Source organism: Rhinoraja longicauda, chromosome 19 (genome assembly GCF_053455715.1).
Source record: "Rhinoraja longicauda isolate Sanriku21f chromosome 19, sRhiLon1.1, whole genome shotgun sequence".
Classification (NCBI taxonomy): domain Eukaryota; kingdom Metazoa; phylum Chordata; class Chondrichthyes; order Rajiformes; family Arhynchobatidae; genus Rhinoraja; species Rhinoraja longicauda.
Genome location: NC_135971.1, coordinates 12,153,373 through 12,207,605, shown reverse-complemented (window position 1 = coordinate 12,207,605; position 54,233 = coordinate 12,153,373). Strand labels below are relative to the sequence as shown.

The 54,233-nt window shown below is 47.4% G+C and overlaps 2 protein-coding genes across 2 annotated transcripts; both read left to right on the top strand.

The window, feature by feature from the left end:
* Positions 1 to 14,455: 14,455 nt before the first annotated feature.
* LOC144602670 (prostate stem cell antigen-like) lies at positions 14,456 to 21,697 on the top strand. The gene is made up of 3 exons (XM_078415805.1): positions 14,456 to 14,629; positions 17,962 to 18,072; positions 20,968 to 21,697. Exons 1-3 carry the CDS (start codon positions 14,578 to 14,580, stop codon positions 21,153 to 21,155), a joined length of 351 nt encoding a protein of 116 aa, XP_078271931.1. The 5' UTR covers positions 14,456 to 14,577; the 3' UTR covers positions 21,156 to 21,697.
* Positions 21,698 to 34,335: 12,638 nt separating this feature from the next.
* Positions 34,336 to 40,136, top strand: LOC144602669 (mipartoxin-3-like). The gene is made up of 3 exons (XM_078415804.1): positions 34,336 to 34,518; positions 38,572 to 38,682; positions 39,368 to 40,136. Exons 1-3 carry the CDS (start codon positions 34,467 to 34,469, stop codon positions 39,553 to 39,555), a joined length of 351 nt encoding a protein of 116 aa, XP_078271930.1. The 5' UTR covers positions 34,336 to 34,466; the 3' UTR covers positions 39,556 to 40,136.
* The last annotated feature ends 14,097 nt before the right edge of the window (positions 40,137 to 54,233 follow it).

Below are 54,233 nucleotides of genomic sequence, written 5' to 3'. Positions count from 1 at the left end.
TGCCCTGGCAAAGACGAGCAATGCTTTTTTGGGAACGGGACGGCTGGTAAGTAAGAACCAATTTGAGATGCACGCCTCTAGCTTAGCTTGGTTTAGAGATACAGCGCGGAAACATTCCCCCACCACCCTTTGTGTGAAAAGGTTACCCCGCCGATTCCTATTAAATCTCTTCCCCTTCACCTTAAACCTATGTTCTCTGGTCCTCGGTTTCCCTACTCTGGGCAAGAGACTGTGCATCTACCCGATCTATTCCTCTCATTATTTTATACACCTCTATAAGATCACCCCTCATCCTCCTGCGCTCCAAGGAATGGAGACCCAGTCTACTCAACCTGTCCCTGTAGCTCACACCCTCTAGTCCTGGCAAAGACGTAAAGACTGTACAATTCTGTGAATCAATAACTGATTTACTCATAGACACGTGAAAACTCAGTGGAATTCACACAGAGCGCGGCGGGTATATGGAACAAGCTGCCAGAGGAGGTTGTTGAGGCAGGGAATTTCCCAACGTTTAAGAAACAGTTAGACAGGTACATGGATAGGACAAGTTTGGGTGGTGGTGGGGGGGGGGGGGGGGGGGGGGATATAGACCAAGCGCAGGCAGGTGGGACGTGTCGCTGGGACATGTTGGCCGGGTGGGCAAGTTGGGCCGAAGGGGCTGTGTCCACGCTGTATCACTCTAAAATGGTACATGAACCATGAACACAGAAATTATTTAACTGTCCATTCTGTTTCTCCAGCTGGTGTAACGGTTTACAGCGCTGGATGTATTCCTCCTGCTGTTTGTGTTCAACAGGATGAGTCTGGAGAAGTTTCAGTCGCTATCCACTGTTGTAATACTGACCTCTGCAACGCGAGTGACCAAGTTAAATTATCTCTTGTGCTGTTCCCTGCTCTGGTGTCAGTCTGGTTTGCAATATTTATGTGAAGCAAATGCATAATAATAATGCACCGTGTAAATGTCCGGGTGCTGTATGTCGGAAGATCAGGGATGATGAGTCTTAACACTTGATTTCCAGGAGATGATCCGCTTAATCTAATAGATGTTCTGCAATTCCTCACATTTCGAATTCACTTTTTTTTGGTATTGATTTGAATTATGCTTTGTAGATGATTACATGCATACAGCTTTAGTAACTCCAACAGAAGGCAGTGGAGGCCAAGTGAATTGAAAATTTTAAGGCAGAGATAGATAGATTCTTGATTAGTGCGGGTGTCAGGGGTTGTGGGGAGACGGCAGGAGAATGGGGTTGGGAGGGAGAGATAGACCAGACACGATCGAATGGCGTAGTAGACTCGATGGGCCGAATGGCCTAATTCTGCTCCTATCACCTGCTGTATGACTTATGCCCTTATGACACTGGGTTGATCTCGGGAGGCTGGACAAGCATGTTACGCAGGCACCGCTTGGACAACCTCCTTCCAGTTGACGAAGCCCATGCTACTACACAATGCATGATATTTGCAACCTTTTAATAATTTGGATGATAATGAGAATCATATATAACTTGGAGCTTGTACCATTACTCTGTTCATCTGTTGCCGCATCTCAATAAAGTACTGATTTTCAAAAGAAAATGTGAGCGTATTCCTTTATTTCATAAGTTCCGGGACCAGGATTAAGCCACTCGGCCCATCGAGTCTACACCGCCATTCAATCATGGCTGATCTATCTCTCCCTCTCAACCCCATTCTCCACATAACCCCGGACGCCTGTACTGATCAAGAATCTGTGTGAAAGCCTCTCTCAAATTCTCCAAAGCAATTTCAGAAAACTGCCTGACAAGTGATCATTACTGCAATGTCAGTAATAGGTGCAGGAGGAGGCCATTTGGCCCTTAGAGCCAGCACCGCCATTCATTGTGATCATGGTTGATCGTCCACAATCAGTAGCCCGTGCCTGCCTTCTCCCCATATCTCTTGATTCCACTAGCCTCTAGAACTCTATCTAACTCTCTCTTAAATCCATCCAGTATTTTGGCTTCCACTGCCCTCCGTGGCAGAGAATTCCACAAATTCACAACTGTCTGGGTGAAACTGTTTTTTCTCACCCCAGTTTTAAATAGCCTCCCCTTTATTCTAAGACTGTGACCCCTGGTTCTGGACTCGCCCAACATTGGGAATTTTTTTCCTGCATCTAGATTGTCCAGTCCTTTTATAACTTTAGATGTTTCTATAAGATCCCCTCTCATCCTTCAGTACCCCGTTTCTTCTTTCTCCCCACACCCCCTGACTCCGCTATCCCTCAGAGCTCTATCTAGCTCTCTCTTAAACGCGTTGCTGCCTCACAGCGCCAGAGACCCGGGTTCCATGCTAGCCTCGTGTGCCGTCTCTGCGGATGTGGCCTGACCACATCCAGTGCTTTGTCGGGGGAGCCTTGTTACCAGCAGCAGCATTTCTTGTATCTACTTGCTCGATTGCTCCTCTCCCGAGTCGCTGTTGTTCTTCAGAAATTCATCCTTTATCTTCCCTCCCGTTACCTCTAGAAGACCCTCCCTTTTGTCAAAACCACAGGGGGATTTTCAATCAAGGCTCAGAGAGCTGTCGTAACTCAGCGAGTCAGGCAGCAGCTCTGGAGAACACGGACTGGTGACGTTTCCAGCTGGGACCCTTCTTCAGATTTCAGGGAGTTTGAAAGACTTCTGATCGAATTTTTTTCCTGTTCCCTCTCTTGCCTTCGAAGCTCAGCTGCTCAAATCCAAAGATGAATTGCCTTTTGGTCCTGGTCGCTGGTCTCATTCTCCGCGCCCCTAGAAACATAGAAACATAGAAAATATGTGCAGGAGGAGGCCATTTGGCCCTTCGAGCCAGCACCGCCGTTCATTGTGATCATGTTTGATCGTCCACAATCAGTACCCCGTGCCTGCCTTCTCCCCATATCTCTTGATTCCACTAGCCCCTAGAACTCTATCTAACTCTCTCTTAAATCCATCCAGTGATTTGGCTTCCACTGCCCTCCGTGGCAGAGAATTCCACAAATTCACAACTGTCTGGTTAAAACAGTTCTTCCTCACCCCAGTTTTAAATGACCTCCCCTTTATTCTAAGACTGTGGCCCCTGGTTCTGGACTCGCACAACATTGGGAACATTTTTCTTGCATCTAGCTTGTCCAGTCCTTTTATAATTTTAGATGTTTCTATAAGATCCCCTCTCATCCTTCTAAACTCCAGTGAATACAAGCCCAGTCTTTTCAATCTTTCCTCATATGTCAATCCCGCCATCCCAGGGATCAATCTCGTGAACCTACGCTGCACTGCCTCAATTACAAGGATGTCTTTCCTCAAATTAGGAGAGCAAAACTGTACACCATACTCCAGATGTGGTCTTACCAGGGCCCTATACAACTGTAGAATAACCTCTTTACTCCCATACTGAAATCCTCTCGTTATGAGGGCCAACTTGCCTTTAGCTTTCTTCACTGCCTGCTGCATCTGCACGCCAATTTTCAGTGACTGGTGTACAAGGACACCCTGTTCTCGCTGGACCTCCCCCTTACCTAACCTAACTCTATTGAGATAATAATCTGCCTCCTTGTTTCTGCCGCCAAAGTGGATAACCTCACATTTATCTATATTATACTGCATCTGCCACGCATCTGCCCACTAACTCAACCTGTCCAGGTCACCCTGCAATCTCCTAACATCCTCTTCGCAGTACATACTGCCACCCAGCTTTGTGTCATCGTCAAACATGCTAGTGTTGCTTCTAATTCCCTCTTCCAAATCATTAATATATATGGTAAACAGTTGTGGCCCCAACACCGAGCCTTGCGGCACTCCACTCGCCACTGCCTGTAATTATGAAAACGACTCGTTTACTCCTATTTTTTGCTTCCTGTCTGCCAACCAATTCTCTATCCATGTAAACACCCTACCCCCAATACCATGTGCTCTAATTTTAGTTACCAAGCTCCCGTGCAGGACCTTATCAAAGGCTTTCTGAAAGTCTAGATACACTACATCCACTGGCTCCCCTTCATCCATTTTACTTGTCACGTCCTCAAAAAATTCCAGAAGATTAGTCAAGCATAATTTCCCTTTCACCAATGCGTTCACTATTTCCAGAGCCACCTCCCCGATTACCCTGGGATGTAGACCATCAGGCCCTGGGGGATTTATCAACCTTCAGTCCTATCAGTCTACCCAATACAATTTCTCGCCTAATGAAAATTTATTTCAGTTCCTCTACCCACCTAGATCCACTGATCTCCAGTACATCTGGGAGATTGTTTGTGTCTTTCTTAGTGAAGACAGATCCGAAGTACCTGTTCAACTCTTCTGCCATTTCCTTGTTACCCATAATAATTTTACCCGTGTCTGCCTTCAAGGGACCCACATTTGAATTTGCTACTCTTTTTGTCTGCTTAACCTGCTTAAGGACAACCTCCTTCCAGTTGACGAAGCCCATGCTAATACACAATGCTTGATATTTGCAATCTTTTAATAATTTGGATGATAATAATAATCATATAACTTGGAGCTTGTACCATTACTCTGTTCATCTGTTGCCGCATCTCAATAAAGTACTGATTTTCAAAGTAAAATGTGAGCGTATTCCTTTCTTTCATAAGTTCAAGGATCAGGATTAAGCCATTCGGCCCATCGAGTCTACTCCGCCATTCAATCATGGCTGATCTATCTCTCCCTCTCAACCCCATTCTCCACATAACCCCGGACGCCTGTACTGGTCAAGAATCTGTGTCAAAGCCTCTCTCAAATTCTCCAAAGCAATTTCAGAAAACTGCCTCACATGTGATCATTACTGCACTGGAATCAATGGTGGCGCACCGGTAGAGACAATAGACAATAGACAATAGGTGCAGGAGTTGGCCATTCGGGGCCAGCACCGCCATTCAATGTGATCATGGCTGATCATTCTCAATCAGTACCCCGTTCCTGCCTTCTCCCCATCCCCCCTGACTCCGCTATCCTTAAGAGCTCTATCCAGCTCTCTCTTGAATGCCTTGCTGCGTCACAGCGCCAGAGACCCAGTTTCCATGCTGGCCTCGTGTGCCGTCTCTACGGATGATGCCTGACCACATCCAGTGCTTTGTCGGGGAGGCTTGTTACCAGCAGCAGCATTTCTTGTATCTACTTGCTCGATTTCTCCCCTCCAGAGTCGCTGTTATCATCAGCAATTCGTCCTTTAGCTTGCCTCCTCCCTCTACCTCTAGAAGACCCTCCCATTTGTCAAAACCACAGGGGGATTTTCAATAAAGGCGCAGAGAGCTTGCGTAACTCAGCGAGTCGGGCAGCAGCTCTGGAGAACACGGACTGGTGACGTTTCCAGCTGGGACCCTTCTTCATATATCAGGGAGTTTGAAAGACTTGTGTTCGAATTTTTTCCTGTTCTCTCTCTTGCCTTCGAAGCTCAGCTGCTCAAATCCAAAGATGAATTGCCTTTTGGTCCTGGTCGCTGGTCTCATTCTCAGCGCCCCTCTGGGTAAGAAAATCAAAACTATTTTGTTGTCCTGCAGTTTAACTGTGGAAAGGCATTTTAGATTCTCAAGTGGGATCGGAATTCTAGGTGAAACATTTAGCCTATGTGTTTGTTAACATGTAGGGAGTTTCTTACTGAATATAATAATAACAAAATAATAATAATAATAATAATAATAATAATAATAATAATAATAATAATAATAATAATAATAATAATAATAATAATAATAATAATAATAATAATAATAATAATAATAATAATAATAATAATAATAATAATAATAATAATAATAATAATAATAATAATAATAATATATTTCTTTATTAGTCCCACACCGGGGAAATTTACAGTGTTACAGCAGCAAAGTGGATAGCAAGAGATCATTCATTAGAAATAAAATAAAGATAAAAGGATAAATTGTCATCAGTTTACTGTGTATTCCATAACTGTTACTGCCATTCCTGACCAGCTTGGCGAGTCTCTTCCCTTCCGCCGCTGAGATGCTGCTGCTCCAGCAGACCACTCCATAGAAGATGGCCGATGCCACCACCGTGTGGTAGAAAGTCCTCAGGTGCGCCCCCTGCACTCCAAAGGACCCGAATCTCCTCAGCAGGAACAGTCTGCTCTGGCCCTTTTTGTAGAGCGCATCGGTGTTTCCGATCCAGTCCAATTTATGGAGTTAGTTATTGTCAAGTCAAGAGAGTTTTATTTTTGTACTAGACTGAGGTAGACGCGTTGGGTTCAAATCTCTCCCGGGGGCAACCCTCCCCCAACTGACGAAGCCCGTTGCCGGGCGGGGAGTGTCTCCCCGGGCCGTGAGCGGGGAAGGGGAGAGGGGGCCACTCACCTCGGCCCCGTGTGGCCAGCACTGCAGCCAGAGCGAGCCGTGGACCAAAGCCTCTCCTGCATCGGTAAACACCCTCCCCACCCCCACTCCCCTGCCCCACTCCCCTCCACCCACCCCCACTCCCCTCCACGCCTCCCCCCACCCCCACTCCCCTCCCCGCATTTCCACTCCCCCATTCCCCTCCCCCCACTCGCACCCACTCCCATCCCCCCACGCTCACTCCCCTCACCACCACTCCCCTCTCGGTATTTCCCCTCCCCCCCACTCCCCTCCCCATTCCCCTCCCCCACCCCCAATCCCCCACTCCCCCTCACCCCCACTCCCCTCCCCCCATTCCCCACCCACTCCCATCCCCCCACGCTCACTCCCCTCCCCCCATCACCCCCACCCCACTCCCCCCACTCCCATCCCCCCACGCTCACTCCCCTCACCCCCACTCCCCTCTCCGCATTTCCCCTCCCCACACTCCCCTCCCCCATTCCCCTCCCCCCACGCCCACTCCCACTCCCCTCACCCCCACTCCCCTCCCCCCATTCCCCACCCACTCCCTCACTCCCCTCCATTAATAAACGAGTGGGATTGAACAACTTTTTTTTAACAGAATGTTTCAAATAAAAAAGTTTTAAAATTATATTGAAGTCGATATTTTTTTAAATGTGAAAACTTTAAATATACGGGTATTTAAGGGCGTTGTTTTAAAAAAATCAATTTGGTGAGTCAAAAGTGTTTTTTTAACTGCTTTTTTTAATGAGGAAGCAATTTTTGTGGGTTTTTTTGTGGTTTTTATAAACTGATTATTAAAAAAAATCGAATAAATCTAATCCGTGAAATAAATGCAGGATATGCTAGATGGAGGAAACATGTTCGCAATGTTGGGCGAGTCCAGAACCAGGGGCTACAGTCTAAGAATAAAGGGGAGGCCATTTAAAACTGAGGTGAGAAGAAACTTTTTTACCCAGAGATTTGTGGAATTCTCTGCCACAGAGGGCAGTGGAGGCCAATTCACTGGATGAATTTAAGAGAGAGTTAGATAGAGCTCTAGGGGCTAGTGGAATCAAGGGATATGGGGAGAAGGCAGGCACGGGTTACTGATTGTGGACGATCAGCCATGATCACAATGAATGGCGGTTCTGGCTCGATGGGCCGAATGGCCTCCTCCTGCATCTATTTTCTATGTTTCTAAATTGTTATTTCTTTAAATCAAAAGAAATGAGAAAAAATCTTTTATCAGTAGGAAGTGCGGGAGACCGGACCAATAGACAAAAGACAATAGGTGCAGGAGGAGGCCATTCGGCCCTTCGAGCCAGCACCACCATTCAATGTGATAATGGCTGATCATTCTCAATCAGTACCCCGTTCCTGCCTTCTTCCCATACCCCCTGAGTCCGCTATCCTTAAGAGCTCTATCTAGCTCTCTCTTGGATGCATTCAGAGAATTGGCCTCCACTGCCTTCTGAGGCAGAGAATTCCACAGATTTACAACTCTCTGGCTGAAAAAGTTTTTCTTCATCTTCGTTGTAAATGGCCTACCCCTTATTCTTAAACCGTGGCCGCTGGTTCTGGACTCCCCCAACATTGGGAACATGTTTCCTGCCTCTAAGGTGTCCAACCCGTTAATAATCTTATGTGTTTCGATAAGATCCCCTCTCATCCTTCTAAATTCCACTGTATACAAGCCTAGTCGCTCCAGTCCTTCAACATCCAATCGGGCGTCGAGCGCCAACGAAGGACTTTTTTAAAACAATCTTTAAAATAAATCTTTTTTTTTCTTATTTAAGCTTTTTTTTTTTAAATGAAAGAACCGTGAACAAACGGGCGGTATTGGATGACTTTTTGTTTAGACAGAACCTTTCAAATAAAATAATAATTTAAAAATATTTAAGCAAATTCTTTTTTTATACGAGAAAACTTTAAGCAAACGGGGTTTTTAAAGGGCGTTGTTTTTTAAATCTATTTAGTGAAAGAAAAGTGTTTTTAACGCCTATTTTTTAAAATCAGAAAGGTTTTTTTCAGGTTTTTTAGCGGTCTTTTATAATTGATAATTTTTTAAAAATCGAATAAATCTAATCCGTGAAATAAATCGTTCTTTAAATCAAAAGAAATGAGAAACCATCATCAGCAGTTCCGTCCTACACACATACACGCGCACACACGCGCACACACGCGCACACACGCACACTAACGCACACATGCACACACACACGCGCCCACACATATGTACACACACACACACCCATATGTAGACACACGCACACACACACACATATGTAGACACACACGCACACACACACGCGCACACACACACGCACACACACACGCATACACACACATATGTACACACACCCGCACACACACACACACCCGCACACACACACACACATATACACATATAAAACAAACAATAACAGTGCAAAAAGGCAAAACTATAAGTGTGTACATAGTTTAGATGCTACTTTGGCAGTGTTTAGGATAGTGCTGGTCGCTGGTCGCTGGTCGGCACGGACTCGTTGGGCCGAATGGCCTGTGTTTACGTGCTATAAACATCAGAGGGCTCTATCGTGCTGATGTGCAGGAAAGAACTGCAGGTGTCTACACCGAAAATAGACACAAAATGCTGGAGTAACTCAGCGGGACTGGCAGCTCGGTGAAAACGAGTTACAGACAACGAGACTCAACAAGGCGACTTTCAAGCCAGTACAACCACTCGGATGGGCGAGGGTCTCGACCAAAACATCACCTCTACCTCTTCTCCAGAGAGGCTAGCCTGACCCGCTGAGGTACTCCAGCAGTTCGTGTCGGGACTGTTCTATGTTTATTGAAAGGAGTTGCTCGTTTTCAGAGCAGCCGCAGAATGAGCTACAGGTGTCTCTCACACAACCTTCCCTGTTCTCATGTACAGGTAACTGTTTGCGGTGTTACTACTGCCCAGGATCAAGTGAGAGATGCGTGACCGAATCTGTTACATGCCCTGGCAAAGACGAGCAATGCTTTTTTGGGGTTGGGACGGTTGGTAAGTAAGAACCAATTTGAGATGCACACCTCTAGCTTAGCTTGGTTTAGAGATACAGCGCGGAAATATTCCCCCACCACCCTTTGTGTGAAAAGGTTACCCCCGCCGATTCCTATTAAATCTTTTCCCCTTCACCTTAAACCTATGTCATCTGGTTCTCGAATCTACTCTGGGCAAGAGACTCTGTGCATCTACCCAATCCATTCCTCTCATGATTTTATAGTGGAATAGGTCACCCCTCATCCTCCTGCGCTCCAAGGAAAGGAGAACCAATCTACTCAACATCTCCCTGTAGCTCACACCCTCTAGTCCTGGCAAAGATGTAAAGACTGTACAATTCTGTGAATCAATAGCTGATTTACTCATAGACATGTGAAAACTCAGTGGCATTCACACAGAGCGCGGCTGGTATATGGAACATGCTGCCAGAGGAGGTAGTTGAGGCAGGGACTTTCCCAACATTTAAGAAACAGTTGGACAGGTACATGGATAGGACATGTTTGGGTGGTGGGGGAGGGGGGGGATATAGACCAAGCGCAGGCAGGTGGCACTAGTGTCGTTGGGACATGTTGGCCGGGTGGGCAAGTTGGGCCGAAGGGCCTGTTTCCACGCTGTATCACTCTAAAATGGTACATGAACAATGAACACAGAAATTATTTAACTGTCCATTCTGTTTCTCCAGGTGGCGTAACGGGTTACAGCGCTGGATGTATTGATCCTGCTGCTTGTGGTCGACAGCAAGAGTGTGGAGGAGTTTCAGTCTCTTTCCACTGTTGTAATACTAACCTCTGCAACGCGAGTGACCAAGTTAAATTATCTCTTGTGCTGTTCCCTGCTCTGGTGTCAGTCTGGTTTGCAATATTTATGTGAAGCAAATGCACAATAATAATGCACAGTGTAAACGTCCGGGTGCTGTATGTCGGAAGATGAGGGATGATGAGTCTTAACACTTGATTTCCAGGAGATCAGCTGCTTAATCTAATAGATGTTCTGTAATTCCTCACATTTCGAATTCACTTTTATTTGGTATTGATTTGAATTATGCTTTGTAGATGATTACATGCATACAGCTTTAGTAACTCCAACAGAAGGCAGTGGAGTCCAAGTGAATTGAAAATTTTAAGGCAGAGATAGATAGATTCTTGATTAGTGCGGGTGTCAGGGGTTGTGGGGAGACGGCAGGAGAATGGGGTTGGGAGGGAGAGATAGATCAGCCATGATTCAATGACGGAGTAGAATCGATGGGCCGAATGGCCTAATTCTGCTCCTATCACCTGCTGTGTGACTTATGCCCTTATGACACTGGGTTGATCTCGGGAGGCTGGACAAGCATGTTACGCTGGCACCGCTTGGACAACCTCCTTCCAGTTGACGAAGCCCATGCTAATACAGAATGCTTGATATTTGCAACCTTTTAATAATTTGGATGATAATGATAATCATATATAACTTGGAGCTTGTACCATTACTCTGTTCATCTGTTGCCGCATCTCAATAAAGTACTGATTTTCAAAAGAAAATGTGAGCGTATTCCTTTCTTTCATAAGTTCCGGGACCAGGATTAAGCCATTCGGCCCATCGAGTCTACTCCGCCATTCAATCATGGCTGATCTATCTCTCCCTCTCAACCCCATTCTCCACATAACCCCGGACGCTTGTACTGATCAAGAATCTGTGTCAAAGCCTCTCTCAAATTCTCCAAAGCAAACTGCCTCACAAGTGATCATTACTGCACTGGCATCAATGGTGGCGCACCGGTAGAGACAATAGACAATAGACAATAGGTGCAAGAGTAGGCCATTCGGAGCCAGCACCGCCATTCAATGTGATCATGGCTGATCATTCTCAATCAGTACCCCGGTCCTGCCTTCTCCCCGTACCCCCTGACTCCGCTATCCCTCAGAGCTCTATCTAGCTCTCTCTTGAATGCGTTGCTGCCTCACAGCGCCAGAGACCCGGGTTCCATGCTAGCCTCGTGTGCCGTCTCTGCGGATGTGGCCTGACCACATCCAGTGCTTTGTCGGGGGAGCCTTGTTACCAGCAGCAGCATTTCTTGTATCTACTTGCGCGATTGCTCCTCTCCCGAGTCGCTGTTGTTCTTCAGAAATTCATCCTTTATCTTGCCTCCCGTTACCTCTAGAAGACCCTCCCATTTGTCAAAACCACAGGGGGATTTTCAATCAAGGCTCAGAGAGCTGGCGTAACTCAGCGAGTCAGGCAGCAGCTCTGGAGAACATGGACTGGTGACGTTTCCAGCTGGGACTCTTCTTCAGATTTCAGGGAGTTTGAAAGACTTCTAATCGAAATTTTTTCCTGTTCCCTCTCTTGCCTTCGAAGCTCAGCTGCTCAAATCCAAAGATGAATTGCCTTTTGGTCCTGGTCGCTGGTCTCATTCTCCGCGCCCCTAGAAACATAGAAACATAGAAAATATGTGCAGGAGGAGGCCATTTGGCCCTTCGAGCCAGCACCGCCATTCATTGTGATCATGGTTGATCGTCCACAATCAGTACCCCGTGCCTGCCTTCTCCCCATATCTGTTGATTCCACTAGCCCCTAGAACTCTATCTAACTCTCTCTTAAATCCATCCAGTGATTTGGCTTCCACTGCCGTCTGTGGCAGAGAATTCCACAAATTCACAACTGTCTGGTTAAAACAGTTCTTTCTCACCCCAGTTTTAAATGACCTCCCCTTTATTCTAAGACTGTGGTCCCTGGTTCTGGACTCGCACAACATTGGGAACATTTTTCTTGCATCTAGCTTGTCCAGTCCTTTTATAATTTTAGATGTTTCTATAAGATCCCCTCTCATCCTTCTAAACTCCAGTGAATACAAGCCCAGTCTTTTCAATCTTTCCTCATATGTCAATCCCGCCATCCCAGGGATCAATCTCGTGAACCTACGCTGCACTGCCTCAATTACAAGGATGTCTTTCCTCAAATTAGGAGAGCAAAACTGTACACCATACTCCAGATGTGGTCTTACCAGGGCCCTATACAACTGTAGAATAACCTCTTTACTCCCATACTGAAATCCTCTCGTTATGAGGGCCAACGTGCCTTTAGCTTTCTTCACTGCCTGCTGTATCTGCACGCCAATTTTCAGTGACTGGTGTACAAGGACACCCTGGTCTCGCTGGACCTCCCCCTTACCGAACCTAACTCCATTGAGATAATAATCTGCCTCCATGTTTCTGCCGCCAAAGTGGATAACCTCACATTTATCTATATTATACTGCATCTGCAACGCATCTGCCCACTCACTCAACCTGTCCAGGTCACCCTGCAACCTCCTAACATCCTCTTCGCAGTACATACTGCCACCCAGCTTTGTGTCATCGTCAAACATGCTAGTGTTGCTTCAAATTACCTCTTCCAAATCATTAATATATATGGTAAACAGTTGTGGCCCCAACACCGAGCCTTGCGGCACTCCACTCGCCACTGCTTGTAATTATGAAAACGACTCGTTTACTCCTATTTTTTGCTTCCTGTCTGCCAACCAATTCTCTATCCATGTCAACACCCTACCCCCAATACCATGTGCTCTATTTTTAGTCACCAAGCTCTCGTGCGGGACCTTATCAAAGGCTTTCTGAAAGTCTAGATACACTACATCCACTGGCTCCACTTCATCCATTTTACTTGTCACGTCCTCAAAAAATTCCAGAAGATTAGTCAAGCATAATTTCTCTTTCACAAATCCACGCTGACTTGGACTTATCCTTTTACTGCTATCCAAATGCACCGTTATTACCTCTTTAATAAATGACTCCAGCATCTTTCCCACCACCGAAGCCAGGCTAACTGGTCTGTAATTCCCCGTTTTCTCTCTCGCTCCTTTCTTGAAAAGTGGGATAACATTAGCTGTCCTCCAATCCTCAGGAACTGATCTTGAATCTATTGAACATTGGAAAATGATCACCAATGCGTTCACTATTTCGAGAGCCACCTCCCCGAGTACCCTGTGATGTAGACCACCAGGCCCTGGGGATTTATCAACATTCAGTCCTATCAGTCTACCCAATACAATTTCTCGCCTAATGAAAATTTATTTCAGTTCCTCTACCCCCCCCCCCCCCCTAGTTCCTCTGATCTGCAGTACATCTGGGAGATTGTTTGTGTGTTTCTTAGTGAAGACAGATCCGAAGTGCCTGTTCAACTCTTCTGCCATTTCCTTGTTACCCATAATAATTTCACCCGTGTCTGCCTTCAAGGGACCCACATTTGACTTTGCTACTCTTTTTTGTCTGCTTAACCTGCTTAAGGACAACCTCCTTCCAGTTGACGAAGCCAATGCTAATACTAAATGCTTGATATTTGCAATCTTTTAATAATTTGGATGATAATAATAATCATATAACTTGGAGCTTGTACCATTACTCTGTTCATGTGTTGCCGCATCTCAATAAAGTACTGATTTTCAAAGTAAAATGTGAGCGTATTCTTTTCTTTCATAAGTTCAAGGATCAGGATTAAGCCATTCGGCCCATCGACTCTAATCCGCCATTCAATCATGGCTGATCTATCTCTCCCTCTCAACCCCATTCTCCACATAACCCCGGACGCCTGTACTGATCAAGAATCTGTGTCAAAACCTCTCTCAAATTCTCCAAAGCAATTTCAGAAAACTGCCTCACAAGTGATCATTACTGCACTGGCATCAATGGTAGCGCACCGGTAGAGACAATAGACAATAGACAATAGGTGCAGGAGTAGGCCATTCGGAGCCAGCACCGCCATTCAATGTGATCATGGCTGATCATTCTCAATCAGTATCCCGTTCCTGCCTTCTCCCCGTACCCCCTGACTCCGCTATCCTTTAGAGCTCTATCTAGCTCTCTCTTGAATGCCTTGCTGCGTCACAGCGCCACAGACCCAGTTTCCATTCTGGCCTCGTGTGCCGTCTCTACGGATGATGCTTGACCACATCCAGTGCTTTGTCGGGGAGGCTTGTTACCAGCAGCAGCATTTCTTGTATCTACTTGCTCGATTTCTCCCCTCCAGAGTCGCTGTTCTCATCAGTAATTCGTCCTTTACCTTGCCTCCTCCCTCTACCTCTAGAAGACCCTCCCATTTGTCAAAACCACAGGGGGATTTTCAATAAAGGCGCAGAGCGCTGGCGTAACTGAGCGAGTCAGGCAGCAGCTCTGGAGAACACGGACTGGTGACATTTCCAGCTGGGACCCTTCTTCATATATCAGGGAGTTTGAAAGACTTGTGTTCGAATTTTTTCCTGTTCTCTCTCTTGCCTTCGAAGCTCAGCTGCTCAAATCCAAAGATGACTTGCCTTTTGGTCCTGGTCGCTGGTCTCATTCTCAGCGCCCCTCTGGGTAAGAAAATCAAAACTATTTTGTTGTCCTGCAGTTTAACTGTGGAAAGGCATTTTAGATTCTCAAGTGGGATTGGAATTCTAGGTGAAACATTTAGCCTATGTGTTTGTTAACATGTAGGGAGTTTCTTACTGAATATAATAATAACAAAATAATAATAATAATAGTAATAATCATAATAATAGTAATAATCATAATAATAGTAATAATAATAATAATAATAATAATAATAATAATTATTATAATTATAATAATAATAATAATAATAATAATAATAATAATAATAATAATAATAATAATAATAATAATAATAATAATAATAATTTATTTCTTTATTAGTCCCACACCGGGGAAATTTACAGTGTTACAGCAGCAAAGTGGATAGCAAGAGATCATTCATTATAAATAAAATAAAGATAAAAGTATAAATTGTCATCAGTTTACTGTGTATTCCTTAACTGTTACTGTTGACTCGTGTGCTGGGAGCAGTGCTGGTTGTGCAGTCTCACAGCAGCGGGAAGGAAGGACCTCCGATATCTCTCCTTCATGCACTTGGGGTGAAGGAGTCTGTCACTGAAGGAGCTACTCAGTGCAGTGACAGTGTCCTGCATGGGGTGGGAGTCGTTGTCCAGCAGCGATGTTATCTTTGCCGTCGTCCTCCTCTCTCCCACCGCCTGCACTGAGTCGAGGGGGCAACCCAGGACAGAGCTGACCTTCCTGACCAGCCTGTCGAGTCTCTTCCCTTCCGCCGCTGAGATGCTGCTGCTCCAGCAAACCACTCCATAGAAGATGGCCGATGCAACCACCGTGTGGTAGAAAGTCCTCAGGTGTGCCCCCTGCACTCCAAAGGACCCGAGTCTCCTCAGCAGGAACAGTCTGCTCTGGCCCTTTTTGTAGAGCGCATCGGTGTTTGCGATCCAGTCCAATTTATGGAGTTAGTTATTGTCAAGTCAAGAGTGTTTTATTGTTGTACTAGACTGAGGTAGACTCGTTGTGTCCAAATCTCTCCCTGGGGCAACCCTCTCCCAACTGACGAAGCCCGTTGCCGGGCGGGGAGTGTCTCCCGGGTCCGTGGGCGGGCGAGGGGGGACTGGGAAGGGGAGAGGGGGCCACTCACCTCGGCCCCGTGCGGCCAGCACTGCAGCCAGAGCGAGCCGTGGATCAAAGCCTCTCCTGCATCGGTCAGCACCCTCTCCTCTACCCCTCCCCCCCCCCCACTCCCCCCCCCCACTCCCCTCCCCATTCCCCTCCCCCCACCCCCACTTCCTTTTACCCCTCACCCACCCCACCCCACTCCCCTCCCCCCCACCCCCACTCCCCTCCCCGCTCCCCCCACCCCCAACCCCACTCCACCCCACTTCCCTCCCCACACCCCCACCCCGACTCCCCTCCCCCCACCTCCACTTCCCTCCACCCTCCGCGCACCCCCAACCCCACCCCCCCCAATTCCCTCCACCCCTCCCCACACCCCCAACCCTACTCCCCCCCAATTCCATCCACCCTTCCACCCACCCCCACTCCCCTCCTCCCACCCCCACTCCACTCCTCCCACCACCCCTACCCCAATCCCCCCACCCCACTCCGCTCCCCTCCCCTCCCCCTACCCCCACTCCCCTCCGTAAACGAATGGGCGGTATTGAACGACTTTTTTTAACAGAATCTATCAAATAAAAATGTTTTTTTATTATATTTAAGCTGATTTTTTTTTGAACGAGAAAACTTTAAACAAACGGGGTTTTTTTCAGGGCGTTGTTTTAAAAAAATCTATTTGGTGAAACAAAAGTGTTATTTTAACGTCTTTTTTAAATGAGGAAGTAATTTTTTCGGGTTTTTTAGCAGTTTTATTTAACTGATTTTTAAAAAATATTCGAATAAATCTAATCCGTGAAATAAATGCAGGAAATACTAGATGCAGGAAACATGTTCTCAATGTTGGGCGAATCCAGAACCAGGGGCCACACACACACAGTCTTAGAATAAAGGGGAGGCCATTTAAAACTGAGGTGAGAAGCAACTTTTTCACCCAGAGAATTTGTTGTGAATTTGTGGAATTCTCTGCCACAGAGGGCAGTGGAGGCCAAATCACTGGATGGATTTGAGAGAGAGTTATATAGAGCTCTAGGGGCTAGTGGAATCAAGGGGTATGGGGAGAAGGCAGGCACGGGTTACTGATTGTGGATGATCAGCCATGATCACAATGAATGGCGGTGCTGGCTCGAAGCCTCCTATTTTCTATGTTTCTAAATTGTTCTTTTTTTAAATCAATAGAAATGAGAAAAAATATTTTTTTTCAGTGGGAAGGGCAGGAGAGGCCCCAAACGTGCAACACGGACCATTTGGGCGTCGAGCGCCACCGAAGGACTTTTTTTAAAGAATCTTTAAAATATATATATTTTTTAATTATTCAAGCTTTTTTTTTTAAATGAGAAAACCGTAAACAAACGGGCGGGACTGAACGACTTTATTTTTAAGACAGAATCTTTCAAATAAAACAATCTTCTTTTTATATTTAATCCAATTTTTTTTAAATGAGAAAACTTTAAACAAACAGTTTTTTTTAAAGGCCGTTGTTTTAAAAATCTATTCCGTGAAAGGAAAGTGTTTTTTTAACGCCTTTTTTTAAAATGAGAAAGTATTTTTTCGAGTTTTTAGCGGTCTTTTTCAATTGATAATTTAAAAAAAAAATCGAATAAATGAAATCCGTGAAATAAATCGTTCTTTAAATGAGAAACCAGCATCAGCAGTTCCTTCTTACACACACACACACACACACACACGCACGTACACACGCACACACACACACGCACAGACACATTAAGGTACACATAAAACAAACAATAACAGTGCAAAAAGGCAAAACTATAAGTGTGTAGATAGTTTAGATACTACTTTGGCAGTGTTTAGGAGAGTGCTGGTCGCTGGTCGGCACGGACTCGGTGGGCCGAATGGCCTGTGTTTACGTGCTATAAACATCAGAGGGCTCGACAGTGCTATTGTGCAGGAAGGAACTGCAGGTGTCGGTTTACACCGAAAATAGACACAAAGTGCTCGAGTAACTCAGCGGGACTGGCAGCTCGGTGAAAACGAGTTACAGACAACGAGACTCAACAAGGCCTCTTTCAAGCCAGTACAACCACTCGGATGGGGGAGGGTCTCGACCAAAACATCACCTCTACCTCTTCTCCAGAGAGGCTAGCCTGACCCGCTGAGTTACTCCAGCATTTTGTGTCGGGACTGTTCTATGTTTATTGAAAGGAGTTGCTCGTTTTCAGAGCAGCCGCAGAATGAGCTACAGGTGTCTCTCACACAACTTTCCCTGTTCTCATGTGCAGGTAACTGTTTGCGGTGTTACTCCTGCCAACCATCAACGAACAGATGCGTGACCAATTATGTTACATGCTCTGGGAATGACGAGCAATGCTATCTTGGGGTTGGGAAGACTGGTAAGTAAGAACCAATTTGAGATGCACACCTCTAGCTTAGCTTGGTTTAGAGATACAGCGCGGAAACATTCCCCCCCAAGCCTTTGTGTGAAAAGGTTACCCCCGCCGATTCCTATTAAATCTTATCCCCTTCACCTTAAACCTATGTCCTCTGGTGCTCAGTTTCCCTACTCTGGGCAAGAGACTCTGTGCATCTACCCGATCTATTCCTCTCATGATTTTATACACCTCTATAAGATCACCCCTCATCCTCCTGCGCTCCAAGGAATGGAGACCCAGTCTACTCAACCTCTCCCTGTAGCTCACAACCACTAGTCCTGGCAAAGATGTAAAGACTGTACATTTCTGTGAATCAATTGCCGATTTACTCATAAAAATGTGAAAACAATAGACAATAGACAATAGGTGCAGGAGGAGGCCATTCAGCCCTTCGAGCCAGCACCGCCATTCATTGTGATCATGGCTGATCATTCTCAATCAGTACCCCGTTCCTGCCTTCTCCCCATACCCCCTGACTCCGCTATCCCTAAGAGCTCTATCTAGCTCTCTCTTGAATGCATTCAGAGAATTGGGCTCCACTGCCTTCTGAGGCAGAGAATTCCACAGATTCACAACTCTCTGACTGAAAACGTTTTTCCTCATCTCAGTTCTAAATGGCCTACCCCTTATTCTTAAACTGTGGCCCCTTGTTCTGGACTCCCCCAACACTGGGAACATGTTTCCTGCCTCTAACGTGTGCAACCCCTTAATAATCTTATACATTTCGATAAGATCCCCTCTCATCCTTCTAAATTCCACTGTATACGAGCCTAGTCGCTCCAGTCTTTCAACTTGTGACAGTCCCGCCATTCCGGGAATTAACCTAGTAAACCTACGCTGCACGCCCTCAATAGCAAGAATATCCTTCCTCAAATTTGGAGACCAAAACTGCACACAGTACTCCAGGTGCAGTCTCACTGGGGCCCTGTACAACTGCAGAAGGACCTCTTTGCTCCTATAATCAACTCCCCTTATTATGAAGGCCAACATTCCATTGACTTTCATCAATGCCTGCTGTGCCTGCATGCTTCCTTTCAGTGACTGATGAACTAGGACACCCAGATCTCGTTGTACGTCCCCTTTTCCTAACATGACACCATTCAGATAATACTCTGCCTTCCTATTCTTATCACCAAAGTGGATAACCTCACACTTATCCACATTAAACTGCATCTGCCATGCATCCGCCCACTCACACAACATGTCCAAGTCACGCTGCAACCTCATAGCATCTTCCTCACAGTTCAATCTACCACTCAGCTTTGTATCATCAGCAAATTTGCTAATGGTACTTTTAATCCCCTCGTCCAAGTCATTAATGTATCTTGTAAATAGCTGCAGTCCCAGCACCGAGCCTTGCGGTACCCCACTAGTTACTGCCTGCCATTCTGAAAGGGAACCATTTATCCCCACTCTTTGCTTTCTGTCTGTCAACCAATTTTCTATCCATGTCAGTAACCTACCTCTAATTTTGTTCTAATTTGTGCTCTAATTTTGCCCACTAATCTCCTATGTGGAACATTGTCGAAGGCTTTCTGAAAGTCAAGGTACACCACATCCACCGGCTCTCCCCTGTCAATTTTCCTGGTTACATCCTCAAAGAATTCCAGAAGATTAGTCAAGCATTAATTCCCCTTTGTAAATCCACGCTGACTCGGAATGATCCTGTTACTACTATCCAAATGCTCCGCAATTTCATCTTTTATAATTGACTCCAGCATCTTCCCCACCACTGATGTAAGACGAACTGGTCTATAATTTCCCGTTTTCGCTCTCCCTCCTTTCTTAAAAAGTGGGACAACATTAGCTACCCTCCAATCCACAGGAATTGATCCTGAATCTATAAAACATTGGAAAATGATCACCAATGCGTCCACAATTTCTAGCGCCACCTCCTTAAGTAAACTGGGATGCAGACCATCGGGCCCTGGGGATTTATCAGCCTTCAGTCCCATCAGTCTACCCAACACCATTTCCTGCCTAATGTGGATTTCCTTCAGTTCCTCCGTCACCCTAGGATCTCTTGCCACTAGAACATCTGGGAGATTGCTTGTATCTTCCTTAGTGAAGACAGATCCAAAGTACTGGTTCAACTCGTCTGCCATTTCCTTGTTCCCCATAATAAATTCCCCTGCTTCTGTCTTTAAGGGACTCACATTTGCCTTGACTATTTTTTTCCTCTTTACATACCTAAAAAATCTTTTATCCTCCTTTATGTTATTGGCTAGTTTATGCTCGTAACTCATCTTTTCTCCCCGTATTGCCTTCTTAGTCATCTTCTGTTGCTCTTTAAAAGAGTCCCAATCTTCTGGCTTCCCACTCTTCTTTGCTTTGTTGTACTTCTTCTCTTTTATTTTTATGCTGTCCTTGACTTCCATTGTCATCCACGGGTGCCTCTTACTCCCCTTAGGATCTTTCCTCCTCTTTGGGATAAATTGATCCTGCAACTTCTGCATTATTCCCAGGAATACCTGCCACTCCTGTTCCACCATCTTCCCTGCGAGGGCCTCTTTCCAGTCAATTCAGGCCAGCTCCTGCCTCATGCCTCTGTAATCCCCTTTGCTGCACTGTAATACTGACACTTCCGATTTTCTCTTCTCCCTCTCAAAACCCAGTGGGATTCACAGAGAGGGTGGTGCGTGTGTGGAACAGCAGTTGGACAGGTACATGGATAGGACAAGTTTTGGGGGGGGGGGATATGGACTAAGCGCAGGCAGGTGGGACTAGTATAGCTGGGACATGTTGGCCGGTGTGGGCAAGTTGGGCCGAAGGGCCTGTTTCCACGCTGTAGCACTCTAAAATGGTACATGAACTATGAACACAGAAATTATTTAACTGTCCATTCTGTTTCTCCAGCTGGTGTAACGGTTTACGGCGCTGGATGTGTTGTTCCTGCTGGTTGTGGTTTTCAGCAAGATATTGAAGGAGTTTCAGTCTCTATCCACTGTTGTAATACTGACCTCTGCAACGCGAGTGACCAAGTTAAATTATCTCTTGTGCTGTTCCCTGCTCTGTTGTCAGTCTGGTTTGCAATATTTATGTGAAGCAAATGCATAATAATAATGCACCGTGTAAACGTCCGGGTGCATGCTATATGGAAATTCCTCAAATTTCCAATTCACCTTTTTTCTGGTATTGATTTGAATGATGCTTTTGTGATGATTACATGCATACAGCTTTAGTAACTCCAACAGAAGGCAGTGGAGGCCGAGGGAATTGAATTTGTAAGGCAGACATAGATAGATTCTTGATTAGTGCGGGTGTCAGGGGTTGTGGGGACAAGGCAGGAGAATGGGGTTAGGAGGGAGAGATAGATCAGCCATGATTCAGTGACGGAGTAGATTCGATGGGCCGAATGGCCTAACTCTTCTCCTATCACCTGCTGTATGACTTATGCCCTTATGACACTGGGTTAATCTCGGGAGGCTGGACAAGCATGTTACGCAGGCACCGCTTGGACAACCTCCTTCCAGTTGACAAAGCCAATGCTAATAAACAATGCTTGATATTTGAAACCTTTTAATAATTTGGATGATAATGATAATTATATAACTTGTAGCTTGTATCATTACTCTGTTCATCTGTTGTAGCATCTCAATAAAGTACTGATTTTCAAAAGAAAATGTGAGCGTATTCCTTTCTTTCATAAGTTCCGGGACCAGGATTAAGCCACTCGGCCCATCGAGTCTACTCCGCCATTCAATCATGGCTGATCTTTCCCTCCCTCTCAACCCCATTCTCCATATAACCCCGGACGCCTGTACTGATCAAGAATCTGTGTCAAAGCCTCTCTCAAATTCTCCAAAGCAATTTCAGAAAACTGCCTCACATGTGATCATTACTGCACTGGCATCAATGGTGGCGCACCGGTAGAGACAATAGACAATAGACAATCGGTGCAGGAGTAGGCCATTCGGAGCCAGCACCGCCATTCAATGTGATCATGGCTGATTTCTCTATCTTCAAGAAATCAAGTTGCAAAGGAAATCATTGGTTGCCCACTGCCCTCTCTAGAGGAACTTTACCCCGTCCGCAGCCTCAGCAGAGCAGCCAACATCCTGAGGCATCCTTCCCACCCTGGCTCAAGTCAAGAGAGGGGGACACTCACCTCGGCCCCGTGTGGCCAGCACATTGAATGGCGGTGCTGGTTCGAAGGGCCGAATGGCCTACTCCTGCGTCTATTGTCTATTGTGTCCCTCCACATCCACTCTATCCGGGCCTTTCACTATTTGGTAAAGTTTCAATGAGTTTCCCCCCCCCCACCTCATCTTTCTAAACTCCAGCGAGTACAGGCCCAGTGCTGACAAACGCTCGTCGTATGTTAACCCACACATCCCTAGGATGCTGGTTCAAACCGAAGGCAAACACACAAGCTGGTGGATGCACGGGTTACTTGAAGATAGAGAAATCAAAATCCGTACCACTGCACGAAAGCTGCCCAAGCTAAACACCAGGTGCTGTTCCTCCAATTTGTGTTTGGCCCAAAGATAACAGAGCAGAGCAAGGTACACCACTCGACCCTAAAACCCGTAGTACGTCAAGGCCCCATTTTAGTTTGCAGGAACCTGCAGAAACATTTAAAAGAAAAATAACAAAAACCTGTGAATTGATAGATGAGATATATTCTGCATTTTAATGGTGTCATCACACATACTGTTCCCCCATAACACTGATTACTCTTCGAGAGGCGGGTTTTGCTTACTAGAATGGCGCCTTTGCGTACTGCACTTCAGTACGGGCGATTTCAACATAGAAAATAGGTGCAGGAGTAGGCCATTCGGCCCTTCGAGCCTGCACCGCCATTCAATATGATCATGGCTGATCATCCAACTCAGTATCCCGTACCTGCCTTCCCTCCATACCCCCTGATCCCTTTAGCCACAAGGGCCACATCTAACTCCCCCTTAAATATAGCCAATGAACTGGCCTCAACTACCTTCTGTGGCAGAGAATTCCACAGATTCACCACTCTCAGTGTGAAATAAACCTTTCTCATCTCGGTCCTAAAAGACTTCCCCCTTATCCTTAAACTGTGACCCCTTGTTCTGGACTTACCCAACATCGGGAACAATCTTCCTGAATCTAGCCTGTCCAACCCCTTAAGAATTTTGTAAGTTTCTATAAGATCCCCCCTCGTTCTTCTAAATTCCAGCGAGTACAAGCCGAGTCTATCCAGTCTTTCTACATATGAAAGTCCTGCCATCCCAGGAATCAATCTGGTGAACCTTCTCTGCACTCCCTCTAAGGCAAGTACAGAGAAGTACAAGATGAACAGTGGTTCATCTTGCTCCTCCAGTATCTTTGTTTGTTTAGCCTCACTCTGACGGGGGAGGAGGCTCAGGACAAAGTTCAGTGTGGGATTGCGAGAGGGAGTTAAAGTGCCGAGCAGCACTTCCAAAGGGGATCGGGTATCTTCGGAGAGCAAGTTTGGATTAGAGACACAGCGTGGAAACAGGCCCTTCGGCCCACCGAGTCCGCACTGACCAGCAATGCCCGCATACTTAACACTATCCCACACACACACACGCACACACATGGAACGATTTAAGGGCCTGTCCCACTTAGGGGATTTTAAGGCGACTGCCGGTGACTAGGCTGTCGCCGACCGTGTGTCGGGGCGTGATCGTGAGGAGTCTTCAATGAATCGCAGCTGATCTCGGCGCGTAAAGCAGGGAGTGAGGAGGATAGAAAAAGCCTGCAAAACGATATAGATCAGCTAGGAGAGTGGGCAGCGACTTGGCAGATGAAATTTAATACTGATAAATGTGAAGTTATGCATTTTGGGGGGGAAATCATAAAGAAAGTTATTTTCTAAATGGGGAGGAGCTGCGTGGTAATACTACGCAAAGGGACCTGGGGGTTGCCAGCAACTTTAAAAGCCCAGTCAAGACTATCCGTTAGCGCATGAAGAGAGAGAATGAGAGAGAGAGAGAGAGAGGAGAGAGAGAGAGAGAGAGAGAGAGAGAGAGAGAGAGAGAGAGAGAGAGAGAGAGAGAGAGAGAGAGCGGGCAACTCCTGAAGAAAGATTGTGTTCAACAGCGTGCCTCCCCCCCCACCCACCCACCCCTGTTCCAAAGCCACATTATTCTGTTCTTGCTCTTCCCATTCCCCCTGTCCCCACCCACAGTTGTGATCCGAAGTTGGTGCCAATGGAAAACTTTTCAGTGGGGGAAACAAAAAACTTTAAAAATGTTTCAACAACATCAAAAATAGAGCCGCGTGTTTGTGGCGGGTTTGTTTGTTTGTTTGTTTGTCTGCGTGTGCGTGCGTGGAAACACGTGGAGGTGAACCCGAACTGCAGACGCTGGCCTACACCTTCGATAGACACAAAAGCGCTGGAGAGAAAGAATGGGCGACGTTTCGGGTCGAGAGCCTTCTTCAGACACAAGAAGCCTCCTCCCCTCCAGAACGACGGTATTTATTCACAAAATGCTGGAGTAACTCAGCGGGTCAGGCAGCATCTCAGGAGAGAAGGAACGGGTGACGTTTCGGGTCGAGACCCTTCTTCCAGACTGAAGAAACGTCGCCCATTCCTTCTCTCCCGAGATGCTGCCTGACTTGCTGAGTTACTCCAGCATTTTGTGAAATAAATAACCTTCGATCTGTACCGGCATCTGCAGTTATTTTCTTATCCTCCTCTCCAGAGATGCTGAGTTTGCTCCGGCCCTTCACGCGTCCGCCTGAGGTGGATTATTCTCTGTTCAATCCCGTGCACTTCTGCCAGTTCCGTGTAAGCTGTAACAGCCAAGGAACTGCAGCTTGTGGTTTACACCAAAGAATGACATAGTGCTGGAGTAACTGAGGGGGGGGGGGGGGGGGGGGGGGGTGGGGTGGGAAGCAGCATCACTGGAGAACATAGATGGATCGGGACACTTGGTGAAAATCCCTGACCCGAAACGTCACCTGTCCATGTTCTCCACAGATTCTGCCTGACCAGCTGAGTTACTCCAGCACTCTGTGAAACGTCACCTATCCATGTTCTCCACAGATGCTGCCCGACCCGCTGAGTTACTCCAGCATCTCTGGAGAACTTGGATAGGTGACGTTTCTGGTCGGGACCCTCCACAGACGCTGCCTGACCCGCTGAGTTACTCCAGCACTGGCTGTCTCTCCGTGCCCGCCAGGAATAGGCTTAATCCTGTGTACAGACAGGTCACTGCAGATGCTGGTTTGCACCAAAGATAGACACAAAGTGCTGGAGTAACTCAAAGAGTCAGGCAGCGTCTGTGGAGAACTTGGATAGGTGACGTTTCACAGAGTGCTGGAGTAACTCAGCGGGTCGGGCAGCATCTCTGGCAAACATGGGTCGGTGACGTTTCGGGTCGAGACCCTTTATCAGACCTGGCCTCGAGCAGAATTAGGCCATTCGGCCCATCAAGTCTACTCCGCCATTCGGTCATGGCTGACCTATCTCCCCCCCCCCCGCGAGACCCCATTCTCCCCACAACCTCAGATACCCGCACCAATCAACAATCCGTCAATCTCTGCCTTAATATCCATTGGCTTGGCCTCTACGGCCCACTGTGCCAGTGAGTTCCGCAGATTCACCACCCTCTGGCCAAAGGAAGCCCTTCCTCATCTCCATCGGTCTCTCCGATCTACCTTCTCCCAATCTCTCCCCACAAAACGCCGCACGTTTTCCGGAGATGCTGCCCGGCCCGCTGAGTTTTTTTCCTCCAGCACTCTGTGCGTGTCCGTCTCGGCGTGGGATCAGCCCATCCCGGTGGTGTCAAAGGCCTGGTGTGCCGTCCCGACGTTGAGGCAGCGGTGTAGAGAGAGGAGCGCCAAACGCCAGCGGCCCAACATTCCACTCTCGACAACTAAAGACCCAAAGCGATCATCCAGTTGAAGGGGTAAAGCGAAACATCACGGTGTTAGTAGCAACGTCTGAGTGCCCTTTTCCCTCTCATCTTTATGTTCTCTCTCTCTCTCTACAATCCGTGGCTTGTGAGAGAGAGAGAGTGACTACCAATTTCGAAAGAGGTCCCGACCATTTTGCAACCACACTGAGAATCCAACACCATAGCCCAACACGCCGAACGAGTGGCTCATTTATTGTGTCACCCTGCTTGGAATGAAGAATATTTTAGTTCCTTTCACTTGCCCCGAGCCTACAGGTAAGTTACGATCGTTAACTGTACGATATGTATTGTATAATGGAAGTTGACGCAGTTAAAAAGCTGCCTGTGTATTTTTGTTTGAAAGAACGTGTTGAATCAGTTCTGGGATTGTTACTAATGTTTATTTCTGAATAAATGCTTGATCGAAGTGACAAAGTGTTTCAGTTTGCCCTTTCTGTTCCTACGCATAATAGCCAATAGGTGCATGAGTAGGCCATTCGGCCCTTCGAGCCAGCACCAGCATTCAATGTGATCATGGCTGATCATTCTCAGTCAGTACACCGTTCCTGCCTTCTCCCCACATCCTTAAGAGCTATCCTTAAGAGCTCTGTCTAGCTCTCTCTTGAATGTATTCAGAGAATTGTCCTCCACTGCCTTCTTGACCGACCGCTGTTAAACGTTGAAGAAGGGTCTCGACCCGAAACGTCACCCATTCCCTCTCTCCGAGATGCTGCCTGTCCCGCTGAGTTACTCCAGCATTTTGTGACACCTTTGTTTTAAACGTTGCTGAGACTCTCACTCTGCTAGGCATTTCCATCACAATATGTAAGATGACATATAAGGTTATCAAGGGATTGGACACGCTAGAGGCAGGAAACATGTTCCCGGTGTTGGGGGGGGGGGGGGGGGGGGGCGGGGGGTCCAGAACCACAGTTTAAGAATAAGGGGAAGGCCATTTAGAACAGAGACGAGGGAAAACTTTTTCACTCAGAAAGCATCCAACGAACTGGCCTCCACTGACTTCTGAGGCAGAGAATTCCACACCTTCACCACTCTCTGACTGAAAACCTTCTTCCTCATCTCCGTTCTAAATGGCCTACCCCTTATTCTTAAACTGTGGCCCCTTGTTCTGGACTCCCCCAACATTGGGAACATGTTTCCTGCCTCTAATGTGTCCAATCCCCTAATTATCTTATATGTTTCAATAAGATCCCCCTTCATCCTTCTAAATTCCAGTGTATACAAGCCTAATTGCTCCAGCCTTTCAACATACGACAGTCCTGCCATTCCGGGAATCAACCTAGTGAACCTACGCTGCACGCCCTCAATAGCAAGAATATCCTTCCTCAAATTTGGAGACCAAAACCGCACACAGTACTCAAGGTGCGGTCTCACCAGGGCCCGGTACAACTGTAGAAGGACCTCTTTGCTCCTGTACTCAACTCCTCTTGTTACGAAGGCCAACATTCCATTGGCTTTCTTCACTGCCTGCTGTACCTGCATGCTTCCTTTCAGTGACTGATACACTAGGACACCCAGATCTCGTTGAACATCCCCTCTTCCTAACTTGACACCATTCAGATAATAATCTGCCTTTCTATTCTTACTTCCAAAGTGAATAACCTCACACTTATCTACATTAAACTGCATCTGCCATGTATCCGCCCACTCACACAACCTGTCCAAGTCACCCTGCAGCCTTATTGCATCTTCCTCACAATTCACACTACCCCCCAGCTTAGTATCATCTGCAAATTTGCTAATGGTACTTTTAATCCCTTCATCTAAGTCACTGCCTTCACTCACAGCAGTCCACCGTGGGAGGACGTGCCCTGTTCCACCTGAAACTAATTGGAAATCTGAATCGAAACAGAAGGCAGCAAAAAGGTTGTTCCGGTTGTTTGGGAAAAGACACAAAGTGCTGGAGTAACTCAGCGGGTCAGATACCATCTGTGGAGAACATGGATAGGTGACGTTTCACAGAGTGCTGGAGTAACACAGCGGGTCAGGCAGCATCTGTGGAGAACGTGGATAGGTGACGTTTCACAGAGTGCTAGAGTAACTCAGCGGGTCAGGCAGCATCTCTGGAGAACATGGATGGGTGACGTTAGACAGAGTCCTGGAGAAACTGGGCAGGTCGGGCAGCATCTCTGGAGACAAGGAATGGGTGAGGTTTTGGGTCAAGACCTGATACGTCACCTATTCCTATTCTCCAGAGATGCTGCCTGACCCACTGAGGCACTCCAGCTTTCTGTGTCTACCTTATATGTCAGGATCTTGACCCAAACTTGGACCCTTGACCACTCTAACTCCAGAGATGATCAATTTTGAAAAAAAATGCTCAAGTTTCTCCAGTAAAACGATTGAAGGGGATTACCAGCCTTGCTTACCTTGAACAGATTTGCAATAGTTTTCATTTGTTTGTCTGAAAGATACAGGGTGGAAATGGGCACTTCGTGCCACCGAGTCCGCGCCGACCGGCACGAGGGACAATTTTACATTTCCACCGATCAGCCAAAACATTATGACTACAGACAGGCGAAGTGAATAACATTGGTTATCTTGTTACAATGGCACCTGTCAAGGGGTGGGATATATTAGGCAGCAAGTGAACAGTCAGTTCTTGAAGTTGATGTGTTGGATGCAGGAGAAATGGGCAGGAGTAAAGACCTGAGCGACTTTGACAAGGGCCAAATTGTTCTGGCCAGATGACTGGGTCAGAGCATCTCTGAGACGGCAAGGCTTGTGGAGTGCTCCCGGTCAGCAGTGGCGAGTACCGACCGACAGTGGTCCGAGGAGGGTCAGACCACAAACCGGCGACAGGCAGGGTGTTGGGCGCCCAAGGATCATCGATGCGCGAGGGCAACGAAGGCTATCCCGTCTGGTCCGAACCGAGAGAAGGGCGACTGTGGCACAAGTCACAGAAAATTTCAATGGTGGTCATGGGGGGAACGTGTCACAATACACAGTTCATCGCACCCTGCTGCGTATGGGGCTGCACATGGAGGACCAACAGCATATTAGGCAGGTGGGCATCGTGCTTTGGCTGATCAGTGTATAACCAAGCGAATTAACCTTCCAATCCGTCCGTCTTTGGAGTGTGGGAGGAGGCCACTATGACATTCTTGCCATAGAGGGAGTACAGAGAAGGTTCACCAGATTGATTCCTGGGATGGCAGGACTTTCAAATGAAGAAAGATTGGATAGACTCGGCTTGTACTCGCTGGAATTTAGAAGATTGAGGGGGGATCTTATAGAAACTTACAAAATTCTTAAGGGGTTGGACAGGCTAGATGCAGGAAGATTGTTCCCGATGTTGGGGAAGTCCAGAACAAGGGGTCACAGTTTAAGGATAAGGGGGAAGTCTTTCAGGACCGAGATGAGAACGTTTTTTTTCACACAGAGAGTGGTGAATCTGTGGAATTCTCTGCCACAGAAGGTAGTTGAGGCCAGTTCATTGGCTATATTTAAGAGGAAGTTAGATGTGGCCCTTGTGGCTCAAGGGATCAGGGGGTATGGAGAGAAGGCAGGTACCGGATACTGAGTTGGATGATCATCCATGATCATATTGAATGGTGGTGCAGGCTCGAAGGGCCGAATGGCCTACTCCTGCACCTATTTTCTATGTTTCTATGAGACAGCGCCCGTGGTCGGGATGGAACCGGGGCCCCTGGCGCCGTGAGGCAGCAGCTCTAAAACTGCGCCACCTCTTTACTGCGCCGCCTAAGCAAGAAAGTCAAGGTGCAGGAGAGAGATTGCATCTGGCAGCATGGATACGGGTTAGTCAGGCGTACAACTGCCTGCAGTAACGGCAGTCAATTTTGAAGAGACGTTATCTGCTCGACCTGAAACAGTCGCTGGAAATCTGAATCGAAACTGAAAGCAACTCCAAAGGCTGTTCACGTGGCCCTGGGCAATGGCACAAAGTGCTGGGGGTAAACAAGGGAAGAGACTGAACTTTTTTCTCGCCTTCCACATTCACAGTGAGGAATGTGTTGTGGGGCTAGGAAAATAACTGCAGATGCTGGTACAAATCGAAGGTATCACAAAAATGCTGGAGTAACTCAGCGGGTCAGGCAGCATCTCTGGAGAGAGTCAGTGCGGTGGATGTTCGTGTTAAAATTTATTTTGTGTGTACTGTTGCTATAACCGTACGTCAAATCAACTTCCTGATATGTTGCAAAGCATACTTGGCTAATATAGTACGATTATGATTATTAGGATTATGAAAGAGTTAAGGAGGAATTTATTTCGTCAGAGGGTGGTGGCTAAAGCACCCGTGGTCGGGATCGAACCCGGGTCTCCGGCGCTGCATTCGCTGCAAGGCAGCAAATCTGCCGCTGCGCCAAACTTGTATTAACCATCTGTTGTTGAATAAGGTTAACATAAATAGTAAGTTGCTAGACCAAGTGGACCCATTGGGCCCAAACCTCCCCGGCATTGGTGCAGCACCCTCTCCTCCCTCCCCCTCCCCCTCGCCCTCCCCCAGCTGGTCAGGCAGCATCTCTGGAGACAATGGAATGGGTGACCTTTGGGTCGAGACCCCTCTTCAGACTGATGTGAGGGAGGGGGGGGGGGGACAAAGATAGGATGTAGTTAGAGACAGGAAAACTAGTGGGATAACTGGGAATGGGGAGGGGATGAAGGGAGAGGGAAAGCAGGGGCAATCTGAAATTAGAGACGTCAATGTTCATACCGCTGGGGTGTAAACTGCCCAAGCGAAATATGAGGTGCTGTTCCTCCAATTTGCGCTGGGCCTCGCTCGCTCTGACAATGGAGGAGGCCCATGACAGAAAGGTCAGACTGGGAGTGGGAGGGGGAGTTGAAGTGCTGAGCCACCGGGAGATCAGGTTGGTTGAGACGGACTGAGCGGAGGTGTTGAACGAAACGATCGCCGAGCCTGCGCTTGGTCTCGCCGATGTGGAGAAGTTGACATCTGGAGCAGATGAAGGAGGTGGTGCAAGTGAGGGGAAATTTGTGTGTGTGTGTGTGGGGGAGGGGGGGGGGGTTCGTATCTATATTTTTCGTAATTACTTAATTTCGCAATTATCATCTCTTCCAGTTGTTCAAGGTTCCTTTACCTCTAAGCAAGGCAGAGACAATAGACAATAGACAATAGACAATAGGTGCAGGAGTAGGCCATTCGGAGCCAGCACCGCCATTCAATGTGATCATGGCTGATCATTCTCAATCAGTACCCCGGTCCTGCCTTCTCCCCGTGCCCCCTGACTCCGCTATCCCTCAGAGCTCTATCTAGCTCTCTCTTGAATGCGTTGCTGCCTCACAGCGCCAGAGACCCGGGTTCCATGCTAGCCTCGTGTGCCGTCTCTACGGATGTTACCTGACCACATCCAGTGCTTTGTCGGGGGAGACTTGTTACCAGCAGCAGCATTTCTTGTATCTACTTGCTCGATTGCTCCTCTCCCGAGTCGCTGTTGTTCTTCAGAAATTCATCCTTTATCTTGCCTCCCGTTACCTCTAGAAGACCCTCCCATTTGTCAAAACCACAGGGGGATTTTCAATCAAGGCTCAGAGAGCTGGCGTAACTCAGCGAGTCAGGCAGCAGCTCTGGAGAACACGGACTGGTGACGTTTCCAGCTGGGACCCTTCTTCAGATTTCAGGGAGTTTGAAAGACTTCTGATCGAATTTTTTTCCTGTTCCCTCTCTTGCCTTCGAAGATCAGCTGCTCAAATCCAAAGATGAATTGCCTTTTGGTCCTGGTCGCTGGTCTCATTCTCCGCGCCCCTAGAAACATAGAAACATAGAAAATATGTGCAGGAGGAGGCCATTTGGCCCTTCGAGCCAGCACCGCCATTCATTGTGATCATGGTTGATCGTCCACAATCAGTACCCCGTGCCTGCCTTCTCCCCATATCTCTTGATTCCACTAGCCCCTAGAACTCTATCTAACTCTCTCTTAAATCCATCCAGTGATTTGGGTTCCACTGCCCTCTGTGGCAGATAATTCCACAAATTCACAACTGTCTGGTTAAAACAGTTCTTTCTCACCCCAGTTTTAAATGACCTCCCCTTTATTCTAAGACTGTGGCCCCTGGTTCTGGACTCGCACAACATTGGGAACATTTTTCTTGCATCTAGCTTGTCCAGTCCTTTTATAATTTTAGATGTTTCTATAAGATCCCCTCTCATCCTTCCAAACTCCAGTTAATACAAGCCCAGTCTTTTCAATCTTTCCTCATATGTCAATCCCGCCATCCCAAGGATCAATCTCGCGAACCTACGCTGCACTGCCTCAATTACAAGGATGTCTTTCCTCAAATTAGGAGAGCAAAACTGTACACCATACTCCAGATGTGGTCTTACCAGGGCCCTATACAACTGTAGAATAACCTCTTTACTCCCATACTGAAATCCTCTCGTTATGAGGGCCAACGTGCCTTTAGCTTTCTTCACTGCCTGCTGCATCTGCACGCCAATTTTCAGTGACTGGTGTACAAGGACACCCTGTTCTCGCTGGACCTCCCCCTTACCTAACCTAACTCCATTGAGATAATAATCTGCCTCCTTGTTTCTGCCGCCAAAGTGGATAACCTCACATTTATCTATATTATACTGCATCTGCCACGCATCTGCCCACTCACTCAACCTGTCCAGGTCACCCCGCAATCTCCTAACATCCTCTTCGCAGTACATACTGCCACCCATCTTTGTGTCATCGTCAAACATGCTAATGTTGCTTCTAATTCCCTCTTCCAAATAATCATTAATATATATGGTAAACAGTTGTGGCCCCAACACCGAGCCTTGCGGCACTCCACTCGCCACTGCCTGTATTATGAAAACGACTCGTTTACTCCTATTTTTTGCATCCTGTCTGCCAACAAATTCTCTATCCATGTCAACACCCTACCCCCAATACCATGTGCTCTAATTTTAGTCACCAAGCTCCCGTGCGGGACCTTATCAAAGGCTTTCTGAAAGTCTAGATACACTACATCCACTGGCTCCCCTTCATCCATTTTACTTGTCACGTCCTCAAAAAATTCCAGAAGATTAGTCAAGCATAATTTCCCTTTCACAAATCCACGCTGACTTGGACTGGTCTGTAATTCCCCGTTTTCTCTCTCGCTCCTTTCTTGAAAAGTGGAATAACATAAGCTGTCCTGCAATCCTCAGGAACTGATCTTGAATCTATTGAACATTGGAAAATGATCACCAATGCGTTCACTATTTCCAGAGCCACCTCCCCGAGTACCCTAGGATGTAGACCATCAGTCCCTGGGGATTTATCAACCTTCAGCCCTATCAGTCTACCCAATACAATTTCTCGCCTAATGAAAATTTATTTCAGTTCCTCTACCCACATAGATCCTCTGATCTCCAGTACATCTGGGAGATTGTTTGTGTCTTTCTTAGTGAAGGCAGATCCGAAGTACCTGTTCAACTCTTCTGCCATTTCCTTGTTACCCATAATAATTTTACCCGTGTCTGCCTTCAAGGGACCCACATTTGACTTTGCTACTCTTTTTGTCTGCTTAACCTGCTCAAGGACAACCTCCTTCCAGTTGACGAAGCCAATGCTAATACAAAATGCTTGATATTTGCAATATTTTAATAATTTGGATGATAATGCTAATCATATAACTTGGAGCTTGTATCATTACTCTGTTCATCTGTTGCCGCATCTCAATAAAGTACTGATTTTCAAAGTAAAATGTGAGCGTATTCCTTTCTTCAATAAGTTCCGGGACCACTCGGCCCATCGAGTCTACTCCGCCATTCAATCATGGCTGATCTATCTCTCCCTCTCAACCCCATTCTCCACATAACCCCGGACGCCGGTACTGATCCGGATTCTGTGTCAAAGCCTCTCTCAAATTCTCCAAAGCAATTTCAGAAAACTGCCTCACATGTGATCATTACTGCACTGACATCAATGATGGCGCAGCGGTAGAGACAATAGACAATAGACAATAGGTGCAGGAGGAGGCAATTCGGAGCCAGCACCGCCATTCAATGTGATCATGGCTGATCATTCTCAATCAGTACCCCGTTCCTGCCTTCTCCCCATACCCCCTGACTCCGCTATCCTTAAGAGCTCTATCCAGCTCTCTCTTGGATGCGTTGCTGCGTCACAGCGCCAGAGACCCGGGTTCCATGCTGGCCTCGTGTGCCGTCTCTACGGATGTTACCTGACCACATCCAGTGCTTTGTCGGGGAGGCTTGTTACCAGCAGCAGCATTTCTTGTATGTACTTGCTCGATTTCTCCTCTCCAGAGTCGCTGTTGTCATCAGTAATTCGTCCTTTAGCTTGCCTCCTCCCTCTACCTCTGTAAGACCCTCCCATTTGTCAAAACCACAGGGGGATTTTCAATAAAGGCTCAGAGAGTTGGCGTAACTCAGCGAGTCAGGCAGCAGCTCTGGAGAACACGGACTGGTGACTTTTCCAGCTGGGACCCTTCTTCCAATTTTAGGGGGTTTGAAAGACTTCTGTTCGAATTTTTTTCCTGGTCTCTCTCTTGCCTTCAAAGCTTAGCTACCCAAATCCAAAGATGAATTGCCTTTTGGTCCTGGTCGCTGGTCTCATTCTCAGCGCCCCTCTGGGTAAGTAAATTAAAACTATTTTGTTGTCCTGCAGTTTAACTGTGGAAAGGCATTTTAGATTCTCAAGTGGGATCGGAATTCTAGGTGAAACATTTAGCCTGTGTGTTTGTTAACATGTAGGGAGTTTCTTACTGAATATAATAATAACAAAATAATAATAATAATAATAATAATAATAATAATATATTTCTTTATTAGTCCCACACCGGGGAAATTTACAGTGTTACAGCAGCAAAGTGGATAGCAAGAGATCATTCATTAGAAATAAAATAAAGATAAAAGGATAAATTGTCATCAGTTTACTGTGTATTCCATAACTGTTACTGGCATTCCTGACCAGCTTGGCGAGTCTCTTCCCTTCCGCCGCTGAGATGCTGCTGCTCCAGCAGACCACTCCATAGAAGATGGCCTATGCCACCACCGTGTGGTAGAAAGTCCTCAGGTGTGGCCCCTGCACTCCAAAGGACCCGAATCTCCTCAGCAGAAACGGTCGGCTCTGGCCCTTTTTGTAGAGCGCATCTGAGTTAGTTATTATCATATCATATCATATATATACAGCCGGAAACAGGCCTTTTCGGCCCACCAAGTCCGTGCCGCCCAGCGATCCCCGTAACATTAACACTATCCTACACCCACAAGGGACAATTTTTACATTTACCCAGCCAATTAACCTACATACCTGTACGTCTTTGGAGTGTGGGAGGAAACCGAAGATCTCGGAGAAAACCCACGCAGGTCACGGGGAGAACGTACAAACTCCTTACAGTGCAGCACCCGTAGTCGGGATCGAACCTGAGTCTCCGGCACTGCATTCGCTGTAAAGCAGCAACTCTACCGCTGCGCTACCGTGCCGCCCTATTGTCAAGTCAAGAGAGTTTTATTGTTGTACTAGACTGAGGTAGACGCGTTGGGTTCAAATCTCTCCGGGGGGCAACCCTCCCCCAACTGACGAAGCCCGTTGCCGGGCGGGGAGTGTCTCCCGGGGCCGTGAGCGGGGAAGGGGAGAGGGGGCCACTCACCTCGGCCCCGTGTGGCCAGCACTGCAGCCAGAGCGAGCCGTGGACCAAAGCCTCTCCTGCATCGGTAAACACCCTCCCCACCCCCACTCCCCTGCCCCACTCCCCTCCACCCACCCCCACTCCCCTCCACGCCTCCCCCCACCCCCATTCTCCTCCCCGCATTTCCACTCCCCCATTTCCCTCCCCCGACCCGCACCCACTCCCATCCCCCCACGCTCACTCCCCTCTCCGTATTTCCCCTCCCCCCCACTCCCCTCCCCATTCCCCTCCCCCACCACCAATCCCCCACTCCCCCTCACCCCCACTCCCCTCCCCCCATTCCCCACCCACTCCCATCCCTCCACGCTCACTCCCCTCCCCCATCACCCCCACCCCACCCCCTCCCACTCCCCTCCCCCCACTCCCCTCCCCCATTCCCCACCCACTCCCATCCCCCCACGCTCACTCCCCTCCCCCCATCACCCCCACCCCACCCCCACTCCCACTCCCCTCCCCCACTCCCCTCCCCCCACCCACTCCCATCCCCCCACGCTCACTCCCCTCACCCCCACTCCCCTCTCCGCATTTCCCCTCCCCCCACTCCCCTCCCCCATTCCCCTCCCCCCACCCCCACCCCACGCCCACTCCCACTCCCCTCACCCCCACTCCCCTCCCCCCATTCCCCACCCACTCCCTCACTCCCCTCCTTTAATAAACGAGTGGGATTGAACAACTTTTTTTTAACAGAATGTTTCAAATAAAAAAGTTTTAAAATTATATTGAAGTCGATTTTTTTTTTAAATGTGAAAACTTTAAATATACGGGTTTTTAAGGGCGTTGTTTAAAAAAAATCAATTTGGTGAAACAAAAGTGTTTTTTTAAGTGCTTTTTTTAATGAGGAAGTAATTTTTGTGTTTTTTTTTGTGGTTTTTATAAACTGATTATTAAAAAAAATCGAATAAATCTAATCCGTGAAATAAATGCAGGATATGCTAGATGGAGGAAACATGTTCGCAATGTTGGGCGAGTCCAGAACCAGGGGCCACAGTCTAAGAATAAAGGGGAGGCCATTTAAAACTGAGATGAGAAGAAACTTTTTTACCCAGAGATTTGTGGAATTCTCTGCCACAGAGGGCAGTGGAGGCCAATTCACTGGATGAATTTAAGAGAGAGTTAGATAGAGCTCTAGGGGCTGGTGGAGTCAAGGGATATGGGGAGAAGGCAGGCACGGGTTACTGATTGTGGACGATCAGCCATGATCACAATGAATGGCGGTTCTGGCTCGATGGGCCGAATGGCCTCCTCCTGCATCTATTTTCTATGTTTCTAAATTGTTATTTCTTTAAATCAAAAGAAATGAGAAAAAATCTTTTATCAGTAGGAAGTGCGGGAGACCGGACCAATAGACAATAGACAATAGGTGCAGGAGGAGGCCATTCGGCCCTTCGAGCCAGCACCACCATTCAATGTGATAATGGCTGATCATTCTCAATCAGTACCCCGTTCCTGCCTTCTTCCCATACCCCCTGAGTCCGCTATCCTTAAGAGCTCTATCTAGCTCTCTCTTGGATGCATTCAGAGAATTGGCCTCCACTGCCTTCTGAGGCAGAGAATTCCACAGATTTACAACTCTCTGGCTGAAAAAGTTTTTCTTCATCTTCGTTGTAAATGGCCTACCCCTTATTCTTAAACCGTGGCCGCTGGTTCTGGACTCCCCCAACATTGGGAACATGTTTCCTGCCTCTAACGTGTCCAACCCCTTAATAATCTTATGTGTTTCGATAAGATCCCCTCTCATCCTTCTAAATTCCAGTGTATACAAGCCTAGTAGCTCCAGTCTTTCAACATCCAATCGGGCGTCGAGCGCCAACGAAGGACTTTTTTAAAACAATCTTTAAAATAAATCTTTTTTTTCTTATTTAAGCTTTTTAAAAAAAACGAGAGAACCGTGAACAAACGGGCGGTATTGGATGACTTTTTGTTCAGACAGAACCTTTCAAATAAAAAAATAAATTAAAAATATTTACGCAAATTCTTTTTTTATACGAGAAAACTTTAAACAAACGGGGTTTTTAAAGGGCGTTGTTTTTTTAATCTATTTAGTGAAAGAAAAGTGTTTTTTAACGCCTATTTTTTTAAATCAGAAAGGGTTTTTTCAGGTTTTTTAGCGGTCTTTTTTAATTGATAATTTTTTAAAAATCGAATAAATCTAATCCGTGAAATAAATCGTTCTTTAAATCAAAAGAAATGAGAAACCATCATCAGCAGTTCCTTCCTTCACACATACACACGCGCGCACACACACGCACACACGCGCACACACGCACACACACGCACACGCACACACACATGCACACACACACGCGCCCACACATATGTACACACACACACACACACACCCATATGTAGACACACGCACACACACACACATATGTAGACACACACGCACACACACACGCGCACACACACACGCACGCACACACGCACACACACACATATGTATACACACACGCACACACACACACCCCCGCGCACGCACACACATATACACATATAAAACAGACAATAACAGTGCAAAAAGGCAAAACTATGTAGATAGTTTAGATACTACTTTGGCAGTGTTTAGGATAGTGCTGGTCGCTGGTCGGCACGGACTCGTTGGGCAGAATGGCCTGTGTTTACGTGCTATAAACATCAGAGGGCTCTATCGTGCTGATGTGCAGGAAAGAACTGCAGGTGTCGGTTTACACCGAAAATAGACACAAAGTGCTGGAGTAACTCAGCGGGACTGGCAGCTCGGTGAAAACGAGTTACAGACAACGAGACTCAACAAGGCGACTTTCAAGCCAGTACAACCACTCGGATGGGCGAGGGTCTCGACCAAAACATCACCTCTACCTCTTCTCCAGAGAGGCTAGCCTGACCCGTTGAGTTACTCCAGCATTTTGTGTCGGGACTGTTCTATGTTTATTGAAAGGAGTTGCTCGTTTTCAGAGCAGCCGCAGAATGAGCTACAGGTGACCTCTCACACAACCTTCCCTGTTCTCATGTACAGGTAACAGTTTGCGGTGTTACTCCAGCCTCGCATCAATGAACAGATACTTGACCGATTCTGTTACATGCTCTCGGAATGACGAGCAATGCTATCTTGCGGTTGTGACGGCTGGTAAGTAAGAACCAATTTGAGATGCACACCTCTAGCTTAGCTTGGTTTAGAGATACAGCGAGGAAACATACCCCCCCAACCCTTTGTGTGAAAAGGTTACCCCACCGATTCCTATTAAATCTCTTCCCCTTCACCTTAAACCTATGTTCTCTGGTCCTCGGTTTCCCTACTGTGGGCAAGAGACTGTGCATCTACCCGATCTATTCCTCTCATTATTTTATACACCTCTATAAGATCACCCCTCATCCTCCTGCGCTCCAAGGAATGGAGACCCAGTCTACTCAACCTGTCCCTGTAGCTCACACCCTCTAGTCCTGGCAAAGACGTAAAGACTGTACAATTCTGTGAATCAATAACTGATTTACTCATAGACACGTGAAAACTCAGTGGAATTCACACAGAGCGCGGCGGGTATATGGAACAAGCTGCCAGAGGAGGTTGTTGAGGCAGGGAATTTCCCAACGTTTGAGAAACAGTTGGACAAGTACATGGATAGGACAGGTTTGGGTGGTGGGGGGTGGGGGGGATATGGACCAAGCGCAGGCAGATATGACTAGTGTCGCTGGGACATGTTGGCTGGGTGGGCATGTTCGGCCGAAGGGGCTGTTTCCACGCTGTATCACTCTAAAATGGTACATGAACTATGAACACAGAAATTATTTAACTGTCCATTCTGTTTCTCCAGCTGGTGAAACGGTTTACATCGCTGGATGTGTTGTTCCTATTATTTGTGGTCAACAGGAATATCACGCAGGAGCTTCCACCTCTTACCACTGTTGTAATACTGACCTCTGCAACGCGAGTGACCAAGTTAAATTATCTCTTGTGCTATTCCCTGCTCTGGTGTCAGTCTGGTTTGCGATATTTATGTGAAGCAAATACATAATAATAATGCACAGTGTAAACGTCCGGGTGCTGTATGTCGGATGATCAGGGATGATGAGTCTTAACACTTGATTTCCAGCAGATGAGCTGCTTAATCTAATAGATGTTCTGCAATTCCTCACATTTCCAATTCGCTTTTTTTTGGTATTGATTTGAATTATGCTTTGGAGATGATTACAATCATACAGCTTTAGTAACTCCAACAGAAGGCAGTGGAGGCCAAGTGAATTGGAATTTTTAAGGCAGAGACAGATTCTTGATTAGTGCGGGTGTCAGGGGTTGTGGGGAGAAGGCAGGAAAATGGGTTTAGGAGGGAGAGATAGATCAGCCATGATTCAGTGACGGAGTAGATTCGATGGGCCGAATGGCCTAACTCTTCTCCTGTCACCTGCTGTATGACTGATGGCCTTATGACACTGTGTTGATCACGGAAGGCTGGACAAGCATGTCACGCAGGCACCGCTTGGACAACCTCCTTCCAGTTGACGAAGCCCATGCTAATACACAATGCTTGATATTTGAAACCTTTTAATAATTTGGATGATAATGATAATCATATAACTTGTAGCTTGTATCATTACTCTGTTCATCTGTTGCAGCATCTCAATAAAGTACTGATTTTCAAAAGAAAATGTGAGCGTATTCCTTTCTTTCATAAGTTCCGGGACCAGGATTAAGCCACTCGGCCCATCGAGTCTACACCGCTATTCAATCATGGCTGATCTTTCTCTCACTCTCAACCCCATTCTCCACATAACCTCGGACGCCTGTACTGATCAAGAATCTGTGTCAAAGCCTCTCTCAAATTCTCCAAAGCAATTTCAGAAAACTGCCTCACATGTGATCGTTACTGCACTGGCATCAATGGTGGCGCACCGGTAGAGACAATAGACAATAGACAATAGGTGCAGGAGTAGGCCATTCGGAGCCAGCACCGCCATTCAATGTGATCATGGCTGATTTCTCTATCTTCAAGAAATCAAGTTGCAAAGGAAATCATTGGTTGCCCACTGCCCTCTCTAGAGGAACTTTACCCCGTCCGCAGCCTCAGCAGAGCAGCCAACATCCTGAGGGATCCTTCCCACCCTGGCTCAAGTCAAGAGAGGGGGCCACTCACCTCGGCCCCGTGTGGCCAGCACATTGAATGGCGGTGCTGGTTCGAAGGGCCGAATGGCCTACTCCTGCATCTATTGTCTATTGTCTATTATGTCCCTCAACATCCACTCTATCCGGGCCTTTCACTATTTGGTAAAGTTTCAATGAGGTTTCCCCCCCCCCCACCTCATCTTTCTAAACTCCAGCGAGTACAGGCCCAGTGCTGACAAACGCTCGTCGTATGTTAACCCACACATCCCTAGGATGCTGGTTCAAACCGAAGGCAAACACACAAGCTGGTGGATGCACAGGTTACTTGAAGATAGAGAAATCAAAATCCGTACCGCTGCACTGTAAGCTGCCCAAGCTAAACACCAGGTGCTGTTCCTCCAATTTGTGTTTGGCCCAAAGATAACAGACCAGAGCAAGATACACCACTCGACCCTAAAACCCGTAGTACGTCAAGGCCCCATTTTGGTCAGCAGAAACCTGCAGAAACATTTAAAAGAAAAATAACAAAAATCTGTGAATTGATAGATGAGATATATTCTGCATTTTAATGGTGTCATCACACATACTGTTCCCCCACAACACTGATTACTCTTCGAGAGGCGGGTTTTGCTTACTAGAATGGCGCCTTTGCGTACTGCACTTCAATACGGGCGATTTCAACATCGAAATAGGTGCAGGAGTAGGCCATTCGGCCCTTGGAGCCTGCACCGCCATTCAATATGATCATGGCTGATCATCCAACTCAGTATCCCGTACCTGCCTTCCCTCCATACCTCCTGATCCCTTTAGCCACAAGGGCCACATCTAACTCCCCCTTAAATATAGCCAATGAACTGGCCTCAACTACCTTCTGTGGCAGAGAATTCCACAGAAAAATCCCAGAAAAAAAACGTTATCATCTCAGTCCTAAAAGACTTCCCCCTTATCCTTAAACTGTGATCCCTTGTTCTGGACTTCCCCAACATCGGGAACAATCTTCCTGCATCCAGCCTGTCCAACCCCTTAAGAATTTTGTAAGTTTCTATAAGATCCCCCCTCAATCCTCTAAATTCCAGCGAGTACAAGCCGAGTCGATCCAGTCTTTCTACATATGAAAGTCCTGCCATCCCAGGAATCAATCTGGTGAACCTTCTCTGCACTCCCTCTAAGGCAAGCACAGAGAAGTACAAGATGAACAGTGGTTCATCTTGCTCCTCCAGTATCTTTGGTTGTTTGGCCTCACTCTGTCGGGGGAGGAGGCTCAGGACAAAGTTCAGTGTGGGATTGCGAGAGGGAGTTAAAGTGCCGAGCAGCACTTCCAAAGGGGATCGGGTATCTTCGGAGAGCAAGTTTAGATTAGAGACACAGCGAGGAAACTGGCCCTTCGGCCCACCGAGTCCGCACTGACCAGCAATGCCCGCATACTTAACACTATCCTACACACACACACACACACACACACACACACACACACGCGCGCGCACACACACACACACACACACACACACACACACACACACATGGAACGATTTAAGGGCCTGTCCCACTTAGGGGATTTTAAGGCGACTGCCGGTGACTAGGCTGTCGCCGACCGTGTGTCGGGGCGTGACCGTGAGGAGTCTTCAATGAATCGCAGCTGATCTCGGCGCGTCGCAGAATAAAAATTCCAGATATAAATTTCTCGGCGACAGCTGGCTTGTCGCCGGGTATCGTGGCTTATTGCGGGTGCTGCCGCACGCTGTCCCCAGCTTTGCTAGGTTGTCGCAGATGCGTTTAGAAGCACGTAACATTAAATTAAGAAAAGGCACTTGAAGATACCAGAATTGTTTGACCAATTTATTTACTGTCAGGACATTTGCCGGGTAGATTGGAGGCGACAGTTTGACGGTCAGGTAAGCGCGGGCATTTCACGATGTTTACGAAGGCGGCGTAATCTCTTCGCCAGGTGCTAGTTTCACAAAAAAAGTGACTCGTATCGACCTGACCTGAATGCATTCAAGAGAGAGCTAGATAGAGCTCTTAAGGATAGCGGAGTCAGAGGGTATGGGGAGAGGGCAGGAACGGGGTACTGATTGAGAATGATCAGCCATGATCACATTGAATGGCGGTGCTGGCTCGAGGGGCCGAATGGCCTCCTCCTGCACCTATTGTCTATTGTAAATGTAAATGTAAAAAACCTTTATTGTCACTACACAAAGTACAGCGAAATTAAAGCAGTCCAGATGATGTACTCACACACAGCAGACAGTGCAAAGGGTAAACCTTTATCCATAACAAGCTAAACCTAATCTACTGAATTAAACAAACTGACCTCTAATACAATATAGACAAAACAATTACAAATACGGTCAAGGCAGGGTACAGTGCAATCAAGACGGCAAGTTATTGCACAGCAATGAGAGCTAACATATTGCAAATGCATCGGTAGTGCGTTTTTTAATTTAAATAAAAGAAATAATGTAATTAAATATAAGGTGCGGTCGGGTGTAACATGTTTAGCAAATGTTAAGCAATATAAGTGCAGTAGGATGTAAACATGCATTAAATTGAGGCTTATGTTTTCTGACAAGTAACTGACACTGTTCCGATCAGTTCCGTTCCTTCCATTCAGTTTGATGTGAGTGTCTGGAGTGTCTATAGGAATGGAGGAGTTAAGCACTATTAAGATCACTAAGGAGATGGTATTAGGTAATGCTATGGAGGGCGTGCAGCGTAGGTTCACTAGGTTAATTCCCGGAATGGCGGGACTGTCGTATGTTGAAAGGCTGGAGCAATTAGGCTTGTATACACTGGAATTTAGAAGGATGAGGGGGGATCTTATTGAAACATATAAGATAATTAGGGGATTGGACACATTAGAGGCAGGAAACATGTTCCCAATGTTGGGGGAGTCCAGAACAAGGGGCCACAGTTTAAGAATAAGGGGTAGGCCATTTAGAACGGAGATGAGGAAGAACTTTTTCAGTCAGAGAGTGGTGAAGGTGTGGAATTCTCTGCCTCAGAAGGCAGTGGAGGCCAGTTCGTTGGATGCTTTCAAGAGAGAGCTGGATAGAGCACTTAAGGATAGCGGAGTGTGGGGGTATGGGGAGAAGGCAGGAACGGGGTACTGATTGAAAGTGATCAGCCATGATCGCATTGAATGGCGGTGCTGGCTCGAAGGGCTGAATGGCCTACTCCTGCACCTATTGTCTATTGTCTATTGTCTATAAATTAATGGGACTTAAGGCGGATAAATCCCCTGGGCCTGATAGATTACATCCTAGGGTCTTGAGAGAAATAGCGGTGGGGATCGTGGATGCATTGGTGATAATTTTCCAAAGCTCCCTGGAGTCAGGAAGGGTCCCGGTGGATTGGAAAATGGCTAATGTAACACCTATATTTAAAAAGGGAAGTAGACAGAAGGCTAGTAATTATAGACCGGTTAGTCTAACATCTGTGGTGGATAAAATGTTGGACACCATTATTAAAGAAATACTGACGGGGTATTTGGATAAACATAACTTAATTGGACAGAGTCAGCATGGTTTTACAAAGGGGAAGTCATGTTTGACTCATTTGCTTGAATTCTTTGAGGAAGTAACATCTCGGGTGGATAAAGGGGAACCGGTGGATGTGGTATACTTGGACTTCCAAAAGGCTTTTGATAAGGTGCCATATAAAAGACTATTACTTAAGATAAAAAATCATGGGATTGGGGGTAATATATTAGCATGGGTAGAAGATTGGCTTTCAAACAGGAAGCAGAGAGTTGGGAAAAATGGATCATACTCGGGATGGCAATCGGTGACTAGTGGGGTTCCGCAGGGGTCAGTGTTGGGACCCCAGCTGTTTACAATTGATATCAATGATTTAGAGGAGGGGACCAAGTGTAATATGTCCAAGTTCGCAGATGACACAAAAATGGGAGGTAAAGCAGGGAGTGAGGAGGATAGAAAAAGCCTGCAAAAGGATATAGATAAGCTAGGAGAGTGGGCAGCGACTTGGCAGATGACATTTAATACTGATAAATGTGGAGTTATGCATTTTGGGGGGAAAAAAATCATAAAGTTATTTTCTAAATGGGGAGGAGCTGCGTGGTAATACAACGCAAAAGGACCTGGGGGTACTAGTACAAGAAACAAAAAAGTTAGTATGCAGGTGCAGCAAGTGATTAGGAAGGCCAATGGAGTCTTAGCCTTTATTGCCAGGGGGATAGAGTATAAAAGTAGGGAGGTTTTGCTGCAGCTGTATACAGTATTGGCAAGACCGCATTTAGAATAATGTGCAGTTTTGGTGTCCATATTTAAGAAAGGATGTACTTGCTCTGGAGGCAGTGCAGAGAAGGTTTACACGGTTAATTCCAGGGATGAGGGGGTTGACATATGAGGAAAGTTTGAGTAGGTTGGGACTTTTCTCATTGGAGTTCAGAAGAATGAGAGGCGATCTTATTGAAACGTATAAGATCGTGAGGGGTCTTGATCGGGTGGATGCGCTAAAGATGTTTCCGATGATCGGGGAGACCAGAACTAGGGGGCATAGTCTTAGAATAAGAGGGGGCTCTTTTAAAACTGAGATGAGGAGAAACTTCTTCTCTCAGAGGGTGGTCAGTCTGTGGAATTCGCTGCCTCAGGGAGCTGTGGAAGCAGGAACGTTAAATAAATTAAAAACGGAAATAGATTGTTTTTTAATAAACAAGGGAATGAGGGGTTACAGGGAGCCGGCAGGGAAGTGGACATGAGCTATTGTTAGTGTAGTAAGACCGGAATAATCTCCTGGACATGTTTCGATCGCCTAGCTTGGGGTCGGAGAGGAATTTCCGGGATTTCTTTCCCAAATTGGCCTGGGTTTTTATCCGGGTTTTCACCTCTCCCATGAGATCACACGGTTCGTTTTGGTGGGAAGAGGGGCGATAGTGGGAAGGGGGTTGGGGTGGGATCAGCCATGATCGTATTGAATGGCGGAGCGGGCTCGAGGGGCCGGTTGGCCTACTCCTGCTCCTATTTTCTTGTGTTGTTCAGCTCACGTATGACGCTGGGGCAGAAGCTGTTCTTGAGTCTATTAGTCCGTGATGTAACGGACCTGAACCGTCTACCAGAGGGCAGCGGTCGGAGCAGCTGATGACCAGGGTGGGAAGGATCCCTCAGGATGTTGGCTGCTCTGCTGAGGCAGTGGACGGGAGTAAAGTTCCTCTAGAGAGGGCAGTGGGCAACCAATGATTTTCTTTGCAGAGTTGATGACCCTCTGAAGGGCTTTCTTGTCTGCCTCTGAGCTGCTGGTGTTCCACATAGAAATACAGTACGTCAGCACACTCTCCATGGTGCAACGGTAGAAAGTCACAAGCCGCTGCTGTGCCTTTTTGACTGTCGCTGTGGTGTTTGTGGTCCAGGAGAGATCGTCAGCAATATGCTTGCCCAGGAACTTGAAGGCAGGGACCCTTTCCACACAAACCCCGCTGATATGCAGTGGTGTGTAGCCTATTGACTCGGCATTGTCGTGGTCATCGTCGTAGGGTAAAAGAAAATCTCGGCGATCTGCTACGACTTTGACAGTCGCCTTAAAAATCGCCTAACTGGTGCATGCCCTTCACAATTTTTTCCGATGTGGCCAATTAGCCAACAAACCCTGTGTAGAAGGATGAGAGGAAATCTTATCGAAACGTATAGGATTATTAAGGGGTCGGACACGTTAGAGGCAGGAAACATGTTCCCAATGTTGGGGGAGTCCAGAACCAGGGGCCACAGTTTAAGAACAAGGGGGAGGCCATTTAGAACTGAGACGAGGAAAAACTTTTTCAGTCAGAGTTGTGAATCTGTGGAATTCTCTGCCTCAGAAGGCAGTGGAGGCCAATTATCTGAACGCATTCAAGAGAGCGCTAGATAGAGCTCTTAAGGATAGCGGAGTCAGGGGGTATGGGGAGAGGGCAGGAACGGGGTACTGATTGAGAATGATCAGCCATGATCACATTGAATGGCGGTGCTAGCTCGAAGGGCCGAATGACCTCCTCCTGCACCTATTGTCTATTGTCTTAGTAGGAGCGCGGGAGGAAACCGGGGCTCCCGGAGAAGACCCACGCGGGTCACGGGGAGAAGGTACAAACTGGTAGTCGGGATGGAACCCGGGTCTCCGGCGACTCTATCGTGACTTTGTCGCCTCCGCGCCATCGCGCTAACTCTCTCTCTCCTTTCTTCAGACTCTACGGCTTCAAGATTCACCCCATGGCTTACCAACTTCAGCTTCAGGCTGCCAGCAACTTTAAAAGCCTAGTCAAGACTATCCGTTAGCGCATGAAGAGAGAGAAAGAGAGAGAGAGAGAAAGAGCGCGCGACTCCTGAAGAAAGATTGTCTGTGTTCAACAGCGTGCCCGCAGGCAGATGATACACCGTGTTCACTTTAACTAAACAAACTCTTTGCCTCCCCCCCTCCCTTACCCACCCACCCCGCTCCAAAGCCACATTATTCTGTTCTTGCTCTTCCCATTCCCCCTGTCCCCCCCCCCCCCCACCCACAGTTGTGATCCGAAGTTGGTGCCAATGGAAAACTTTTCAGTGGGGGAAACAAAAAACTTTTAAAATGTTTCAACAACAACAAAAATAGAGCCGCGTGTTTGTGGCGGGTTTGTTTGTTTGTTTGTTTGTCTGCGTGTGCGTGCGTCGAAACACGTGGAGGTGAATCCCGAACTGCAGACGCTGGTCTACACCTTCGATAGACACAAAAGCGCTGGAGAGAAGGAATGGGCGACGATTCGAGTCGAGAGCCTTCTTCAGACACAAGAAGCCTCCTCTCCAGAACGACGGTATTTATTCACAAAATGCTGGAGTAACTCAGCGGGTCAGGCAGCATCTCAGGAGAGAAGGAACGGGTGACGTTTCGGGTCGAGACCCTTCTTCCAGACTGAAGAAACGTCGCCCATTCCTTCTCTCCCGAGATGCTGTCTGACTTGCTGAGTTACTCCAGCATTTTGTGAAATAAATAACCTTCGATCTGTACCGGCATCTGCAGTTATTTTCTTATCCTACTCTCCAGAGATGCTGAGTTTGCTCCGGCCCTTCACGCGTCCGCCTGAGGTGGATTATTCTCCGTTCAATCCCGTGCACTTCTGCCAGTTCCGTGTAAGCTGTAACAGCCAAGGAACTGCAGCTTGTGATTTACACCAAAGAATGTCAAAGTGCTGGAGTAACTGAGGGGGGGGGGGGGGGGGGGGAGCAGCATCTCTGGAGAACATAGATGGATCGGGACACGGTGAAAACCCTTGACCCGAAACGTTATGTTCTCCACAGATGGTGCCCGACCCGCTGAGTTACTCCAGCACTCTGTGAAACGTCACCTATCCATGTTCTCCAGAAATGTTGCCCGACCCGCTGAGTTACTCCAGCACTCTGTGAAACGTCACCTGTCCATGTTCTCCAGAGATGCTGCCCGACCCCCCGAGTTACTCCAGCATCTCTGGAGAACTTGGATAGGTGACGTTTCTGGTCGGGAGCCTCCACAGACGCTGGCTGACCCGCTGAGTTACTCCAGCACTGGCTGTCTCTCCGTGCCCGCCAGGAATGGGTTTAATCCTGTGTACAGACAGGTAACTGCAGATGCTGGTTTGCACCAAAGATGGACACAAAGTGCTGGAGTAACTCATAGAGTCAGGCAGCGTATGTGGAGGACACGGATAGGTGACGTTTCACGGAGTGCTGGAGTAACTCAGCGGGTCAGGCAGCATCTGTGGAGGACATGGAGAGGTGACGTTTCACAGAGCGCTGGATGGAGTAACTCAGCGGGTCAGGCAGCATCTGTGGAGAACATGGATAGGTGACGTTTCACAGAGTGCTGGAGTAACTCAGGGGGTCGGGCAGCATCTCTGGCAAACATGGGTCGGTGAAGTTTCGGGTCGAGACCCTTTATCAGACCTGGCCTCGAGCAGAATTAGGCCATTCGGCCCATCAAGTCTACTCCGCCATTCGGTCATGGCTGACCTATCTCCCCCCCCCCCCCCCGAGACCCCATTCTCCCCACAACCTCAGATACCCGCACCAATCAACAATCCGTCAATCTCTGCCTTAATATCCATTGGCTTGGCCTCCACAGCCCACTGTGCCAGTGAGTTCCGCAGATTCACCACCCTCTGGCCAAAGGAAGCTCTTCCTCATCTCCATCGGTCTCTCCGATCTACCTTCTCCCAATCTCTCCCCACAAAACGCCGCACGTTTTCCGGAGATGCTGCCCGGCCCGCTGAGTTTTTTTCCTCCAGCACTCTGTGCGTGTCCGTCTCGGCGTGGGATCAGCCCATCCCGGTGGTGTCAAAGGCCTGGTGTGCCGTCCCGACGTTGAGGCAGCGGTGTAGAGAGAGGAGCGCCAAACGCCAGCGGCCCAACATTTCACTCTCGACAACTAAAGACCCAAAGCGATCATCCAGTTGAAGGGGTAAAGCGAAGCATCACGGTGTTAGTAGCAACGTCTGAGTGCCCTTTTCCCTCTCATCTTTATGTTCTCTCTCTCTCTCTACAATCCGTGGCTTGTGAGAGAGAGAGAGTGGCTACCAATTTCGAAATAGGTCCCGACCATTTTGCAACCACACTGAGAATCCAACACCATAGCCCAACACGCCGAACGAGTGACTCATTTATTGTGTCACCCTGCTTGGAATGAAGAATATTTTAGTTCCTTTCACTTGCCCCGAGCCTACAGGTAAGTTACGATCGTTAACTGTACGATATGTATTGTATAATTGAAGTTGACGCAGTTAAAAAGCTGCCTGTGTATTTTTGTTTGAAAGAACGTGTTGAATCAGTTCTGGGATTGTTACTAATGTTTATTTCTGAATAAATGCTTGATCGAAGTGACAAAGTGTTTCAGTTTGCCCTTTCTGTTCCTACGCATAATAGGCAATAGGTGCATGAGTAGGCCATTCGGCCCTTCGAGCCAGCACCAGCATTCAATGTGATCATGGCTGATCATTCTCAGTCAGTACACCGTTCCTGCCTTCTCCCCACATCCTTAAGAGCTATCCTTAAGGGCTCTGTCTAGCTCTCTCTTGAATGTATTCAGAGAATTGGCCCCCACTGCCTTCTTGACCGACCGCTGTAAAACGTTGAAGAAGGGTCTCGACCCGAAACGTCACCAATTCCCTCTCTCCTAGATGCTGCCTGACCCGCTGAGTTACTCCAGCATTTTGTGACACCTTTGTTTTAAACGTTGCTGAGACTAACTCTGCTAGGCATTTCCATCACAATATGTAAGATGACATATAAGGTTATCAAGGGATTGGACACGCTAGAGGCAGGAAACATGTTCCCGGTGTTGGGGGGGGGGGGGGGGGAATAAGGGGAAGGCCATTTAGAACAGAGACGAGGGAAAACTTTTTCACTCAGAAAGCATCCAACGAACTGGCCTCCACTGCCTTCTGAGGCAGAGAATTCCACACTTTCACCACTCTCTGACTGAAAAAGTTCTTCCTCATCTCCGTTCTAAATGGCCTACCCCTTATTCTTAAACTGTGGCCCCTTGTTCTGGACTCCCCCAACATTGGGAACATGTTTCCTGCCTCTAATGTGTCCAATCCCCTAATTATCTTATATGTTTCAATAAGACCCCCCCGCATCCTTCTAAATTCCAGTGTATACAAGCCTAATTGCTCCAGCCTTTCAACATACGACAGTCCTGCCATTCCGGGAATCAACCTAGTGAACCTACGCTGCACGCCCTCAATAGCAAGAATATCCTTCCTCAAATTTGGAGACCAAAACTGCACACAGTACTCCAGGTGCGGTCTCACCAGGGCCCGGTACAACTGTAGAAGGACCTCTTTGCTCCTATACTCAACTCCTCTTGTTACGAAGGCCAACATTCCATTGGCTTTCTTCACTGCCTGCTGTACCTGCATGCTTCCTTTCAGTGACTGATACACTAGGACACCCAGATCTCGTTGAACATCCCCTCTTCCTAACTTGACACCATTCAGATAATAATCTGCCTTTCTATTCTTACTTCGAAAGTGAATAACCTCACACTTATCTACATTAAACTGCATCTGCCATGTATCAGCCCACTCACACAACCTGTCCAAGTCACCCTGCAGCCTTATTGCATCTTCCTCACAATTCACACTACCCCCCAGCTTAGTATCATCTGCAAATTTGCTAATGGTACTTTTAATCCCTTCATCTAAGTCACTGCCTTTCACTGCCTTCACTCACAGCAGTCCACCGTGGGAGGACGTGCCCTGTTCCACCTGAAAGTAATTGGAAATCTGAATCGAAACAGAAGGCAGCAAAAAGGTTGTTCAGGTTGTTTGGGAAAAGACACAAAGTGCTGGAGTAACTCAGCGGGTCAGATACCATCTGTGGAGAACATGGATAGGTGACGTTTCACAGAGTGCTGGAGTAACACAGCGGGTCAGGCAGCATCTGTGGAGAACGTGGATAGGTGACGTTTCACAGAGTGCTGGAGTAACTTAGCGGGTCAGGCAGCATCTCTGGAGAACATGGATAGGTGACGTTAGACAGAGTCCTGGAGAAACTGGGCAGGTCGGGCAGCATCTCTGGAGAGAAGGAATGGGTGAGGTTTTGGGTCAAGACCTGATACGTCACCTATTCCTTTTCTCCAGAGATGCTGCCTGACCCATTGAGGCACTCCAGCTTTCTGTGTCTATCTTATATGTCTGGACCTTGACCCAAACTTGGACCCTTGACCACTCTAACTCCAGAGATGATCAATTTTGAAAAAAAATGCTCAAGTTTCTCCAGTAAAACGATTGAAGGGGATTACCAGCCTTGCTTACCTTGAACAGATTTGCAATAGTTTTCATTTGTTTGTCTGAGAGATACAGGGTGGTAATGGGCGCTTCGTGCCACCGAGTCCGCGCCGACCGGCCGGCACGAGGGACAATTTTACATTTACACCGATCAGCCAAAACATTATGACTACAGACAGGCGAAGTGAATAACATTGGTTATGTTGTTACAATGGCACCTGTCAAGGGGTGGGATATATTAGGCAGCAAGTGAACAGTCAGTTCTTGAAGTTGATGTGTTGGATGCAGGAGAAATGGGCAGGAGTAAAGACCTGAGCGACTTTGACAAGGGCCAAATTGTTCTGGGCCAGACGACTGGGTCAGAGCATCTCTGAAACGGCAAGGCTTGTGGAGTGCTCCAGGTCAGCAGTGGTGAGTACCGACCGACGGTGGTCCGAGGAGGGACAGACCACAAACCGGCGACAGGCAGGGAGTTGGGCGCCCAAGGATCATCGATGCGCGAGGCAACGAAGACTATCCCGTTTGGTCCGAACCGACAGAAGGTCGACTGTGGCACAAGTCACAGAAAATTTCAATGGTGGTGACGGGAGGAATGTGTCACAATACACAGTGCAATCGCACCCTGCTGCGTGTGGGGCTGCACATGGAGGACCAACAGCATATTAGGCAGGTGGGCATCGTGCTTTGGCTGATCAGTATATAACCAAGCGAATAAACCTTCAAATCCGTCCGTCTTTGGAGTGTGGGAGGAAGCCCACGCCCTGCACGTCCTGGGATGGCAGGACTTTCATATGAAGAAAGACTGGAAAGACTCGGCTTGTACTCGCTGGAATTTAGAAGATTGAGGGGGGATCTTATAGAAACTTACAAAATTCTTAAGGGGTTGGACAGGCTAGATGCAGGAAGATTGTTCCCAAACTTGTATTAAACCATCTGTTGTTGAATAAGGTTAACATAAATAGTAAGTTGCTAGACCAAGTGGACCCGTTGGGCCCAAACCTCCCCGGCATTGGTGCAGCATCCTCTCCTCCCTCCCCCTCCCCTCCTCGCCCCGCCCTCCCCCAGCTGGTCAGGCAGCATCTCTGGAGAGAAGGAATGGGTGACGTTTTGGATCGAGACCCCTCTTCAGATTGATGTGAGGGAGGGGGGGGGGGGGGGGGGGGGCGGGACAAAGATAGGATGTAGTCGGAGACAGGAAAACTAGTGGGAGAACTGGGAATGCGGAGGGGATGGAGGGGAGAGGGAAAGCAGGGGACTATCTGAAGTTAGAGAAGTCAATGTTCATACCGCTGGGGTGTTCATACCGCAGGACAGAAAGGTCAGACTGGGAGTGGGAGGGGGAGTTGAAGTGCCGAGCCACCGGGAGATCAGGTTGGTTGAGACGGACTGAGCGGAGGTGTTTGAGCGAAACGATCGCCGAGCCTGCGCTTGTCTCGCCAATGTGGAGAAGTTGACATCTGGAGCAGCGGATACAGTAGATGAGGTTGGAGGAGATGCAAGTGAGGGGGAAATTTGTGTGTGTGAGTGTGTGAGTGTGTGGGGGAGGGGTTAGTTACCAGCACCTGCATTTCCTTGTAACTACTTCCTTGATTCCTTCTCTCCCATAGATACTGACTGACCCAGTTTGGTAAAATCAATGTTTCGTATCTATATTTTTCGTAATTACTCAATTTCGCAATTATCATCTCTTCCAGTTATTCAATAGACAATAAACAATAGGTGCAGGAGGAGCCATTCGGCCCTTCGAGCCAGCACCGCCATTCAATGTGATCATGGCTGATCATTCTCAATCAGTACCCCGTTCCTGCCTTCTCCCCATACTCCCTGACTCCGCTATGCTTAAGAGCTCGATCTCGCTCGCTCTTGAATGCATTCAGAGAATTGGCCTCCACTGACTTCTGAGGCAGAGAATTCCACAGATTTACAACTCTCTGACTGAAAACGTTTTTCCTCATCTCAGTTCTAAATGGCCTACCCCTTATTCTTAAACTGTGGCCCCTAGTTCTGGACACCCCCAACATTGGGAACATGTTTCCTGCAACTAACATGTCCAACCCCTTAATAATCTTATACGTTTCGATAAGATCTCCTCTCATCTTTCTAAATTCCAGTGTATACAAGCCTAGTAGCTCCAGTCTTTCAACATACGACAGTCCTGCCATTCCGGGAATTAACCTAGTAAATCAACACTGCAAGTATTCAAGTTTCCTTTACCTCTAAGGTATCAGTAATTCGTCTTTACCATGCCTCCTCCCTCTACCTCTGTAAGACCCTCCCATTTGGCAGAATTACAGGGGATTTTCAATAAAGGCTCAGAGAGCTGGCGTAACTCAGTGAGTCAGGCAGCAGCTCTGGAGAACACGGACTGGTGACGTTTCCAGCTGGGACCCTTCTTCAGATTTCAGGGAGTTTTGAAAGACTTCTGTTCGAATTTTGTTCCTGTTCCCTCTCTTGCCTTCGAAGCTCAGCTGCTCAAATCCAAAGATGTATTGCCTTTTGGTCCTGGTCGCTGGTCTCATTCTCAGCGCCCCTCTGGGTAAGAAAATCAAAACTATTTTGTTGTCCTGCAGTTTAACTGTGGAAAGGCATTTTAGATTCTCAAATGGGATTGGGATTCTAGGTGAAACATTTAGCCTGTGTGTTTGTTAACATGTAGGGAGTTTGTTACTGAATATGGAGTTAGTTATTGTCAAGTCAAGAGTGTTTTATTGTTGCAAATCTCTCCCCGGGGCAACACTCCCCCAACTGACGTCTCCCGGGGCCGTGGGCGGGCGACGGGGGACGGGGGAAGGGGAGAGGGAGCCACTTACCTCGGCACCGTATGGCCAGCACTGCAGCCAGAGCGAGCCGTGGATCAAAG

Excerpts from the sequence above, each read along its gene's own strand:
- LOC144602669 (XM_078415804.1), top strand. The coding sequence starts at position 34,467 with ATGAATTGCCTTTTGGTCCTGGTCGCTGGTCTCATTCTCAGCGCCCCT. Across the intron at positions 34,519-38,571 it reads CATTCTCAGCGCCCCTCTGG|GTAACAGTTTGCGGTGTTAC; the intron begins GTAAGTAAATTA and ends TCTCATGTACAG. Across the intron at positions 38,683-39,367 it reads TCTTGCGGTTGTGACGGCTG|CTGGTGAAACGGTTTACATC; the intron begins GTAAGTAAGAAC and ends CTGTTTCTCCAG.
- LOC144602670 (XM_078415805.1), top strand. The coding sequence starts at position 14,578 with ATGACTTGCCTTTTGGTCCTGGTCGCTGGTCTCATTCTCAGCGCCCCT. Across the intron at positions 14,630-17,961 it reads CATTCTCAGCGCCCCTCTGG|GTAACTGTTTGCGGTGTTAC; the intron begins GTAAGAAAATCA and ends TCTCATGTGCAG. Across the intron at positions 18,073-20,967 it reads TCTTGGGGTTGGGAAGACTG|CTGGTGTAACGGTTTACGGC; the intron begins GTAAGTAAGAAC and ends CTGTTTCTCCAG.